Below are 70,890 nucleotides of genomic sequence, written 5' to 3'. Positions count from 1 at the left end.
TTGGCTTTAGGGTGAAATTTATGGAAAATTTAAAAAGTTCATGCTGCAGTGATATCATGAAAGTAGGGCATTTAAGTAGAAGCATGCAATGGTGATTTCCTCATCTCAAATAATTTACTGAAACGAAAGCCAACAACAGTGGTGGGTTTACCACAACAAAAAATGTCAATGTCTCAATAACTTGTCATGTGGCCTCGAGCATCAGTTACAGCTTGACAAGGACGTCTCATGCTGCAAGTCGACTTATTGTCTGCTGAGGCCTGGCCCCCCACTCTTCTTGAAGGGGGCCCTCAGGTCAGTGAGGTTCTGGGGTACAGAGTTAGGAGCCTCTACACGGCCACTCAGCTGATCCCATAGGTTTTCTATGGGATTCAGGTCTGGAGAAAGTGCAGGCCACTCCATTTCAGGTGCCTCGGTCTCCAGCAGCCGTTCCCTAATGATGCCTCCTCCATGAGCTGGAGCGTTGTCGTCCATGAAGATGAAATGAGGCCTGTGTTGTTCATGCAGGGGCACAATGACTGGATGAATGATGTCATTCAGGTAGTATGGGCTTGTCACTGTACCATTCACAAAGTGTAGGGCAGTTCTGTATTGACTACACACCTGCCCACACTGTAACACCACCACCACCAAAGGCTCGTCTGGTGACAACAGTGGCTGATGCGTAGCGCTCTCCTTGACGTCTCCATCATTTCTGCTCAATGTGAATGGACTTTCATCAGAGAACAGCACTGAGGCCCCTGGTCCCTCGTCCAGCATCAACGCTGCCTGGCCCAAGCAAGACCATGATGCCTGTGCCTGGTGGTGTGGTCAGGTATCCTTGCAGGTGGTCTAGCACGCATACCACACTGATGTCAACGGTTTTGAATGGTCTGACGTGACACTTGATGCCTCTCACCTTCCTTAAATGTGCCTGGAGTTGAGTGGCATCATCATGCGGTTCCTCAGGGCACTGTTCACAATGAAGCGCTCATCAGTGTGGGATGCGGCCAAAAGACGTCCACTTCTATGCCTTTCTGTGACTCTTCCAGTCTCTGTATCTCTGTTGCAAGCTGCTGATGACACTCTGTGACGCTCTAAGCTCAGTGGCCACTTCCCTCTGACAACATCCTGTTTGAAGCCTCGCAAGGCGAGGTGCTGTTGATCAGTTGTTGGTGTTGTCTTGGTCTCATGATGTCAACATGTGAACAGCATGATGAAGAGGACTTTAAATACCAACTCTAATTGAACCAGGAAATGTATTGGTCCATTCACGGATCAAACACCTGTTGTGAATTTTGCCGTTCAGCTCCTTGTTAGAGAACAGCAAGTTGTGCAAAAAGTACTGAAACACTGAACAGTTGGACGTGTGCATTCAAAAGTTTAGAGAAGGTCAAATGAAGTTCACCTGTAAAGGTTATAGTGCATTTTAGCTTCATCCTGAAATTTCACCTGAAAGCCCAATATCCCGAACTTTTTGTGAGTAGTGTAAACATATGGATCGATAGACAGACAGACAGACAGATAGATAGATACACAGACAAACAGAAAGATAGACAGACAGACAGATAGATAGATAGACAGACAGACAGACAGATAGATAGATAGCCACTTCCCTCTGACAACATCCTGTTTGAATCCTGTTAGGTTCATCCTGAAATTTCACCCGAAAGCCGAATTTCCCTAACTTTTTGTGAGTAGTGTATATATATATATATATATATATATATATATATATATACACACACACACACACACACACACACACACACACACACACACGCTTTTTGGGTGGTGCTGGTGAAATGGTTCCTCTGCATTTCTCCAGGAGCAGGGGGCAGCGTTCATCGACGCCCGGGGACCTGGTGACGAGTGTCCATCGCTGGTCAGACCATGATGATATGCATGTTTTTGGTGGGGGTCCTTACTGGGTAGGTGGAGGAAACCCCATGTGAGCACGGGGAGAACATGCAAACTCCACACAGAAAGGCTCCTGATGGGGAGATAAGCCGCCGGAGCACGCTGCCAAGGAGAGGAGTTTGTCTCCTCTGCCAGGACTTGTTTGTTAATTGACAGGACTTGTTGTAAACAAGGGTTGGTTAATCCATGTGGTTACTCCCTGTGTTGACTTTGACAATGAAAAGTTTGTCGCTTCGGTTATTTTTAGTTTTTCTGCAGTAAAAGCGCTAGACAGGCACACACTCACCTGGCGGCTCCTGAGGAAGGCTTTCCCGGAAACTGTCGACCCATATTTTCCTCTTTCTAGTATTCATATGCACAAAACGTACAGCGGAATACGTTTATTTTACCATCTTGTTGATCTCCTGGGCGGCCACACCCAGGTTGGTGGCCTGGAAGCCCATGCTGGGGTAGGACTGAAGCAGCGCCCGATGGTCCACGCCTTGGTTGAAGTCGTAGCCGCGGATCGTGGGAACGTCATGAGGGAGTGGGACGCTCTTCTTGTACAGACCCTGCTTTCTGAACACGTGGTTCTCCATCTTGTCTGAAAGGATTTGAAAAGAAAAAATGGAATTAGGCCGGTCGCCTTTCAATTGCAAACATTAGGCGTCATTCACAGCCAATCCTGAAAAGGCATCCAACAGTGGGATCCTCCAGTGTCGACTGGATGAACTGTGTCCGGGTCGCACATCACTACTGCAAGCGTCGGGGGAAAGGGGAGAGGTCGTCTTTTCCAGTACAACATCGATTATTTTGTTCGTCTGGACATTTACCGTGTTCCATGATGAAGAGTTCAGAATTCTGCAGCGTCAATAACTATCCTAGAAATTAAACTTTTCACTCGTCTCACACGGGGCACCAAAATGTAGCGTTATATGGTTTAATTAAAAAGTTAAATTATCATAACAAATGTCTTTTATTTTGATAAAGAAGAGGAAGTGGACTCACACTAACTCCTGTCTCCTGTTATAAACCACATCCTTTATAACTGATCGGTCTCATAAGGATTTGAGTTCTTTTCTCCGATACATTTACCCCTGTCTCCATTTTTAAAGAACTCGGTGCCGAAAAACTTCTTCCTGATTAATGGGATTTATTTTATCATGGTAAATAATTGAATAAATGAAACAGTAAAATATATGATAAATGAAATAATAGTAAGTATATGATAAAGAAAATAAGCAAATGAAGACAGGATTTTAAATGCTGACAAAACTTTGAGTCAGGGGCAATAGTGAGGGAGAAAGTCACGGGACTCTTTCATTAAAATAATAATGGCAAGACACGTGCTTAAGGGCAGTTCACGTCTGTAAAAGGAATTTTTATTCATCGTGAACTCGTATCATGAAGCGGATTGGAAGATTTTGCGTTACTTGTCGCAGCGTCACAGGGCGGGCAAAACGGCATGATCATGAGTAACGAGCCCCCCGCGGTACCAAGGCGTCCGTGGCTACAACCGTAATGAATGACGGGCCGGTTCCAAATCCAGATGAAAGAACTGGTTGTGATGATCCGGAAAGAAGATATGCACGTCAAAGGACACCTTTTAATGTTGGAACTATTAGTCCCATTGACAAGGAGCATGACCCGGCGTCCCCCACTCAGCATCACAACATGGACACCGCCTCGGAGCGTAAGTGCCAAGTTCTTACCTTTTAGAAGCAAAGAGAAGTGCAACGACTTCTTCCCCAGTGATTCCTGTATATATATATATATATATATATATATATATATATATATATATATATATTTGGGTCAAATTTTGTCGGTTTTATTCATAGATCTTTGCTCCGTATGTGGATCGATTTGGATGGAAGTTGAATCAGATGTTTGTGACGTACAAACGAGATGTGAACTGTGTAACTTCTGCCATTCTTCGGTTTCAAATAGTTTGTGCTTGAGCAATGATAATAGGGGACCACTAGTTATACCTGTTTTTGTCAGGGTTTGCCCGGGTCCTACCAGCATCAGCCACTAGAGGCCGCCAGTACTGCCTTTTCAAGGTTGCTCTGCTTCACCTATTTCTGTTCCTGATTACCCTGCCTCATTAGGTGATATGTTTCACCTGTGTCTCGTTTGGTCGTCCCTATTTAGACCCTGTCGTTTGTGTCCTCGGGCGCTCAGTCTTGAGTTTGTCTAACCTCATGACAACGCTCTTGTCCCAAGCTCCCGAGACGTCTTATTTGTTTTTGCCCAGTTTTTGTACTTGTTTTGAGTAAACCTCTATTTTTGACACCTCGCCTCTGCCTTGTTCTCTGCACCTGGGTTCACTCAGCATACCCCCTAACAGCAAGACTGAGCCCAACAACATGGACCCAGCAGAGAGTCGTCCTCCAGAGGTGGAAAGCCTGCGGGTGGCCTTGACGCACCAGGAGACTGCGATTGGCCGACACGAGCTGGTTCTCCAACAACCTGCAGTCGCTCGCCCAGGCCGTCCAGCAGAGCCAGGCACAGGCTCCACCTATGGCCCCTGCGCCAGCGCTGCCTCCCATGGACCCGCGTCCTCCAGAGCACCGCGAACCACGACTGCCGGCGCCAGAGCGGTACGACGGTAACCCAGGGGGCTGTCGTGGCTTTCTGACACAATGCTCCCTGGCTTTCGAGCTCCAGCCGTCACAGTTGCCCACCCAGCCCTCACAGGTGGCATACGCGGTCACGCTACTCACCGGCAAAGCACTCTCCTGGGCCACAGCCATCTGGAATCGGCAAACCCCGGCCTGCTCCAGCTACCAGGCTTTTGCCGGGAGATGCGCCGAGTGTTTGACCACTCAGTCAGTGGGAGGGGGGCGTCGACACGGCTACTCCGGCTCCGCCAGGGGGGACAGAGCGCAGCGGACTACGCCATCGCATTCCGCACCCTCGCAGTGGTGTCTGGATGGAACAGCAAGGCACTCATCGCGACCTTACAGGAGGGCCTCAATGAGGGGGTCAAGGACGAGCTGGCATCCCGGGAGGCGCAGGAGGACCTGGACACGCTCATCGATGCAGCGATTCGGGTGGACAACCGCCTCCGGGAGAGACAAGGGGAACGCGTTTTCCCCGCTTCACCAATACCAGCGCGCAGAGCAGCTCTGGGGACGAGGCCTCCCGAGCATCTCCTGGCTATCCCGAGCTCGCCTCCAGCATCAAGGGAGGAGCCGATGCAAGTAGGCAACACACGGCTCTCTCGGTCCGAACGTGACCGGCGGATGAGAGAGCGCTGCTGCTTGTACTGTGGGATCCCGGGGCATTTCCGTTCTTCCTGCCCTGAGCTCTCGGGAAAAGCCAACTCTCGTCCAGGGTAGGGAGAACTGCGACGAGGCCAACCTTCTCTCCCGAGCTCGAGGCGACCAGGGTCCTGCTGGCTGCCTCCCTCGCCTGGGGAGATCAACATCACTCCCACCAAGCTATGGTGGATTCCGGCGCTGCAGGAAGCTTCCTGGATGTAGGGCTAGCAAAAGCCCTAAAGCTCCCTCTGGCACCTCTAGAGCATCCTCTCACGGTGACAGCCCTGGATGGAAGACCACTGGGTTCCGGTAGCGTGTGCCATCTCACCGCCCCCCTTTGGCTGTCACTGGAGGGAAAACATTCAGAGGTAATCCAGCTCCACCTCATCCACTCTCCTGAGTTTCCACTGGTCCTGGGCTACCCATGGCTAGCCCGTCACAACCCACATCTGGACTGGGCCTCCGGGCGTTTCACCGAATGGGGCCCTGCCTGCCACACCACCTGTCTTCGTTCTAGTCCGTCTTCTCACCCTCTCGAGTCTCCAGTCCGTGTCCAAGCTCAGGCCCCTTCCCAAGCCCCTGCCCACTCCAGAGTTCCTGTCCGTGTCCTGGCTCCAGTCCGTATTCAAGGTCCCATCCATCCCGAGTTTTCACGAGTGCCCCACGAGTATGCCGATTTGAGGGAGGTCTTCAGCAAGAGACGGGCCACCACGCTTCCTCCCCATCGGTCCTATGACTGCGCCATCGACCTTCTGCCTGGCACCTGCCCTCCTCGAGGACGTCTCTTTTCTCTCTCTGCCCCTGAGACTACAGCCATGGAGGAGTACATCCGGGGGGCGCTCACCTCAGGTTTCATCCGCCCTTCTACCTCCCCGGCGGGCGCAGGGTTTTTCTTCGTGGGTAAGAAGGATGGCGGCCTGCGTCCCTGCATTGATTACCGTGGTCTGAACAAGATCACGGTCAAGAATCGCTACCCCCTTCCTCTCATGTCCACATCTTTCCAGCAACTGCAAGGCGCCACCATCTTCACCAAACTCGATCTTCGAAACGCATACAATCTCGTCCGTGTCCGCGAGGGGGATGAGTGGAAGACCGCCATCAACACACCTACCGGCCATTATGAATACCTGGTCATGCCTTTTGAATTGGCCAATGCTCCCGCTGTCTTCTAGGCCTTTGTAAACGACGTCCTCCGTGAGTTTCTCAACCGCTCCGTGTTCGTCTACATCGATGACATCTTCATCTTCTCCAGGACCCTTCCCGAACACATACAGCATGTGAGACAGGTCCTTCACCGCCTGCTTGCCAATGGCCTCTATGTGAAGCTGGAGAAGAGTGAGTTCCACGCCACCACCGTTCAGTTCCTGGGGTTTGTCATCACCGAGGGTCACGTCCAGATGGATCCTGCCAAGACCGAGGCCGTCCGGGACTGGCCACCACCCACCTCGGTCAAACAGGTGCAGCACTTCCTCGGGTTTCCCAATTTTTACAGGCGATTCATTCGGGGTTTTAGCACTGTGGCAGCTCCCCTCACCGCCCTCACTAGGACATCCACAGCCCGCTTCGCCTGGACTGCGGAGGCTGAGGGGGCATTCAGGGCTCTCAAGACGCGGTTCACCGCTGCCCCTGTCCTGGCCACACCAGAGCCTACCCTACCCTTCGTGGTGGAGGTGGATGCTTCCGATGTGGGAGTGGGGGCCGTTTTGTCCCAAAGGACTCACGACAAGAAGCTCCATCCATGTGCTTTCTTCTCCCGTCGCCTCACCCCAGCGGAACGGAACTATGACATAGGGAACCGGGAGCTACTGGCAGTCAAACTGGCGTTGGAGGAGTGGCGGCACTGGCTGGAGGGGGCCCAACACCCATTTGTCGTCTGGACCGACCACAAGAACCTGACATACATTCAGGAGGCCAAACGCCTCAACTCCCGCCAAGCCCGATGGGCCTTGTTCTTCAATCGGTTCAACTTCATCCTGTCGTACGTCCCGGGTCCAAGAACCTCAAGCCCGACGCTCTCTCCAGACAGTTCGACCCTCCTGAGCTGGTTGAACTCCCCGAGCCCATTCTCCAGAGCTCCTGCATCTTGGCTCCGGTCCGCTGGGGAATCGAGACGCAGGTCCGGCAGGCCCAAAGGAGGCAGGCGGATCCCGGCAACGGGCCCCCGGGTCACCTGTTTGTCCCGAAGGCTGTCCGATCACAAGTCCTGCAATGGGGGCATTCATCCCGCCTCACTGGCCACCCGGGGATCTCCAGGACCCTCGAGTTCCTCCGCAGGCGTTTCTGGTGGCCTACCATGGAGCACGACGTCCGGTCCTTCGTCGCTGCCTGCACCATCTGCACCCAGAACAAGAACCCCCGGTCACGTCCCATGGGGCTGCTGCATCCCCTTCCCATCCCCAGTCGGCCCTGGTCACACCTCTCAGTGGACTTCATCACCGGCCTTCCACCGTCTCGGGGCCACACCGTCATCTTTATCGTTGTGGACCGGTTCTCCAAGGCTTGCCGCTTTATTCCTCTGCCCAAGCTCCCCTCAGCTCTGGAGACTGCTGAGCTCATGGTGCAGCATGTTTTCAGGGTGTTCGGCCTGCCCCTGGACGTGGTGTCAGACCGCGGTCCGCAGTTTGCATCCCGGTTCTGGAAAGCATTCCACCAGCTCCTCGGCGCCTCCGTCAGCCTGTCCTCCGGTTTCTACCCGCAATCCAATGGCCAGACGGAGCGGGTCAACCAGGACCTGGAGACAACACTGAGGTGCCTCGTGTCCTCCAACCCTGCCTCCTGGAGCGACCATCTAGTGTGGGCGGAATACGCTCACAACACTCTGCGCTGTTCTTCCACTGGCATGTCCCCGTTTGAGTGCCAGTTCGGGTACGTACCTCCTCTGTTTCAGGAGCAGGAGGTGGAGGTGGGAGTGCCGTCAGCCCAGCGGTTTGTCCAACGGTGCCGACAGACCTGGCAGAGGTCCTGCTGAGGACATCCTGGCAGCGGCAGATCCAGGCCAACCGACGGCGCAGACCAGCGCCTATGCTCCGTCCGGGCCAGAGGGTCTGGCTGTCCACCAGGGACCTTCCACTACGGGTGGAGTCACGCAAGCTCGCGCCACGGTATGTTGGGCCCTTCAAGATCGTGCGGCGGGTCAATCCTGCCGCATACCGTCTTCTGCTCCCCAGGTCCATGAGGATAAACCCCACCTTCCACGTGTCGCGGCTCCGACCGGTGGTCACCAGCACCTGGGCGCCCACCACGAGGCCTCCTCCGGCGCCTGGCATCATCGACGGTCAGCCCGCCTACACGGTCCGCCGGCTCCTGGACTCCCGCCGGTTCCGCGGCGCCCTGCAATACCTGGTGGACTGGGATGGTTACGGGCCGGAGGAGCGCTCCTGGGTTCCGGCCCGGGATATCCTGGACCCCTCTCTGATCCAGGATTTCCGCCGTCGCCACCCGACACTCCCTGGAGGAACGTCGGGAGCCGTTCCTAGACGGGGGGGTCCTGTCAGGGTTCGCCCGGGTCCTACTAGCATCAGCCACTAGATGCCGCCAGTACTGCCTTTTCAAGGTTGCTCTGCTTCACCTATTTCTGTTCCTGATTACCCTGCCTCATTAGGTTATATGTTTCACCTGTGTCTCGTTTGGTCGTCCCTATTTAGACCCTGTCGTTTGTGTCCTCGGGCGCTCAGTCTTGAGTTTGTCTAACCTCATGACAACGCTCTTGTCCCAAGCTCCCGAGACTTCTTATTTGTTTTTGCCCAGTTTTTGTACTTGTTTTGAGTAAACCTCTATTTTTGCCGCCTCTGCCTTGTTCTCTGCACCTGGGTTCACTCAGCATACCCCCTAACAGTTTTGAGCACTAACATATATTATATACTGTGTAAAGGCAAGCAGAAATGAGCGTGCACGAAGATCCCAACGGACAAGCGGGCGTTGGCATCAACACACCCACTCGCTCGATGTGAATTGTGTGCTATCTGGGGTGTGTGTGTGTGTGTGTGTGTGTGTGTGTGTGTCATTCTTGTCTAAATTATCTTTCTGTGCTCCTGTTCGGACTGGAATGCATGGAGGGTCTATCCAGTATGGTGAAGAAGGAGAAGAGCCCCTTTAATTGCCCGACCGTTTATAAAGAGTCATTGCAGGTTGATAAGTTGAACTCCACTTGCAGACTAACTCTGTCCTACATGCAATGGAACAAATACTCTGTGTTGTATGCCCAGCATGCTGACAGCACAGGTTAAAAAAAACTTATGTTTTTGTAAAGAGTTCATCTGATTGGAAGGGAGGTGTCCAGGATAGTGTGGAAGGAGATGAGAGAGGCGAGTGAGGAGAGTGCTGGGTCCAAGTGGAAGGAGAGAGTGTCTGAAGAGAAGTTTGTAATAAAAAGGGACACGGCTGTCCCAGGGGGTAATTCCTGACTGGACACCTCAACCCCGGGGTAGTTGTAGCCCCGCGGCACACAATAAGAGCGGCTCGCCTTGACACAGAGTTTCTGTCTGCGTCTCTTTCATTGCGTCTGTCTGGTCGACCCCGCCACGTGTCACAGTATTATCAAACTGAGTTTAAATCGCTGTTGTTTTTAATATTCCTCCCCTCTCTACGACAACATTGAAGCATCTGGGACACTTAACCACACAGCCGGTGGAAAACCAGGTTGCGTGTGCCCGTACGCTGCCCCGACGCATCTGGTGGACTTCTACCGTAATGTTTTGATAGCGGTATTATTGTTCATGAAGATTGGAATTAAGTCAAGACTTGTAAAGACTTTCGGCAATCAAATGATCCACATTATAGAGAATACACATATTATTCACCACCCCACCTTAGCTTCTCTAGAGTTGCCTTTTTTTTGACAGTAACTTTGTAATGTCCAAAATCACTAAACCTAAAATCCACCCTATTGTATTCTCCGATCACGGGCCGATTAGTTTCAACCTCAAATCAATCCAACCGAAACCCTCCTGGCAGGTGGTGGTTTAAGGCCTCACTTTTGACAGATAAAGAATTTAACTATTTATTTTCCAGAGAATGGACTTCCTTCATTGAACTGAATGAATTTCCAGAAATATCACCATCCTCATGCTGGGAAACGGCTATGGCAGTTGTAAGAGGTAGTATGATTTCATTCTCCACTCACAAGAAAAAGAGAGGACAAGAATGCTGAAATAAACTTGAACAACAATTAAAAGACTTTTACTCCCAACAATCCCACTCACCCACTGAGCAAATCTGAAATGAGACCCGGACAACTAAATCTCAACTTGATAATATCAACCATCAAAAGACCCATTTCCTCGTGCAACAAACAAGAGTGAATTATTTTGAGTTCAATGGCAAATCAGGTAAATTTCCTGACAATCAATTGAAATGTCGTAGAGAAAAAACACTTATTACAGCCATCAAACATCCACAGGGTAGAATAACACACAGCCAGCAAGACATCAAGAAAAGATTGAGACTTTTATAATAAACTATTTCACTCAGATAATGAATCAAATATATAACGAACTCATTCCTCGATCATATCAACCTCCCTAAGCTATCCACAGAGCAGGCTACCACACTAGATCAACCACTCACTCTCGAAGAATCACCTGGATCAGATGGCTACCCAGTGGAATTCTATAGACACTTCTGGCTACTTATATGGTCATTATTCATCAGAATGGATATGAAGATTAGGTCAACCTCCACTATGCCTCCGCACATGAATACTGCTCTCATTTTGGTTGGTTCAAACACAATAAGGACCCAACACTCACCTCCAGTTATAGACCCATAAACCTAATTAATTGTGGTGTCAACATAATTAGTAAAACACTAACCAACAGAATTGAAAAGTAATTCTCATCCAGCATTATGCGTCAAAACAGTAATATCATTGGCAAACAAACAGGAAACTGTTCATAAAATCAGCTTGTACGCAGACAGGTTAGAGGGTTCTAAATTTTCCTTTGTTCATCATCCAGTGGCGGGCCACACCCATGTATTGCTTTTTCGGCTGCACAGCAGCTACGTGTGCAGGGCATCACACAACCGTAATGTTTAACCTGTAACATGAATACATGCATAAAAAAAGAAAATACATTTAATTTAAAGGTGCAGTGGGTAAAATTAAGTGGCATCTAGTGGTGAGGCTGCAGGTCACAACCAACTGAACAGCCCTCCCCTCAGCGCTGCAACATGGCAGCCTCCCTGGAAGAGACTGTGTCCGTGAAAGTCCCTCTCTAGAGCCAGTGTTTGGTTTGTACCTTCTACTGTAGAAACATAGGGGTGTAACATGGCTGCATACCCACTCCCTATGTAGATAAAAAACAGCTCATTCTAAGGTAACTAAAACATAACCTTACTTTCATGTGACTATACACTAATTAAAACATACTAAGGAATATTATATTCCATTTCTGCCAAGTCCATTCCCTAAATTTTACACAATGCACATTTTAAAAAATAAAAAGTTTTTAGAATTTTTGAATAAACTTCAAAGAAAATTGGACAGAAATAAAATGCATTTTGAATTGATCTTAATTTCTTAATCATCCAGCCCCCATGTTACCCACAGTTGCATGCAGGACCATTTCCAGCCCCGTCACATATACTAATGTCATGTTAGTCTGATTGGAAACTTCTTGAATAAACTGTTCTTTAATGGAAATTTCCGAAACATCACATTGTTAAACTGGAATAGGCCACTTCTAATTACGTTTCAAACAGGTTTGGTGAGACTTCCTCGGCTGGATCAGTTCTCAAACAGAGTCAAGGGACCGGCCAGGACACAACCATCCAACCTCTACAAGCGTCCAAGGAAGCATGGTTCCAAGTGAGACGCTGTCCCACGGCAAAATGCGGTGAAACCTTCCTTAAAAAGATCTCCTGGCAGTTCCTTAATTTTGCCATTTTGTGTTAGGTTCGTAATTTCCTTAATTTCATTTATAAGGTCACCTTATAAATGAAATTAAGGAAATTACAGCACAATCAAGCAGTTCTGACAGAAAACACACTGATCAACCACAAGGGGTGGGATCTATTAGGCGGCAAGTGAAGATTGAGTTGTTGAAGTTGATGTGTTGAAGCAGCGTAAGGATCTGAGCCACTTTGACAAGGAGCAAAGTGTGATGCTGGACGACTGGGTCAGAGCATCTCATCAGAGCACAGGTCTTGTGGCTGTTCCCGCTGTGCAGTGGTTACTACCTACCAAACGTGCTCCAAGGAAGGACGACCGGTGAACCGGCAACAGGGTCACGGGGCTCAAGGCTCATTGATGCACGTGGGGAGGGAAGTCTAACCCGTCTGGTTCGATCCCACAGAAGAACTACTGTAAGATAAAGTGTTGAAAAAGTGAATGTTGCTATGATAGAAAGGTGTAGAACACACAGTGCAGGGCAGCTTGCTGCGTATGGGAGCGCTCAGTGTCCATGCTGACACCTGTCCACCCCTGAAAGCACCTACAATGGACACGTGTCACAAATGGACCATGGAGCAATGGAAGAAGGTGGAGGTTTGATGAAGCATGTTTTCTTTTACATCATGCGGATGGCCGGGGATAGGGTCCGATCCGATCATGGGTCTAGAGCTGTTTTGGCGGCACGAGGGGGAGCTACACAATATGAGTGGTGGTTTAAATGTTTTGGTTGATCGGTGTATGCAGCAACAACCAGCAGATAATGGAAGCCAAGTTTCTCACTATACCAGCCAAAAATAAATACATACACAACACTGACATTAGTAAAATAAATCAAATAGTACAGGGCCAAGTAAGCTGCCCAAAATTCCCGACTGCTGCCTGTTCTGAGCCACAAAATTGTATTATAAACTCTCTCTAAACTCTTCAAGAATTTAACTGTATTTTTTATTGTAAATAAAGTGTGTGCAACAGCAAATTTTACCCTTGTAAAACAGTTTCACTTTTGTAATTGTGTGAAAGGATATTTGCAAAGCCTCAATCAGACACCAGCCAATGCCAGTTTGATAGAAAACATTTTATTTGCCCTCATTCACAAAAGTAATAGAAAGGGACAGTTTACATCCCACCTGCACCACAGTTGAGAAAAAGAAATGAATGCTGCTGCTGCTGCTACTATATCAAATTCATTCGCCAGTGATTTTCCATTTGAAAAATAGATTTTTTCCACTTTCCCTTCATCCAACCGTTTGCACCAAACTCTACTTCTCCCTCCTTGTCCTCCCGCTTATCACCAATTTTGACAAAATTAAATGGTCCGCTATAAAACAACGAAAACAAAATTCTTTAAATAAAAGAACAAAAAAAAACTTTTAAAGTCTAAACGATTTGTGCACGTGGGCACAAAAATAATTCAACAAAACAAAAATATAAATAAAAAAAACATTGAGCCTTTAAAATAAAACTTAAAAAAAAAGGTAAAAAAAAATAAAATAAAACTTTTGGAAAACTTCCACTTGAGAATGAGTTTGTTTAGCATATGGCTACAACACGAGGCGGACGCCTCGACTTCCTGCGGTGGCAAACAGACATCGCAATCAGAATGTGCAAGAACCTGTTGCATTTGTCTGGAAAACACCAACAGCACTGCCCCTCAGGGTGGAGCGGCTTACAAAATGTTAAAGTTCTAACTTCTGTTGCATTAACATTCATGCTTAATGTTACAATAAAAAGGGCAACACCCCAGGTGACCCAAAGCCCAAGAAATTAATTTTGGGAAAAAAAAAAATAAAATTTTATGTTGTCTTTTTTTGATTATGACCCTTGGTGCTGCATGACATTTTAACGGTCAAACTGATACGGAAACAGACAGGGGCCATCATTACCCAGGCATGATTCGGGCTACACCTCTGTAACCGTGGCGACAGCCGGTGCCCAGTCAGGTCTACGCGGCGCTCGCATCCCGTCCCGCACACGCTCACAGGGGGCAATAAAAAAAATTAAAAAAAAAAAGAAAGTAGTTGACTGTAGACGACAAGAGGACAGTTGACGCAGACCTCCACCCCAGGAGCAGAGGCTCGCTGCACAGTATTTAACGGGAGCAAAATATGGCAAACGGCAACGAGTCTGAAGTTTGACCATCGGCTGCAGACGCAGACACGTCGGTGTCGCAGCGGTGACTCGGAGTTGCCATTGATAAAGTTCTGAAGAAAACAAAACAGACTCAGAAGGATCTTCAAGAAGCAAACGTCAGTGAAACGTTTGCTTTCTTCCAGGATGTCTGGAAAGCTCGAGCTGTGTGGGATACGCAAAGGTCGCAGGACCCCCCCCCCCCCCCCGACAGATATGTGCTAGAAGGATAACTGGGACACGGGATCCATAATACTGCAACAGAGATTTCACCCCCTACCCTCCAAAAAAAACCCATTAAAATAATAAAAAAAAGAAGGGAGCTACTTAAAGTTAACCCTATGCACAGAGGCCTCAAGTTTTACCATTACATTTTACCATTTCTTAATAATAATTAAATGGTTTGCTTAGTTTAACAAGCAAACACTCCTAAAAATTTTATCAAAAACAAAAAACCTATACCTTAAGACCGGTATATTAATACTCAGCATACTCATATCCTAAATTCTTATAAAAAAAGGAAAAAGTGCATTTATAGTCATGAGAAACCTCATTTTACTTTTAAGCTTTTGCCGGTTCATCTTCTCTCGTAAAGTCCATTTAGTAAATATTCTAAAACAAAGAAGCAGTAGCAGCAATAGGATTCCATCTTGCCAACAGTTTTGTTGTTACAGTGAAGTGATTCCCCTAAAAGCAGGAAGGAGCTGAACCCTGGATTCCTCTTCCCACAGCGGATCCAAACAGTCTTTGTTGACCATCCAGACAGAGGAGCAGGTCGCACGCACGGCATCAGCGGGGAAACAAGACGTTCAAATCATGGCCGCCGCCGCCCCCCCCTCGCTCTGCATCTAAATGTAAAGCCCAACATTTTGGCAACTCTTCATCCGCCGCTGCTCAGGCCATCCCAGTCCTGTATCCCAGTTCAGAAAACTAAGCATTGAAACTCTTGTGATTCCCGCGAGGATCCATCGACTCAATTTGTTTTTAAACGGGGAAGAAAATTTGCACCAAAGGGAGAAAATGACTCAGTGGGCAGAGGGAAATAACATTTTGGTTCAATTGTAGTTACACTTGAAAGAAAAAAATTAAATAAAGCTCTGTTGTACATGTACTCAGAGTAGATAATGTTTACATGGAGAGAGAGAAAAAAAAAAAAAAAAAAAAGCAAATCCCCTGTAATATCAATAGTAAAAAGGTGTCATGCTTACTTTACCCATGGGCTAGCGTGAGGGATGCTAGTAGAAGTAGCATAACAGCGCCAACAGTTACAGTCTGACGGGTTCAGTTCCTACTGTTTACAGAGGTGTGTGTGTGTGTGTGCGCGTGTGTGTGTGTGTGTGTGTGTGTGTGTGTGTGTGTGTGTGCGGGACCCCTCAGAGCAGCTCGCGGCGTAAAGCGTTATGCACTGTGGTCTTTTTAAACTGTGGCGCCCTACACCGGCCAGTCCACTCTCAGCCGACTTCTCTAGATTCATCTATGAAACAGAAGGGGAGGGGACCGAGGCTCGTGCCTTGAGGTACACCCGCCGCCACACGGCCCCTGTCCAGGGCCCTTTGCAGTGTTGGCAGAATGTCATTTTTTTTTTTTGGTGAGTGTTTCAGATTTAGCTAGGCGTTTAATTCCAAGAGGTATGCGTTTATCCCCCCAGTCCCCCCTCCCCGACCCACCTCCCTCCCACCCTAAAAAGGGACACGGCGCAGGGCTAAGGAGGCCGTCCGCAGAGTGGCGGGCCAAAGCCAGTCGCATCTCGCCGTCTCTCCTCTTCCCATGGCCAGGGCAGTGCAATTACACAGATGGATGAGTCCCTCAGTAACCCTCCCCTAGATTAACCTGAGAGAGAGAGGGAAGACAAGGCAGCCGGGTTACACAACAGCTGGCAAAGAAAAAAAAACACCAATGACGACATTTTATGACGGAACGTTTGGCCTCGTTGATTTGGTCCCGATTTTCTCCGTAGGCTCAACGTTCGAGCAATCAATGAGTCCTATTCCAGCCTTATTTCAGGAGGACACTGTCCTGTCGAGACCCCTCCGGTTTAAACCAAATTGCACCGTTGATGAGGCGACACCGGACACCCAGCGGGGATGGAATTAAAGTAAGAACAGCCTAAGCTTCGAGGAAGAGCACAACAAACCTCAAGTAACCAGAGTCCTGAGAATAAAGTGAGTTCAAGTAACTTAGGAATTCAATTCAAGACTGAACGACAAAAACTGACACATTGGAAAAGGAAATAGCAGCTGCTTCATGGTGTCAGATCATGACCCAAATATGAAAAAGCGCATTTACCTTTTTCTCTTCAAAGCATTTTGCTTGTTGGATTTTTTCCCCCGTCTACTGCAATTTTGTATATTTTCTTTTGTTAGCTCATTCTCACCCTGTTTATTTCGCTTTTATTATTACTTAATATAATACTCAAAACTAGGAAATCCCATCACAACAGGAGAATTGTAACTGGACCCAAATCTGAAAGGAGTATAGTTCAGTATTTACCAATTCATATTAAATGCATCTTGCTTTGACTGTTGCCATTAGATCGCCTTCTACTAATGTAAAAAGGTTGAGTTGCACGTCAGGTATAAAGGGTGTGATGGAAATGAAGGTCAGGGTACCACCTCCAGGTGGGATGGAGGGGCGTGGGTGGGGGCGGCGTGCGTACCTAACAGGCCTGTATCTCCCATGTGGACCGGGGGCGGGGCTTAGACTCCGTAGCAGGCCGACAAACGCTCCTTCAGCAGCGGAGGGAACTGCTCAGAGAACTGCTGCCAGTTCTCCTCCCCCACCTGGTCCTTGAAGCCGTGAAGGATCTGCCACCAACACACACACACACACACACACACACACACACACACACACACACACACACACACACACACACACACACACACACACACACACACACACACACACACACACACACACACACACACACACACACACACACACACACGCACGGGTCAACACAGCAAGAGCTGGATGTTTATGACGTCATGTTCCATTTGAATCCACTACAGGGATTCTCAAAAAATAAATTTAGACAGACAGACAGACAAAAAAAAATTAAAATAGAAGTGTGATGTCACTTGTCAGTCCCCTTTCAAAATGTTCAAATATCAGGATCGGGTTCCATTCATAGTAAGGGTCACATGTTTGTGCAATACCTTTAACTCAGCCTTAAAATGGAAGTGTCAATTGTAGAAACCAGAACACAGGCGAGTTGAAGCGTCAAACATCTTCAGCTGCATTAAACAATGTCATGGCTTTGACAGAACCATAATACTGACCTTATAAAACATCTCTCGCAGGTCGTCTTTAGGGCTCACCCAGGACGCTACGGCGTCACAGAAGAAGATAAAATCCTGGATAAAAAACAAACAAACAACTCAGAAAAGGGAAATACTGAATGGAGTGATATCAAACAAATAGTACACAATCCCTCCTACATACTCCCTCTGCGTACTGCCAATGTTCTATACAACCTGGCTTCAAGTCCCCACCTGCACAACGCCTCCAGGGTTCACCCCGATCATCACGCAGATTCCCCGGAACGCAGAGTCCTTCTCCTCGTTGTCACGGATGTTCCTGAGCGACGTACACCTGAGGAGTGGGAAAAGGTTTTCATTCAAGGCTTCTTCATGGATTCAACTGCCTATCCAAATGTCCCCTAGCGTGACCGCACATCACCGAGTGTGACCTCACCACATTAATGACTCGCAATTTACTCAAATATTCTCAAGTCCCATCGTGAATGGAACCATAGAGCTGTCAGACCAGGGTTGCCTTTAGCATCTGGATCAGAAATAAAATGGGAACAAAATGTCTCATTCTTAAATCAATGAGCTGGGTGTCTCATCATATCCAGTCATTTTCAAACATCAGGCCTCAACAAGTAGAAAAACATCTTCCCCAACATGCTAATTATTTTTAAGACTCTTGCCATTAACGAGTCATAATGAATCACAAAAGCATGTTTTCATTAAAAACATTTTTCTGTTTTACATTAAAATTGATCCTTGAGCTCATGTAAGAAAAAATAAACATGGTTCAATTTAATAAAAAATGAACAATATTGCTACTTACCACGGTCTTATAAACTGCTGCAGCTGCGGTGCCACCTCCTGGGGGCAGACGTAACCCAGCCTGCCGATGGTAATGGCTGCAGGCGGGGGAGAGGCACCTGCAGTTAATTCAGATCCTGGGAAACTAAAGGCCTGGTGAAGCGCTGTCGCAGGCGCTCAGACCCTTTACGTCAGCAACTACACATTCAGATTTCGAATGTCTGTAAAAAGGAATCATCACTGGTGTGGAGCAGGAGGTTGCGCGCTGGTCAATAACTCTGGTGACTACCTGTATTTTCCAGTAGGGTTTTTGGGGTGTTGGGTCTGTTGATGATCTCCACCAGGTGAGGAAGAACCATCCCCACGTACGGCTGCATCTCCGCCCCTGGAGACAACAGAGCGCACGGCGGACACCATGTTAGGCCTCAAAACAAACACATCACTGGTCGCACCCATTATAATAGTGTACCCTACTGTGGACAATGGTTCTGACGCATTTATCATACAATTAAAGAGTGTCACACATGCTGAGACCTGCCAACGCTGGAAAAATATTTTCAGTACCACAACAGTGCAACAAGGAGTCTCCTTACGTTTGAGTGACTGCAGCTAAATGAGTTATTCACACCGCAGCCGTCTCGTAAAGAGGCCAATCACATCATACGCGAGCTACTACGGCTAACTACATACAGTATACAACTCATCACATTAGGAAATACCACTTGAAATGCATCATCTGGTAAAGTTACCGAACATGTTCACCACCTAGAGACGCACCGATTGAGATCTTCTTGCTGATTTATTTAAGTCTGAATTGCAGATTCAGATTTCCGATCTGCTGTACGTTGATGCCAATACATCCTGTGACCTGATCACGTGATTGGACAGCTGCACATACGGACTACACTGCAATTTGTTACCACAATAGTGGGATTACTGATTTCAACATGCTTTATTATTGTTCATCATTCATGATGGAACAATAAAAGAACATGAAACTGTCCCTGAGTTCCAGTAAACTACAATATGGGAGCGTCACCAAGACCGCAAAATACAACTTCCTTTCCTGATACCAAACAGATCATTTGTGCCTCTTTAACAACTAGAAAGCTTCCAATGAGCCATTTGTATTGATGCACTTTGTTGTAGAAGGCTCCAAGGATGACGCTTCGGCCATTTGGACTCTCCAGTTCGGACGACAAGCGCCAAAGTCAACATCCTGCGCAGCCACAGCACGCCATCACTTCACACGACAACCCAGAGTCTCCAAACGCTACTCTGCGTGAAGCCGCTGCGACGAGGCACTTGGAAGCGAATCAATCCACTCACGAAGATTCAGCTGAAATTAATTTGGTGCAAAAAATATCAACGTAAGAGAATTCTGCTTTTGTGGTGCCTTCAGATACATTTCAATACAGCTGTGTAAAACGAACTCTGGAAGACTAACTGCAACAGGGTTGAGTGTATAAAAAATAAAAATAGTATTTGAAAACTTTGAAAGCCAAATCCACTTCCCTCTGATTTCTTCTGCCCCGTTCTCCAAGATAAAAAGAAACAGCAGCATTCATGTGGTGTTCAAACGGTTGCGCAACATTTTCGTGGGCTGTCCACAAATCCAAATATTTAAGCAATCAGTCTCCGCCTCAGCCGGTTTAGCTGCATAATGCGTGAGCAAACGACTCGCGGACTCTTCAAAATGTTTGACTCGGCTCCTTTCTCTGGGGCGGCGCTAAGCTCACCTGAAAACTCTGCCTGCTGCTTGTCACCTTCTCCTGTGGGGGATTCACACAAGTCACTGGTCTGATCCACAGAAAACAGCAAGGCGGGCCGGGCATGCGCTCACTCTTACGCGTTTTACAAACACTGCAACATCCCGAGTCCCATGCTGGGGTCAAAGGTTAGACTGAATCTAAAGGCTCGGGGTGGAAACAGGAACCAATCCAACACTGCTCATCAGCACGCTGCACTGCGAGAGACTCACACCGAGGTCAGATGCACCAAAGTCTCAAGACCAGGGATTCAGAGACAAGGACAAGGTTTCCCGTCCTGGGGTTAGGAGTGAGTGACCGCGAGAGAAAGTTAAAGAAAAGACTCGTTTCACAAATACAACAAGGCCGTGCGTCTGTCATGCCAACTGGCTCCTGATGTGTATATCAAAGCGTGACGAGGACACCAGGGCGGCTCACGTACCCATCTGCATGGAGATCTCGCCGATGGCCCAGGTGGCGTTGTTGCACACGGAGATGAACTCGGGGTTGAGGTTCAGACCCAGGATGGGCATGAACTCCGCTGGAGGGGAGGAAAGACCACATTTGAGTACAATTCCTCATATCATTTCTGCACATTTAACTTAAGTGATTTTTTCTTTGAAACCAACTATCAATTTAACAAATGACTTTCACGTTATGCAACCTTCACCAAGGAATGCCATGGGATTTTCTCTTCCATTACAAAACGAATCACCAAAAGAAACTAGTGCACAGTCATCGCCTGCCTAATAGGACCAAGAAGAAGATGTGAAACCAGCTGGGTAAACAGGGCCATTACTAAAAAACAACATTCTATTTTCCAATTAATTGAAGATTCCAAATGCGGAATGTAATCATCCTTCCAACCCTGTATGTTCTGGGTTAGTCCTGGGATGGTTTTGCATGCTGCAGGGCTGCTAGCTGGTCAGCGCCAGTAAAACAGACTCACCAATACAGGGTTTGACGTGGGGGAAGCAGGCCTTGGTGAGATCCCCCAAGAGGGCGAAGGAGCTCTGCCTGACCTCTGGCATGCTGTCCTGCAAGGCACACAGAGCACGGCAAAACGCGGAAATTAGAGCTGAGGCCAAACTGATACCATCAGAAAAACATCACTAAACAGAGTGGTTGATGACTACAAATTTGGACCAATTTCATAATCAATTAACACCGTAAGTGGTCATTATTGACAAGTACGTTAAATGAAACCCTCTGTACCTGCATGCACTGGAAGAGCAGCGTCATGATGTTGGAGCGCGCCACCAGCTGCTCCACGTGCTCGCCCAGGCCCTCGGCCAGGCCGCTCAGCAGGTCCAGGGCCACGATCATGAAGTCCTTATCGGGGGCCTCGTACTGGTCCGGGTGCTGGTTGTACATCTGACACACGGGACACAAGCGTTCTTTTTAACCAACTAGTATATTCACAAACATTTTAAGTGACTTTGGATTCACATGTGAACAGACGGTGTTTGAGTAAATCACTCGTGCGAGTAAGTGCTGGCTGGCGGGCAGTGAGAGGCCTGGATCAGAAAATATGGAACATGTTGTTTCATTGTTTTTCAATGAGCTGGGTGTTTTCATCATATCCAGGGAACGGAAACTGAAGGACAGTGATTCTACCATTCTGTAGCATCACAGCCTACCACTTGAGACTAATGACTTGAGGCTCAATATTTGTTCAATTCAAATTACGACTTACAAAAATAGGACCCTGATCTAGAGCAAAGCATGCCTGTGAAGGGGAAACTCAGCTGAAAAAAAAAGAGAACAGACCTAGAGGACAGCAATGAATGTCACTTGACCAGCGTACACAACATCAACAATTCAAATAATATTTGGTTTTCCCTAAACATTTGAATTTCTTAGCAAATTGTAGTTTATATATTTGATGCTTTAAAGTTTTTGAAAGCAGATTATCATTTGATATGCAGATTTCTCACCATGGCTTGGGCCAGAGTCTTCTGGACCAAGGTGACGCATCGCTGGTAGACCGGCTCGCAGTACGGGAGGAAGCCGCTCTGCAGTGCTGTCGCCACCGAGGACAGACACTGGAATCCAAACAAATAAATCTTTATTTATACAGGACATTCCATTTGATATGAAAAACAATGTACTACACAGAGGAAAAAACAGCGCTAAAGACTTAGAATACATGTGTACATAGATTCATAAACACACATGCAGTAAATACATGTATGAATAAAATAAAGGAAACAGAAAGACAGCCTCTGAGAACACCACAGTTACTCTAAAGAAGATGTGTTTTTTAATGTTGACCAGGACTTGTCTTAAAGGAGCACTATGTACCTTAAAATAACTGCTACAAAATCATTTTGATGGTACACTGACTTGTAATAAGGAGAATGGAAGGGAAGGTACATCTTCCATTCCCACCCATCCCCTCTGAATGCCTGTTCCTGCACCATTTAACTTCTGTGTCCAGGTATGAAAAATTGTTCCAAACTACCTGAAAAGGGGGACACCTCAGCTAATTTCACTACCTGCACCAACCTCAATCAGAAGTGAGTAAAAGTATAGCATGTACTTTCAGATGTAAGTGTCAACCAGTTTTGCCTTCAGTCTCCTCACTGCTTTGTTAGATAACATTGTTGTTATATTTCACCTCCAGCAGAGGAAAGAGATCCTTGTCTTCGTCCTTCAGCTCATTCCACTTGTTGATGAGCGGGGGCATCAGCTTCTGGATGTACTCCTGGGGAAGCAGCAAAAAGTGGATCTCAGTACAGCCGTCGCACTAAACTACACCCATTTCTCTTTTTCCATATTATGCATCAATTGTGAATTTGTCATTCAGTGCACATCTATTTACTATGGACAGACTGAGCATCTGAGATCAAAATCCAGAAAAAAAGTTGTATTCACTATGGACAGGCTTATTGTGAGCAAAGAAAAAACAAAAAAATTAAAATAAGAACTCAATACACTTAACTTCAAAAAAAAGTTATTGAAAAAATAGACTTATGTAAGCAGCACAAGTCTGTCCAGGGACTCACAGGCTGGTTGAGATGGTGTCCCACCGAGTCGGCTAGGGTTCCAATGGCGTCATAGAGGATCAGCAGGTTCTTGTGCTGGTACTTCCCAAAGGCGAAGACCAGTGTGTCCAGGATGAAGCTCAGGTAAGGCACCAGCTCCGTGCACGCCTCCTCCTCCAGGGTGGCAAACGCACTGCAGAGAGAAAAGGACCCAGATGGGGAGAGAAGAGATACTGTGAAACTGACAAGACGCTGAGACTCGAGGAGATGTCCAGGATCTAGATCAGAAAATAATAGGAACATAATGTATCACTGTTGATCAATGAGCTGGGAGTGTCATCATATCTAGAAGGAAGTAAAGTGCACAGCACAGGGTGTCTGCAGGCATCCATTTAAATTAAATTCTCAGAGCTTTTTAATATCACTATGAATGAAAATGTAAAACCTTATTGGAAGAGAAATGAGCCACGCAAGCAAAAAATAAAATAAAAATAAAGTCCATTTGTCACCGCCCCAACCTTCTCCCAAAATGAGAATATGGTTCTATGTTACCTACAGATCTTTAAAGGTGCAGTGTGTAGAGTTTAGCGGCATCTAGCGGTGGGGTTTCAGATCGCAACCCACTGAACACCATTCCACCATGGCCATGCAACATGGCTGCCTCCGTGGAAAAGATGGTGGCCGTGAACCTCCAGGGCTGTGACGTGTATGAATTTTTTCTCACCGTGGGGAAAAGCAACGCATAACCACAGTATACAAGTTATAAGTTGCTTTATTTGTCAGCATGCATTACAACAACCTGATACAAAAAATAGAAGTTTACAAAAATGCACAGGGATAACATTTCAATAAGGATTATAAATAAGGGGAATCCTCCGCCTTCTCACAGCCTGGCGTCCAACGCTCTGCAGCCAGGCACGAGCCCACTGCACAGTAGTTTGGAACCTTTTCATTGAGGAAACTGGCGGCCAATATGTAAAAAAATAAGTCCCACTGTCAGATTTTCACAAGAGGCAACCATTTTGTATTTTAACAAGCCCAAAAAACAACAAAAAAATAAAAATAAAAAAAATAAAAAGAAGCTTATAAGCTCAATACCGCGTGATAGCAGTTTTCACCATAGCCCTACAAACCTCACAAAAAAAGTTAAAGTCCCTCACTAGAGCCAGTGTTTGGTTTGTCTGTTCTGGGCTACTGTAGAACATGGTGGTGCAACACATCTGCCGCAGTGGAAGCGTACCCACTCCCTTATGTAGATTATTCAATTTCTGCCAAGTCCATTCCGTAAATTCTACACACTGCAACTTAAAAGTTGAGATGGCATGATGCCACTGCCCCAACAGAAACAGAAATCTTCAGTATCAGCCAAAAACAATCTGATATCTCTCATTAACTACCATTTAAAAAAAAAAATTAAAACAAAAATATATACTGTTATCTTGTGCCTACGCGTCTTCTCTTACGTAACATTTTGTTGCAGAAGTGTTTCCCTGATGTTTCTGGCTGGACTTGTATCACATTCTTAATTATTTTTCCTCCAATATTGGATAGTACCATAAGATTACAGATACTGTGTATAGGTGCCATCTCTATAAGCCGTATATATAAAAAAAAAAAACTAATTCAGAACTATTTATTGCTTTAAAAGGGGCAATAGACAACAGATCACTTTACAATCGCTCAGAGTGCTTTGTGTAAATGATCACCACCATTTTGGAAATGAGAAGAAGCATGTTCACTGAAGGTCAATTCAAAATTGTCACAATTCTTGTTGTCGGGCAATAATAGACATATATACATGGATGCAGCATTGACTGCTTTGGCTCGTAGCTGTGATAGGTCAGCGTCGCCGCCATATTGGAACGGTCAAGGCTGGCCTATAAACAGGGAGCTGAGGTTTTTCTGGATATAAAGCACAATGTATGTGACAAATAATCTCTTGAACTTGAACAATAACGTTTGAGTCGCCTGAGTCCGCCCCCCCCCCCCCTCAATGTTAAATCCCAATTTAAGACTTAAGATTGACTGTATATTCTTTTATGACCTTCAAAGTCCTGCCGACACCCTGCACCCATAACACATGCTGCTCCACCCTCACCGGCAGCCACTCTCACCCACCTGCAGGCAGCCTCCTGGACCCGCTTGTTCCCGTCCAGAATGCGCTTGAGCAGCTCGGTCATGAGGGGCTTGAGGTGGGAGTCGGGTGGCTGCGATACCACCCAGTGGGCGTAGCGGCTCAGCGTCCAGCAGGCGATGGAGCGCACCAGGGCCTTCTTGTCGCACAGGCACAGGATGAGGTGTGGGATGAGCTCGGGGAGGTAGGGCACCATGCCCTGCATGCAGCCTGGTGCATGATGGGAGAACACAGAGGAAGGAATTAGCCAGAGACTTTACCCATTTTAATACTGCACTTGTGTTCTTAAACATTTCCATGATTCCATGTTCCGTGTGAAAGAGCCAAAATACGGGTTAGCGATTTTACTATATTAGATCTTTAAATCCATGATCTGCCTTAACAGAGATTGTTAGTATGAAATGCCATTTCCTGGCTTAGGAACTTCCCATCTCTTTCACTTTTATTGGCTATGAAATTTAGAGCACCTGTTATAACACATCTTCCTATAAGATTATATACAAGATTAAAAATTTTAAAGGGAGCCTCTAGAACCTACGGTCTTGACCCGTCTGACTGGTCTTACCCTCAGCAATGGCTCCCAGGACCAGGATCCCGGACTCCTTGACAACCCAGTCCGAGTGGAAGAGGAGGCTTTTGAGCAGAGGCAGGAGGTGGGGCAGTAGATCGTCACGGAACACGTTGGCCAGCACGTCCAGGGCAGCCGCAGAACACTTTCCTGCATTTAGAATTGAGATTGTTCGATTACAACAACGGGTGCACTGTTCTTGCCTTCTCACTTCAGATAACAAAACTAAACTTAGCATCTCTAACGACTAGTACAGAGCAGCGATCCCATCATTTTGTAATATTAGATCAATGTCAGGTCTTCAAGTCGATGTTACAAAACCGTCAGCTAGTGTGCACATTGGGGATTCCCTAAATGTTTGCCAATTAGATGCATTTCATGTAAGTAACCACCCTTCCAGCCAACCCTCACCTCAACCACACATTACTGTACTGAAATATTTACTTTCTATATCAGCGCGTTATGTTGATGCTGAACTGTGACTCACGCAGGTTCCAGTCAGACAGCGTGTCATCGTCGTCATCGTCGTTGTCGTCGATGTCCTCGCCCTCCTCCCCCTCTCCTCCCTCATGCTGCAGTGTGACCGTGCGAGACTTGTGGAAGCGAGGCTTGATGTCCTGTTCGCTGTCGGGCACCGCCTCGTCCTCCTCCACGTCGCCCTGCAACACAGTTGCACAAGTCCCGGGATTCTGTGAGCCAATGGCCTTTGAGCATGACTTCCAGGTGTCCTTCTATTTACTCTAACTCCCACTGATTTCACCTGATCAGTCCACCAAAACCTGTTTCGGAAGAAGTTTGAGGAAATGTGCCATTGAAATTTGTTGAAATGAAACACCTTTGAAAACAGAGCGTTCTTAATCCTGTTTTGCTCACAGCGATGACTTTGGCATTAGTTCACCTCACCTCAATATTTGACACTTTGGCCCCCTCTACTATGAACATCCAACATTTTCACTAATGCATACACATGACATAAAACAAGGAAACGCATAATAGCTCCCCTTTAATCAGAATAATTTGCATGACAATTAAGTCAACAGTTGAAATCATACTGAGGCTTAGAAACAAGGCGTGAGAGGAGATGAGGGATGAGGTTAAACTCTGGGTCAGACGCCACGCAGACATGGAGATGACCAGGCAACACCAACCAGGACTCAGATCAACAACTTGGTTGCACCAGTAAAACCATCACAACTTTTAGATTCACAAGCGCAGAGAGAGCAAGAGCCGCTCCACAGCTTAAATCTGAAGGCCACGTTAGGGGACACATTTCAGTCGGACAGTACGAGAACACAATTTTTTTTTTTTTTTTTTTTATAAATCAGAAGCCAACGGTTCACCTTGAGGAGGATGATATCGATCTCTGAATACTTCATCCCGTTCACCAAGATAGGAATCAGTCTGAGGAGGAAGAACAAGTCAAAGAATGTCGTGGTCACACCCTCAAGTTTCACTTGTAAAGGAAAATATAGATTCTTAAGTTCAGCTCAAGTAAAGTGTTCAGCCACCATTTTGTCCGCTGCCATGTGCATTTTTTTTACTGCTCCTGCATTAATTTATTTTACCTCAACTTGAACGGCCGAAATGGTTAGAATAGAATCATTTGCATTACATCAACATTTACCTTTGTTATTTTGCACAACAATCAATCAAAACGTTTGGACTAACGGTGTTCCAGATTTATTTCTTGCATCTATTTTATGTCATCGTTGTAGAAGACGTTCTGATTTTCCACCCAACTCATATTGCAGAAACATGAAAGCAGATTATTAAAAAGAGTTTCTGCGTGTTAGTATTTACTCACTAATGTTTCTTATGTCAGATTTGGACTCTGAATGACAAATTACCTCGTCAGTGTATACAGACAGCCACACAACTATGAAACATAAAAGCAGGCTTTTTGACATCCTCCATCTCTCCTGTCACTTACTGCAGAAGGTGTCCTGACAGCACGTCCTTGCATATGGGTTGCTCTGCCAGCGTCAGCCAGAACTCGCAGGCCTCCAGGGACACGTTCTCGTCCGGGTCCTGGGTCCGCTGCAGCATGTACTGGGGAAGACAACATCGCAGGTTAAGCGCTAATAAAGCCTGCTTCGGTAGACTAGTCTAGGTTTGTGGATCTGGATCAGAAACAATAGGAACTTAATAGGTATCATTGTAAAATCAATGAGCTGGGATTGTCATCACATCCAGATGAAGAGAAAAAAAAAAGTCTCAGGTAGGATTGTAAGCAGTTACGTTTCTGTACCCGGCAGGTACAGACCGCATGATGCAGCACCAACAGCGACTCAGAGATCAGTGTGAACGGGCGTCTGTGTTTACCTGGATGATGCTGTGCATGTGCGGGATGAGCCGGTCGATTCGAACCTCCAGCAGCATCACAAGAGCACGGCACACGTTCTTCCTCACCTCCGAGTCCTCGTCTGATGCCAGCGCAAACAGACTCTGGTGGGGGCAAGAAAGAGAATTCAAAAAGATGGAAAGCGAGGAGGCCAACTGATGTGAAGATCGATTAGCTGTATGGATACAGGTTAGGCTTGGACAGATTGATGATGAAATAGTCAATAGTCTCCATCCATTGCCAATTAGGCTTGGGCGATATCCCAAATTTTGTATTGCAATGCAGTCCCACCCATATTGCCAAACACGATATTGCCGCGGCACCGGTACAGCGCAAGTGGCAAACAGGGATTAAAGGCTTCTGTGTTGCAAAGTAAACTCACCTCTATGAAGGTGTCGATGTTGTCCATCAAGGCCTGAGCTCTGCCAATAATGAACTGGTTCACACAAGCGATGGCATGGGACCTGAGACAGAGCGTTCAGAAGATGGAGCGAAATGATGCACAGCTTTCCAAAATGTCCACCTCAGGATAGTGTGTTCCATATCAACCCAAAGATTTTGAAATGGCAATCCATAACATAATTGTGTTAAATCCCACATTTTAAACTTTATTTAGCCGCCATTGAATGCTGAAAATCAGCTTTCTGCATGTGCTCCTCTATCTGCTGCTTTCATTGATCTCACACAATAGAAGTGAAAGGCAGCCGCAGTTAGTTTGAAAAATCTGACTGAAGATCGGAGTAAAGTAAGTGACCGTCTTAGAAGGAACATGAGGGTTAACTCCAGTGTTGTCACAAAACTGGAATTTTCAACTTTGATACAATACCTTGAAAATTATTGATATTTGATACCATGGAGAAAAACTCAAAAAGAAAAACTCAATTCAACACAATTTTTTTTTTTTTTTTTCTCCAATGAAGTATCAAGTATACAACATGACAAAAGGGTACAACTTTTCTTGGCTAGTAGCAGAGGACAGCAGAATGATTGTAGTAAACATTAGTAATTAAAATGTTTTACATTAATGCAAACAGTTTTCTTGAAGTAGTGCACGTGTTCAAAAGCCTCTGAGATTGTCATTCAAAGGGCATTAAAGAGCAAGTAAAAAGAAAAGTGGCAGCACAATCTTATGCATTTTCAAGTAACAGATGAGTTAAATAAAAAAAAAAGGTTTATTATTATTATATATTTTTTTTTATCTAATTGCATGCTCTACAGTGGTGAGCGAGAGTAACACCCATTACTTTCAGATTTTTTGCAAAACAACCACAACCTGTCAGTGTGCTCCTCTGTAAGTCGCGCCCTTCTCGGACTGACAATGAACCCTCGCGTACTAAAACACATTCAGAAGCTGAGCTCGAAGCAGCAATGAACAAATACTTCTTAGCAAACTGGGCATGGTGAGGTCAGGTTTTCTCATTTGCCCTCCAACACTTAAGTGGGTCCTCTTCTGCGCAGAGTTCAGGCATCTTTTCATATATTGTGAACTCACTTGAGGTAACAAAACTGTCCTTGAATCATTGGGTGGAGAAACATGTCTGTGTTGAGTATCAGCTGCCTATCCTCATATTTGTCTGAGACCAATATTTTCTTTAAGCTGACGTTTTAGGTAGCTGTCACTTTCCTTAACTGTCAAAGTAGAAAAAACCTTCCAACTTAGGGGCAGGAAAGAGGAGAGAGTGGCCTGTTTTTCCTCATTAAGGGCATCCTTGAAAGAGCCGCCAGGTGTGGGAATTAATAGTGAATTCCCATATTCATGCCTGGAAGAATATTGTAATAATAAAAAAAATAAAATAAAAAAATAAAAACATGGCAGTCTAATGGCATTCGTAGTGTAACCCGCCTGACTATTTGATTGGATTGCCACTTCAAACTGAACACATCTTCCACATGACTGGTACTGAGTGTGTGCAGAACACATTATCTGGATCAGACAGTATGAGTAAAAACACCTTCACTTGCAATCAGATGTTTGTTTTTATGCATCACGTCCAGAAGAATCCCTAAACAAACAAAACACAATTTGACCCTAATTTTCCCCAAGGCCGCATCGTACCTGATTTTGGGGCTGCAGTGCTTGAAGAACTGTAGGAACTTGGGGATCATGATGTTGAGCGGCCGGTTCAGCGCATCACTGTCCAGCAACTCCGACGAGTCCTCGCAAATCTTCTGCAAAGCTCCGAAGGAGCCCTGAAGCAGAGGGAACAGAGAGTCATTTAGAAAAACACACAGTACAGAGTGAGAGGTCACTCTAGCAGTGAGACCTGGATCAGAAAATATGGAACAAGCAGTTTCATTGTATTTCAATGAGCTGGGTGTTTTCATCAAATCCAGGCAACAGGAACTTAAGCATCATATTCTTCAGTGTTGCAAAAACAGCAGCACTAAGAATAGCAACAGATTTTAAGTAATCACACACACACACACACACACACACACACACACACACACACACACACACACACACACACACACACACACACACACACACACACACACACACACACACACACACACACACACACACACGTTGCATGTGTGTACAGTGATTCAAGCCTGCCAAGCTGTAAACAAACTAGTACAGTGCTTATAAGACTGAAAATATAAGTGCTATTCTGATAATCCCTGCCTTATAAACAACAGTCATCTTTCTGTCCAGGAGAGTTCATATCTTAAAAAGGGAAATTCCAACAAAGAAACATTTCACTCATTTAACAGATCGAGGCCTAAATGGCTGAAGACTTCCCTCAGGACGGCTAAAGCAATCTCCGTGCAGAACTAGCAACAGGAGAAGTCTTTTTTTTTTTTTCCTTTTCAAAGAACACAAATGTCTATTTACCGTCACTGGGGAATATCTACATGTTGGGAATGTTCTAATGTAGACTTTGGAATTATTTTATTCTGTAGAAGATACTTTTCTGTTGAGATGGAGACAGTGGAACTGCAATTTTTGAAGAGCATCAAAAACGTGAAATGCTTCCAGACCTCACAGGTGTTGTAGTCCTCCGAGTTGAGCAGGTTGCAGAGCTGGGGCAGCAGCTCGGGCCACGTCTGTAGCTCGCCCTTTGAGGAGATGGTCGTGATCAGGATGCCTGGAAGGAGAGAGACAGCCAGGAAATTTAAAATACATTCTATACCTAGGTGTATGTATAAGGGGGAATGTTATGTGTACAAGTGTTTGAGAACAGCAGCATAAATGCAAAACCTAAAATGTGCTTTGTGTGGAGGGAGACGGGGACTATGAAAATATATCTAGAACAGTATTCGTTGTTTTGCACTAAATAATCAGGATGTTAAAGTCAAAATTAAACGTAGGTTTTTAAATTGATCATTAGCGGCACAGACCAATTCTGATCTGTTCATTTAACCCCCATGCAACTACATGAATTGTACATATAAAAACACTGGATTGGGATCTGTACGGATTTTCTTTTTATGAACAGACTCTTGATAGATGCTGAACACATAAGCAGATATAAGATCGTAATTGTGTTAAATTCTCTACGACCTCTGTGATACATTTTCTGTTCTATGTCAGTACTGACAGGATCCTAAACAGAAACAATATATCTCATCGTCAAACACTTCACACTCACCAATGGTAGCCCGGATGAGGGGCGATGGGTCCCCGATGTTGCCGAGACATTCCTGCTTGATGAAGTCGGCCACACCAGATGGAAAGTTCTGGTAGTGGGCCTTGACGTTGTTCTTCAGGATCAGACCGCTCAGCGAGCGGGTGGGCTCGTCTGACGGAGCAAGGCGGCGGCGGGAATGAACGCAGGAGGGGATTTTTAAAAATATGTACCGTTATTACTGTGGAAAATAACAAATACCAAGAGCCCTGAAGCACACAGGAACAGACTGTCTAGAGTGTTTGGGAGACCTGGATCAGAAAATATGGAACATGTTGTTTCATTGTTTTTTCAATGAGCTGGGTGTTTTCATCATGTCCAGGGAACGGAAACGTAGAGACAGCGAGTTTCCCTTTACGAAGACTATTCTGTAGCTTCAAAGATGACCTTGTCATCAGGAAGGCACAAGGGCATCAGAGTTAGATTGTCAAAATGTGTCTGAAAGTATTCAATCCAAGACAGATTTCTGGACAAAACATCTGTTATTAAGTTATGTATTGCAAGTAGGTCAGCAGTTTAAGAACTAGACGATGCTATGAGCTGTTAGAACAGTTTCCACTTTGCAAGTTCTCCTTGCCTCAAAACCCCAAATCACTTAAGTTTGTGTTCACCTCTAAATGTTAAGTTTAAGACTCACCTTCAGTTTTGAGTCTTGTGAGGACAAAGATTAGATAGTTGTTGAAGTCTGGGAACTGGTTGAGCTGTTCAAGTTTCTGACATGGCAGTTAAGGAGCAGTAACTGTTCACTCTGATTAAACATGAGAAGATATATATAAAAACTTTTCTGTTGGTGTTGTGATTAATTAACGATTGTGAGTTCGAAAATAAAATCCCATGATAATTTGCTCAGAACAGATGAGATTTGAGACCATTTCCGTCAGATATATCAAGGCCTCTTGTGCCCGCTGTGAAGGATACTTGTTGGACAGCTCTCTGTGTGGCTGTGTTGGGCGACTGGGAGTCCCTGAGAAGCTGCAGGACCTGCTGGAGTCCCTGCTCATCTGGCTGCCACTCCATCCTAACGGACAGACGGTTCATTAGACAGAGACCCTCACTTTGACAAACGTCCCTTGAGAGCAAAGGGTTGCTCCGGGTGGAGTTCCCGGGATCGGTGACTCTGGATCAGACAGTATGAATACAAAGACCATCACTGGTTTGTCAGATGTTATGTCTTATGCATCATCTCCAGAGGCTTTATTTACCCTACATGCCAATCTTCCTGAGCGTTCTAGGTCTATACTGGTCAGTCAAAATCATGAATGTCCACCGCATTTAACAGTTGTTTTAAGCTCAGAACCAGCCTTGTGAAAATGGCACCAGTGTGTCGCTAAAATGTACGATAGAACAGCAAGCGGTGATGCATCGTTAAATTGATTGCTGCCATAAAGTTCCAGGATAATTAACTGAAACTTCATTACTTTGCTTATCAGTCAAACTTATCTTCCAATAGACCTCGTATCAGTCATAAAATAAGACAATTCTATGTCATTTTGATTTACCGACATTATCAAATTTTGCCCTGTCAGTAAACACGCCTCATACTATATATATTTCAGTCGATCTCTGACTACTTTACTTTGGGCCATGCATGTTGGAAAGGTGTGGACAGACGCTGGCTGTGGGTCATTCATGTGAAAACCATGCAAATGTTCACTTTAAAAATTTGTCACAACGAAGCTAAAGTGAGTGGTGAGTCAAAGAGAATCATACGTCCTTGAAAGTTATTATTTTCATGCGGGGTAGCATTCGTCCTTGTCCATGATACTTCCACGCAATGTTTACTGACAATGTGTGGGCTAGATTTATGTAAAATATCACCATATGGTCAGTTGTGTAAAATGTCATTTACCATGCCCTTGAGAAGGTTGATATAAACCAAAACAGATGCTGTTCTGAAATGTTAATTTCAAACCGGTTTTAAATGATCCAACATGACAGAAACACACAGAAAGAACTACTGGTCAGAGGCAAATGGCTCGACCTGGACATTTTTTGGTCGCTTGACCCCATCAAAAAAGGCTGCAAATACTATGCACAGACAGATCCTTCTTCAGAACCACTGCCCTGTCGATGGAAGCTGCACCCAGACAGCGGACACACGTGTCCGGTGTGTGATGGTGCTAAAGGTGAGGGTCGCACATGGTTTCGGGGGTCGCGCCAGGCAGCAGGCAGGGCCCTGCACCGCACCCACTTCCCAAAACGATTAACTCACAAAAAAAAAGAGGAAAAAAAGGAATTTTATACATGTAAATAAGCGCGCAGCTAAAGCACCGCGTGCCAACACCTAAATTATAATTGGAAATCGGCTTGTGGCAAAAAAAATAAAAATAAACGAGGACATTGTGGACAGCACAAGTAGCAAAATCTCTGAGTGACCCGGTGGCTTAACGCCCTAATCCCCGCCACGGCAGCCGGCTCGTCGGGACTCGGTCGGGGAGCATTTGGGGCTTTCGCAGTGGATGTTTTCTAAGTTTAGTTGACCCCGATGGGCGATCAGAAACTATCGACGACTTGAGGGGACGTGGATCGGTCATAGGGTTTAACGTGCGCGGCGGGGGGACGGGGCGGACTACAGCGGCACCGGGCCGCGTGTTCAATAATCAGTTATTTACCCTTTATTACTATCCACGACGTAAGAGTTCACCCCGTTGTCTTCTGGATTTGCTATGATTTATATCATTATTAGTTTCGTTTTTAATTTACTGTTGATTTGTCATGACATTTACGACAAATGAACACAAGCCAGACAACATGGAACACTGTTCGCAGCCGTGAATCCCAACTTCGGCCTGTTGGAGTGGGAGATCCAGGCGGAGCGGACACAACGTGTCGTCACGCCGCAGCGTTCAAATCCTCCCGAAGCACCCCCCCCCCCCCCCCCCCCCGGGGTTCGGTTGAACCGCGTTCGGCGGCTCGGACGGAGAACGATCCGAGGCGGGGAGTGAATGTAGAACCGTCGCTGAGATTTAATAATAAAAAAAATAAACCTCGTTCGGGGAGAGTCGACGTTCAAACACGTTGTGCTAGCGGCTAAGCTATCACGATGCTAATGCTACAATGGGGCTGCTAGCGCTAGTTAGCCGCTGGTGGCTAGCGGCATTTTTTTTTTCGGTCGGTCGATTCGATCAGACGGCGAAATGGCCGCTCGCTCCTCCTGCTGCTAAACGAACCTTGTTTTCTAATCACACAGCGACAACGTCCAACATGGAAGACTTCCCGTACGGGGGGTTTGTGTGGTCGATGCTCCGCCGACGGGCCGTCGCTGCTTCGGGTGCTGCTTCGCGGATCCTCGCCACCGGTTGAAAGGAACACGCCATACGCTTTACTGGATTATACGGGGGCACGCCGACGGTACTATTGGTCTGTCCCGGCTTCCGTCGACGTACGTACGTCGTACGTAACAACGTGCTCACGCTGGCGGCGTCTTAAAGGCGCAGTTCACACTTAGCGCGTACTGTCCATCAAAATGACTGTTTAGGACTGTACATACAGTATATCATACACCACATACATGTTGTAAATATTATATTTTAATTATACTTATATAGATAGGAGACTTTAGAATACAATACATACAATATCAAAATATATATATATATACATAAAAAACAATATACAAGCATAGTATATATGTATATAAACAGTATATAGATACTGTTTATATATCTGTACATACTGTATATATATATACAGTATATATATATATATATATACAGTTTGTATAAACAGTATATATTTAATTTAATATTTAATATTTTACAATTGTTATATTTAAAAAAAAGTGCAATCCCTGATGTGCAATGTGTCAAGATATGTGCAATACACTTAGTACTATCTGGTTCCTATTTATGGTGATTTTTTGATTTGTATGTTTCTATATATTTTATATTGTTTATAGTGTGTACTTGATGTGCTCTTTATTTTCTGCTAGAACGATGTAAATTTCTCCGTTGTGTGACTAATAAAGGTTTATCTTATCTCTTATCTGATATAGATACTGTTTATATATGTATACATACTGTATACATATATACAGTATATATACATATATATAGTATGTATATACACAACACTGTATACATATACATGCTGCATGTATATACAGTATATATAGATTTAAATATATATGTATATATATATATATATATACAAATATATATATATTATGTGGTTATGTTTTTTGTTATAGATCATATTTGACATTATCATTGGAAAGAACTTCATCAAGAACTGCACCAAAGGTTTGTTTACACTCCTCCTTCTGATGTGTTCATGACTTTCTTTGAAGGAAAAGTAAAAATTGTCAGGTTACAGTCGACTGACACGCATCCAAGCAGAGAAATTAGATTATATTCAATTCAACAAACACAGGATATCACCCACTTAGTGTGAAACGGTGCACCCCCCCCCCCCCCCCAAACTGAGACTAGGCTCCTCCATCGTGTTTCAGTTTCTCAAACTGAATCATTTCTCCTCATATTCATGACACTTTTCACTTTAGAGCCCTCGCACTTCTTTAGTTTAGCTGTTTTCTATTTTTATTACTATTTTTATGAAATTAAATAATTTGTTTACCAAATACAACAAACCAATATTTATAGACCTATAAAACCAGCAATAGCAACAAGGAAGCAATTCTTTACTGAAAAGTGTTGCATTATATTTATACTGAGCATTTGCACATTCCTGCACAAACTGTTCATCTTTATAAAAAAAAACAAAAAACAAAAAAACAGCCTTAGTTTACATATGCTTATGTATTTCACCAATATTTTACTCATTGTTTTACATTTATGTTTCATGTTTGCACCGAACAACAAGACAAATTCCTTGTTCGTGTAAACTAACTTGGCAATAAAGACTATTGTGATTCTGATTCTTTATTCATCCAGACACACAGTACAGTACATAACAATGAAACATTCCACCATAAACTACATCATTCCTGAATTTCTACAGACTTCCTTCATTTTCCAGAATTTCCCGCAGGGATTATGGTCTTATGTTATATTCTATTATAACATGTAGAACAGTGATTTGCAATAAATTATTTACAAAAACACATTCTTTGCATAGAAAACGTTTGTTCAGTGATGGCAGTGTTACTAAGTTTAAACCAAAGCAAACTTTAATGTGCTGTTAGATTTGCCCTTCCCTGTGTACTTCTCAGAAGTAAGGCAAAATAATGATCATGGTATTCCTGAGACCATTATGCAGGAATCTAGAGCTGCCGTCAACCATCGCACCCAGACCCAAAATTTTGGGCAAGTTGATGGAAAAACCAAAAAATGTTAAAACCAAACTCTTGTAAAAAGCGTCAGATCCACAGCACCTCCTGGGCAGTGGGCATGAAGTGCTTTTCATAACCCGAACAACTAATGCCTCCCCCTGACGAGTCCGACGAAACATCCACCTCCACGTCCCCTTCTCCATCCGAGTCGACCATATTGCTGTAGTCCTCTGTTCGGAATCCATTCCTGAACTCCGTCCCCTCCCAGTCCTCCACAGAGACGGCGTCTCCCTTCCAGCTCCCAGCTCCCTTCTGCGGCCGCTTGTTCCTCATCAGTCCTTCCATCAGCTGGTCGGGACCGGAGGCTTTTAGCGAGCAGGACCTGAGCACCTTGGGTATGATGGGCACCACCTCCAACGTGGATATTTTAGGACTGGCCTCTGCTACGGGAGAAAAGTTCCAGTTCCAGGAGTCGTTGAGCTGCAGAAAAAGCAAAAACTGGATTAAGGGTTGGCCCTTTGTTGAGGATGGTAGATCCATGGGGATCAGGGTGAGGGTCTAAAACAATACAATTATATATGATTATTATTCTTTTATAAAGGTTTAACAAATGTAGAATTGTCATTTCTAGATGAGATGTAGGAGGCTCCAAGATGGAGTGTCAGCACAGTATCTCACCTGGTCCTTTATTTGTTGGAAGACGTTGCTGTTGCCAGGGTCCGGCACTTTCTCTAAGCAAAAGCTTTCCTTTTTTATCCTACAGAGATGTATTTCAACGTAAGAAAAAACAAAACAGAGATCACTCTTTCAAACATCAACAACGTTGATGACCAATAAGAAAGGAACTAGAAAAACAAATGCATGGAAGTGATTTGAGGGAAGAAGGTCTCTTACCAGTTGGATTTCACAAGGCACATGGTGACTGCGAGAATCAGCACAGTCAAAGGAAACAGGAGGAGGAACCAGGGACCTGCGTGAGGAAGGGAAACAGGAACACCACGCTACAGCCTCATCACTGACGTGTGAATTAAAAAAAAAATAAACAAATGACACGCTGACATTAACACCACAACTTCCTCCTCTCGTGAAGTCGTACAGCTGGACAGCACCTTGGTCGTGGTTGGCTGTTTTGAACTGGGTGGTGGTGCTGGGTCCGGGCCCAGCCTCCGTCACAGCCCTGATCCACGCCTCGTAGTTCTGGCCGGGGCGGAGCTGCTCCAGCAGGAGGGTCCCGGGCTCCTGGTCGCGGGGGCCGCTCACATTGAAGACGCTGTGGACTGGACGGAGGGAGGGAGGGTCAAAGCGGAGCAGCTCACGTCCTTAGGATCAAATCTGATTTTTTCACTTGGATTTGAAATGTCTTTGTTTTTGTGCCTTCGTCTCTTTCTTTGATGCCCGACCTTTTCTATGAGCTCAGTCTGAGCTTCAAATATACACATAAAAAAAAAAAAAAAAATTATATTATATAATATATATATATATATATATATTCTTAACCTTAAAAAGATCATTTAATAAAAATAATTAAATAAAAGTTATAAATGAAGTCCTAACTTTGAAGACACATTTAAAAATTTGTAAATAAATGAATAAAACTTAACTTTTATATTTGCCTGTCTTGGGACAATTGTAGTAACTTTCAGTTTTCCTTCAGTCAGGTATAATAAAGTGAAAATATTTTAAATACTCAGATCTTGTTCAGTGGGACAATACATCCGATTCTACCTGGGGATGATTTAAGGAAGATGGAACAAGCTGAACCGCCACGCACGCACGCACGCACGCACGCACACGCACACGCGCACACACACACACACACACACACACACACACACACACACACACACACACACACACACACACACACACACACACACACACACACACACACACACACACACACACACACACACACACACTACCATTTGGGCCGTCCACTCCTATTAGATAGAACAGAACCACTCCTCTCTGCTGGGGCAGAGGAGTAGGAAGCCAGGACAGCGTCACACTGGTGTACTTGATGGTCGCCACACTAAACAACTGCACTTTGGACGGGGCTGGAAAAACGGATGGAGAGGGAAATAAATGCACGTTGGTTTCGACGAGTGAAACGAAAGATATCACATTGTCATTTGATCAAGCCGGAGAAATACAGCTTTTTGGAATGATCTGGCGCGGCCCTCAGGATGAAGCAGCAAAGTCTCAATTCTCACTTCCTTGAAAGGCGTATCCGACGGCGGACGAGAGGAGTCGGCTGCGCCCCTGTTGTGTGACCGTAAACACTGACACCTGGTAAGCTGTGTAATTTTTAAACTGACCTGTAGATGGAGACAAACATAATAAGAATCAAATGTAAATCACAATCAAAGTATACCGTCACACAAGAAACAAAGAAGGTAAAGTTAAAACAGAGGTATGAGATAAAAGCTGCTCCGCAGGCTGCCTCAAAAGCAGATCAAAATACTTCTATTTGGGTCGTCTCATTTCACCTTCCTGAATATGAAGCGCGCGGACACACACACGCAAAAACACACACACACCCGTCAGGCTTCCCGACGTCTGGTTCCGGCCCAGCCTGATCCAGTCGAACCCGTGCGTGGGAGGAAGCCCCGCCTGCTTGTACTGCACCAGGTAGTCCCTCACGTCGTCGCTGTGTGAGGACGGCCCATCCCAGGACGCGGAGAGACGCTGTGAATCCATTCTGAGGCGGAGGCCTCCACCTGCGCTCTCCGTACCTGAGGAGGAGAACGACGGACGCATGACCAATCTACAAGCCACAGAGGGAAGGAAGAAGGTCAAACCAATACTGAAGAACCAGGGTACACAAGCACACGTTTACAGCGGTATCATGTTTCGAGGATAGAAATATCACACTTTCTGGGCTTTCCCAAAGAATTCATTTACAAATGATTATTTTCGCTGTGACATTAATGTTAGTTGTGTGACACAGGTCTGTGACTGTTCATTTATTATGTTCTTGTTTGTTGATCTGTTGTTAAACCTTCAATAAAAAGGTAATCAAAAAAACAAAAACGTCCTCATATCATTTCAACACAAATGTCATCAGAAATTAACACGTTAAATGATGCGAACAACAGCTTTTTTCCTTTTTGTTGGCGGCAGCCAGGGCTCAAGTGGAGCGTTTGACCCGAGACATACAGTATAAAGTCAGTCACACATAATATGAACCGCAGAGAGCTTAATTTTACCGGGCGGGGTCAGAGGTAAAGCAGCCGGCGTGGTGGCACCGTGCACGCTGACGGCCGTCACGTTGGCGGCCGTGGCGCCCAGCGTGGAGACGTTGAGGGAGCACCGCGTGCCGTCGCACACCAGCCGTGCGCCTGGCTCGGCGGCGGGCACGTCAACTAGCACGCTCTCCACGTCAGGGTAAAACAGCTCCACCACGTATCCCGAAATATGGCCCCGGGCCTGAGGTCTGGACAGCTTCTGTTGGAGGCGGGAGTGTCAGGATGTCGTGCGGCGTTTCAATTTGAGCCGGCGTAAGCGGCACGTCACCAGTATTTATCGGGGTTTGTAGATTTGCGCGACTGGACCTTCCACATCAGGACACATCCGGTATTTTTGGGGGAGGTTTCACAGTCCTTCCACACGTCCATCATCCCGACGGGAGCTGGACGTCAGGGAAGAGGAAAAGCGGGAGAGAAAACATGTCAAATAACAGCATGCAAAATAGATGGACAGAGCACTTCCTGTGTCATGTTACAAGTGATAGAACAACTTAGTTTCATATGTAATACAGTAAAAATAGATAAAATAAAGCACATGTTAAATATAACCATACATTATTTCACATTCATGAAATATTTATATACATATATACTGTATGTTCTGCATTGCTATCAGTAACAACAGTATAACTACAGTATATTTAGATCCGTGGCAGCGCGCGCTTTTTCCTCCTGAATTTACCTCCTGGGACTAATAGTGTTATTTGTTGTTAGAAAACTCAAAAATATATATACGAATTGCATGTATGTATTCATGTAGAATACTCACTAAAACATCAGTATTATATATAGTTTGAGTCTGGGAGTAAGAAGAACTCAGTGAGTCAGCTTTATTTCTCTACTACTGTATATTGAAAAAAGCTGTTTTTGCCCTCAGAACAGTTCTTCCATAACATCTAGAAGACGACGCATCCTTATTCATCAGCATCTGTGGAACATGCCCCCGTTTCAGAGAATTTCATGATGAGACAGCCATCACAATGAAGGCATTCATTTAACAGATGACGGACTTGGACCCTCTTTCACTTTTTTTTGATACTCTGCCTCCCCCAAATAAAGAGCTCATTCATCGCTTCGCCCTTTGGAGCACTGCAGCACGTTAAGACGTGGTTGTGACGGAGGCGTCACCTGCGGCTTCACTCTCCACCCTGTAGACGGGAGTCCAGTCGCTCATCAGACTCGGGGGCTCCGCACAGCAGCACCGCACCTGGAACTGGTACACGGTGAACGGACAGACGGTTTCCAGGGGATACACGCCCTGGAAGCCCTCCTCTTCCTGGATAACATAGGAAAAGGAAAATCAACGAGGCTCAAGGCGGAAACATCCCAGCTCATAGCTCATACAGGAGGAACCGTTGGAGAATGAACACTGTGGTTTAGAATGTGGTCAATCTTTTCCGGCACCAACGTATTTTGGCTTGAGATTTCTCAGTTAACCAATGACTTATACAAATCAGACACATTTTTACTCATCTCATCTTTCTCATATAGGAAAGCTGTTTCAAACTGGGGTGTGCGCACCCCTTGGGGTATGGGTGGTGGCGTCGGGAGTACAGCGGAAAATAAATGTGATTTACATTTTCAAACAGACCAAAGCTCTGTTGGTCTCTGTAACCCACGACCCGGGACACATTTTTGTAAAAAAAATTTAAATTATATACTTTTTAAATAACACAATTTTCCCATCAACTGGCAAATGAAAAATTGTGCGGAGTGGGTATTTCTCCCTGTGATTGCAGCGGCTGGATGTTTGTAGAGCGAAACTTCCGCCGGTGATGAAAGTTTCGACCCTTTTTTGAGATTCCTGACGATTCACTCGGTAAAAAGCGTCGTCTGCCAGACTTCGCGCAAACTCTTAACATGGAGATAACTGCCTCACACCATATCCGGACGTCTTCATATGATCTCCAAACAAAGGGGCGCTGACCCTGGTGCTAGAGGGGGCACACAGCCGGAGGTTAACGGTGTGACGGGGCACCGGACTGTTAAAATTTGGGATCCAGTGATCTAGGACATTCAATTCGGCGTGAAAGTCCACCAGTCTTTTGTTGTCAAGCAGCCTTTTTAGCAATCAGTGAATGATTGATTGAGCATGAACCACACACAGTACTTGTTAGTAGAAATAAATAGTCATACATTTCAGGCATATTTTACAAGAAGCATAAAGAAATAAAATTCATACATCAACTTGAATGAACGAATGAATGACTGAGATGGAACTCATCTCTCACCTCCGACCAGACTCGCTCTGGTTCCGCCCGATGTCGGACTTCACATTTGCCCTCGGAGCGGCTCAGCAGATCACAGCGCGAGCTCCAGTAGATCTCCAGGGGATCCTGACTGTGGCTATCAATGATGGGATACGCCGGTTTCACTGGAGGGAGGGAGGGAGACAGACAGATAGATAGATGGACAGACTAGTATTTAGAACAGGCTTAAAACCACTCAGGGACTATATCCCACTTCAAAAAACAAACAAAATGAAAGCTGCAAGCGGCGATGACCGGGTCCTCAAAGTGCAAGGGTCGGTGGGACCCGAAAAATCGGCACGAAGGAGTCCGCCAAAGTACGGAGCATGAAAATGACGAGACAGGGACAAAAAATTTAAAATTCAAAAGTCAATGCTTTGCCACGCCCACACCGTGTGACGATAACAAAATCTTTTAATAACTTTCAGTCGCGAAGGTTTTTTGTAGACACTCGCCAAGTTTGAAGTGGATCCGATAAAACGCCTCGGAGGAGTTTGCGAAAGTATGAGCATGAAAATGACCAAAAAGTCACTAAAATGGCACCTTCGATCAAATACAGCTGACTTCCTGTTGGGTGTCGGTGTCATGGCGGCAATATCATTTTTTTCTTTTTCTGGTGATGTTGCATAAGTGAACCGAATTTCATGAGTTTTCGTGGAAAAAAAAAAATAGTGAATAGGTTTGATGATTTGAAATTTTCAAGAGGGTGTTGCTGGCCGTTTTGCCACGCCCATGCAAGGGACCCCTAGGATATCAAACACACCGGGACCGACGCGTGTGCAAAGGTTTCTGAGTTTTTTTTCCCCCCAGTATCTTGAGGGCCCCACAAAGCCGACTCAAAAAGGCAGAAGAACAGGAAGAAGGAAGGGAGCAGTAACGACAGCGACCCAGCAACCGCCGCGTGGCGCAGACACACAGCAGCAGGCAGCGACTGGTGGTCCAGGAATGACTCACCGATGTTTGCGGTGTTGAAGGACGTGACGCCAGAGGTGGAGGAGCCGCGCTCGCTCTCTGCTCGGACCCACACTGCCATCTCACAGTGCCTGCAGACATCTTGCCGCTCGATATACCCAGTGGTATTAGTCACCTTCATGTGTCCTCTGTCCAACAGAACGCAGTGGATATGTAGAGAAGTGAAATTAAGTCTATTATGTCTAGACGTAGTCAACAGTGACATAAAATGACTTCCTCATGAACACACTTCCTGGTTCAAAACGGTGCAGCGGGGACGTTCCACCAGCACACGACATGTGAATGTGAAAGTTGCCACCGTATACTGTTCATGATGATCTTTGCTTTCTTTTCTGCGACAACCGACGCCACAGGCTGCGTTCTGTTACCGCTTGTGGTCGGACGCCCAGTGCAGGGTGTAGCTGCTGTGCGTCTCCCACTGGGGCCCCGGATCCCAGGAGCAGTGGATGCCCTTGCTGAAAGCCCTGTCGTCATCATATGGCATGAAGCAGCGTGGGGGAGAAGGGGGAACTGGCCGACCTGCAGCCAAGCGCAGAGAGAGAGGGAGACAGGAGACACACAGGCAGAGAGAGAGAAAAAGAGCGCCAGACAGGCAGAGAGAGAGAGAGAAAGACCAACATCATGAGGGCTGGTCGTAGCCACAAGACCTTGACAGTAGGAGGCAGTACACATGCACACGCCTATTGCTCATTTCTGGAAACTCCAAACACGTTACAGTTTCAGAGAAGCAGCAACACAGTGACCCAGAAAGCCCTGAAACCAACAGGAAACCAGCACTTTGCAGAATGTGACTACCCCCTTCCATTGAGATTAGCTTATCGTCTGCCGGACATTTAAAAAAATCATGAACCATGCTGTTGTGAGAAAAAAAAAGCAATCATTGATGCTTTCTTCTTAAAACCGCTTGTTCATACAAACTATGTTCACATAACGAGGAGGAGGTCACTGAAATATGCAAAAGTGAAGAAACGATAAGCAGAATCTAAATGCACGCGTGTTATCTAATCAACGGTTCTGGGAAATTTGGAATCGGTTCCAACTTGGTTGGAAGATTAGAACATTGCGAGTTTTCCTTTTGCATCAGGCAGCAAAAAAGTTGTAGCATGACGTGTTTGTGTTTATTTTCCGTACTTGACGTCGCACATCCTGCCGTGCGAGTACTGCGCACGTGCACCCGGTAATGACGATGCTGAAACCATATATCGTGCCCTCCTATCCAGAAATCTCCTTTCTACTCCCGGATATGCTTCTCAGGGGTCTCATACAAAGACACGGTCATGGTAATGCTTCAGTTATCTTGAGACCTGCACAAGAAGGCCGTGAACCGTGAACCCACCCAAAAACACCCAAACTACAACTGCTTATTTTCTAATGAACACACATCATGTATTATTGCCTAAAGGGCAAATCATGAAACCAGGAGCGTGGTGACAAGACGACAATCAGCTCTGATGAGTTGAGTGAGTGATACTCTCCTATCAGACTGTTCCCAGTAAGAACGGTTTATCTCACCAACCATGTAGTGGAATTTACGTTCCACTGTGTTATCATATTAATGCAGATGTCTATACCACCATATCTGCATGCGTTTAGACACATTGAGAGACATGCTCAATCTTTATTTGGGTGGAGATGCGAAGTGGAGTCTCCATTTACACATTCACGTCACTGCTTTACACCTGCCTGTTCCAGGAATTATCAGTCTTAAATAAATATGAAACTTTAAATAATTGTCGCACAGTATTTATTTTGATTTGAAGTGTTTAATTAAAAGGTTAAATTATAAGGAAAGGTGTAATTTAACTGACCTTCTCGTTTGGTATTAATTATTTTTATTTGGTACCATGTTGTGGCATTCTTTTATGAGTAAAATGTAATTTATAAATATAAAGCTGTAAGAAGACTTCAGAACTCATGTGAACAAAGTCCTATTTTGATTCAAAGATTTGTACATTTGAGTTTATTTATTTCTAGGTTTATAAAATACATTATTATTGTGATGGCGGTTTTCTGGTGATTTACAAAGTGCCATAAAATAATTGTGTTCCCCAAAATGGATGATTCATTGTGATAAATAATCGCGATCACAATATCGAATAAGAATAATGGCGATTATCATTTTAGCCATAATGGCGCAGCCCTACTAGCCTCACCACAACAGGCACATGCAGACACCTGGTTCTGTCATTAAATTACCTGGTTGAATTGAACAGGTTGTCAGGTTGACCAGAAAGACTGATAGAAGCCATCCAGTGCCGAGTCTGGCCATGGACACCAGGCCTTGAGCACCTGGAACATGCACGCGCACACGCGCACACACACACACACACACACACACACACACACACACACACACACACACACACACACACACACACACACACACACACACACACACACACACACACACACACACACACACACAAAATATAGTCTTAGTCATGCTCATGTAAATAAAAAAAACATAATGTCCAAATATCAAGTTCAAGAGATTATTTGTCACATACATATACAAATATGATGTGGAATACACAAGAAGCCTGAAAAATAAGCAAGAACTTAAGAGAGAAATAAGCGTAAACCTCAGCCAATCACTAAAAACTGCCATTAAAACATCTGTCTTGGGAAATGACACTGGAGCTCCCATAGATATTTACACACAATAAATATGAGAACAAATCATGAGTCATGTAGATGTTATGAGCGTTGATTGGGACAACTAGAACAGTGCCTGAAGCTCAGAAACCTGCATTACTTTACTGGGGCCGGGTCTGACGGACGACAACATTTAACTACATCGCACAAATCCAAGAAAATATCTATAATATCAATACCTCATGTCACGATATTCGTTTAATATCCATATGTCGTGTCTCTGGTACAATGTCAAACGCTGGAGAAAAACAACCTGTGTGTGGTCGAATCCCGAGACACAAAAATGTCAATATATCAAAATACATCAAAAAATATCTCAATATATCAAAATACATCAAAAAATATCTCAATATATCTCAATATATCTCAGTGTATCTCAATATATTTCAAAGTATAAAAATATATATTCAATGTATCTCTGGTCACATATGTCACATATAAGTAATTCAAGCTTTTTGACGCTTAGTCTTCAAAGTTTGACTTTTATTCCCATTCAACTGAGCGACTTCACGTCAGAATTGTACCTTTACATCACTTACGTAATGTAACGTTTTACCCGAGGTATGACCGTATAGTTTCTGACGTACGGGATGTTTTGTTTCGTTTCGTTTTGTTTTGTTTTGTTTTGTTTTGTTTTGTTTTGTTTCATACATCGACACTCGCGTCACATCTCGATCGTCCAGCTTCACACAAGTTGATCTTACCTCATAACACAGAGTGGTGACGGTTGAGCTGGAAAACAGCGTCGCGACAACCCAAAACAAAGTGAAATGTGAAGTGCTGAAAAAAAAAAAGAAAAGTCTACATATGTCAAATGTAAAGTGTACAAATAAAATGTAAAGGCTAAAGCGTTAAGAGTAGAGTATAAAGTGCTCAAGGGCTGCACGGCAGTAACGGACTTCCCCAAGCGCCCAACGTCTGCGCCCAAGGGCTGACGTCACGCCTTTTCCGGCGCACGGAAACGTCTGACGCATTTATTGTCATGACATAAATCAAACACATGAAGTGTGGTTGCGTTTCGGGAGGGATAATTATTTGCTTATTAACACAGGATTGTTTCATAGAAAATAGGTGTAATTGTGTAGTTTTCTTGTACTGGTTTGACTGAGCGGGCTGTGCTGCGTACGGTGGCTCAGTGGTTCTCTAGCTGGTTTGAGTTGCGCTCCCTCTAACAACGCTTTTCACCTGAGCTCCTTCACTAGCACCAGGACAACAACAATGAATGAACATTAATGACGCACTGTATCCACGTCCTATGTGTTTTTCAAGCACTATGTTCAAACAATAGTTTGTTACGCAACACTTTTCTTTCCCCATTTTCGGAGTATCCCCTGCGTTAGCACAAAGGACCCCTAGGGGTGTGAGTACCACCGTTTGAGAAACACTGCGGCGGGAGGCGGCAGAAGAAGAAGGAGGCAGAGAAGAAGAAGAAGAAGAAGAAGAAGAAGAAGAAGAAGAAGAAGCAGGAGAAGAAGCAGAAGAAGAAGAAGAAGAAGAGGCAAGAGGAGAAGTAGAAGAAGAAGAAGCAGGAGGAGAAGAAGAAGAGGCAGGAGGAGGAGAAGGAGGAGGATGAGAAGAAGAAGAAGATGAAGAAGAAGAAGAGGCAGGAGGAGGAGAAGGAGGAGGATGAGAAGAAGAAGATGATGAAGAAGAAGAGGCAGGAGGAGGAGAAGGAGGAGTAGAAGAAGAAGAAGAAGCAGGAGGAGAAGAAGAAGAGGAGGAGAAGGAGGAGGATGAGAAGAAGCAGGAGGAGAAGAAGAAGAGGCAGAAGCAGGAGAAGGAGGAGGATGAGAAGAAGAAGATGAAGAAGAAGCAGGAAGAGGGGAAGGAGGAGGATGAGAAGAAGAAGAGGCAGGAGGAGGAGAAGGAGGAGGATGAGAAGAAGAAGAGGCAGGAGGAGAAGGAGGAGTAGAAGAAGCAGGAGAAGAAGAAGAGGCAGGAGGAGGAGAAGGAGAAGTAGAAGAAGAAGAAGCAGGAGGAGAAGAAGAAGAAGAGGCAGGAGGAGGAGAAGAAGAAGCAGACACAGGAGGAGAAGAAGAAGCAGATGCAGGAGGAGGAGGAGGAGAAGAAGAAGAAGGAGGAGGAGAAGGGGAATAAGTGTGTTCCAGACACACCCCCTATTCAGGTAAGTCCTCTCTTATGTGGGCGTGCTCTTAGCCAGGTGCAACCCTAATCACATGAGCAGCTGTATTCTATCACCTATTTATGGTCCTGCCCTTGAAGCGTTAGCTTCAAGCGTTGGCCCATTTGTAGTCGCTCTCATGTGAAGACGCACGTCTACCTCTGCACGTCAACCGAAGCAAGGACACCGAACAAGGCAAACCTGCCTTCTTTCTCTCACTCCATACAAAATGTGCTACTACCGCATCCCCACAACTTCAAGGTCACCCAGAAAGCCTCGTTATACCATACGCCGATGCAATCCGGGTAACCTCAGGTCCCTGCAGCAAACATCTTCTGCAAAGACCTCCTTCTCTGTTGGCTTGTGGAATTGTCGATCTGCAGTTAACAAGGCAGACTTCATTTCTGGTCATGCCAACCACCTCTCCTTGGAGCTCCTTGCTCTCACTGAGACATGGATTAAACTGAAAGATAGCGCAACCCCGGCTGCACTCTCCACTAACTACTCATTCTCCCACACATCCAGACCATCTGGCCGTGGTGGTGGGACTGGCCTGCTAATTTCCAACACATGGAAATTTAATCCACTGCTGCCTTTAAACAACTTTGCCTCCTTTGAATATCACGCCGTCTTGGTGACTGCTCCGGTGAAAGCCTATGTGGTCGTCATCTACCGTCCACCAGGACAACTAGGTGACTTCCTACATGAGCTTGACACCCTGCTGTCATCAATTCCTGAGCATGAGTGTCCCATGCTCGTCCTCGGAGACATGAACATCCACTTGGACAGTGCGAGCTCGGCTGACTTCCTGTCTTTGGTTCGCTCATTTGACCTAAGACAGATCCCGACTCCACCGACTCACAAGGCTGGCAAAGAGCTTGATCTCATTCTTGCTCGGAGCTGCACCACGGACAACCTAAGGGTCACTCCTCTTCATCTCTCTGACCACTTCTTCATCCACTTCAATGTCCAGCTACCAAAACAACCCCCCACCTCCCCACCCATGGTTACTATCCGCCACAATTTCCGCAACCTATCTCCCACCCACTTCTCCTCTGTGCTCTCCTCTTCTCTTCCACCCCACGGCACTTTCTCCTCTCTGCAGGTAAATGATGCCACTGACTCTCTCTGCTCCACCTTGAGCTCATGTCTGGAGCCTGTGTCCACTATCCACCAGACCTGCTCGATCAACCCAGTCGCACCCTTGGCTGACTGACACCCTCCGGACAACGCGCACTGACCTCAGAGCAGCCGAGACGAAATGGCACAAATCCAAAACAATTGAGGATTTTGCAAGTTACCAGACACTGCTGTCCTCCTTCTCTTCCAGCATCACTGCTGCCAAGAAGGCCTTCTTCAACGATAGGATCAACGGTGCCACAGACACACGTAAGTTATTCGCCAACTTCAAGTCTCTGCTCTACCCTCCACCACCTCCCCCAGCTACTAACTTCACTGCTGACTGCCTTGCCTCCTTTTTTACTAACAAAGTGGCAGCCATCAGCAGCCAATTCACTAAACAACTTACTCACAACCTGTCTCCTCCAGCCCTAGGCTCATCGTTCCCTGGTTTCACCCCCCTCGCTGAAAGTGAGGTATCTAAACTACTTACATGTAGCCGTCCTACTACCTGTCCGCTAGATCCGATCCCATCTAACCTCCTTCAAGCCATATCACCGACTATTACCCCGGCAATCACACATATGATTAATTCTTCCCTAACTTCCGGCACTTTCCCTTCCGCTTTCAAAGCGGCTCGGGTCGCACCACTGCTCAAAAAACCCTCACTCGATCCCAATCAAGTAGAAAACTATCGGCCGGTCTCTCTCCTCCCATTCCTTTCCAATACCTTAGAGAGGGCGGTCTCTAGACAGGTTACAGAGTACCTGTCAAGTAACAACCTTCTTGATACACTTCAATCTGGCTTCAAAAGTGGTCACTCCACCGAAACAGCCCTGTTGTCTGTGACAGAGGCCTTAAAAACTGCTAGAGCCGCTGCCAAATCCTCGGTTCTCATTCTGCTTGACTTATCAGCTGCATTTGACACTGTCAATCACAGCATACTCCTGTCCATACTCTCAAGTATGGGCATAACGGGCAGTGCACTTTCCTGGTTCGAATCTTACCTCACTGGGCGCTCGTTCAGTGTGACATGGCGAGGCCAGCTGTCTGTGCCTCACAACCTCACCACAGGGGTTCCCCAAGGCTCGGTGCTAGGACCCCTCCTCTTTGCCATATACACCACCTCACTGGGCCCGATCATCCGCTCACATGGCTTTTCATATCACTGCTATGCGGATGATACTCAACTCTATCTGTCCTTCCCGCCCGACGACCCCACTGTCTCGACGCGGATCTCGGATTGTCTCGCTGACATATCCACATGGATGAAGGATTATCATCTTCAACTCAATCTGGCGAAAACGGAACTGCTGGTCTTCCCGGCCAAACAAGGTATTTATAACAACATTGATATTAAAATCGACTCTCTATCTCTTGTTCCTACCAAGGCTGCAAGGAATCTTGGTGTCATTATTGATGACCAACTGACATTCTCGGACCATGTTGCCGCCGTCTCCCGGTCCTGCCGCTTCGCACTACTCAACATCCGAAAAGTCAGGCCGTACCTGACCCAATATGCCACTCAACTGCTGGTACAAACCTTGGTGATGTCCCGTCTCGACTACTGCAACGCCCTCTTAACAGGCTTGCCGGCCTGCGCGGTGAAGCCACTACAGATGATACAGAATGCGGCGGCGCGACTGGTGTTCAACCAGCCAAAGAGGGCACATGTCACTCCGCTGCTCATCGAGCTCCACTGTTTACCTGTAGCCGCTTGGTTACCTGTAGCCGCCCGCATCAAGTTCAAGTCTCTTATGCTGGTCTACAGAGTGATTGCTGGGAATGCTCCCACCTACTTAAATGCTCTTGTAAGAGCAGATGTTGCCCCCCGGGTGCTGCGCTCGTCCAATGAGAGTCGCCTGGCTCTGCCGGCCATACAGCCATGGCAATCCAGGCTATTCTCATTTGTAGTTCCACGTTGGTGGAACGAGCCAAAAATGACCAGAGCGGGGACCTCCCTCTGTCTTTAAGAAGCACTTGAAGACCCAGCTCTTTAGTGAGTACCTCCTGTCCTAACCTACAATTACTTAGCACTACCTTGCAGTATTTATTGTTACACGAATGTTGTTGTTTCACTAATCTCTGTCGCAATGTAGCTTGAATGTTATTCTCCCTTGTAAGTCGCTTTGGATAAAAGCGTCTGATAAATGACTAAATGTAAATGTAAATGATAAGAAGAATGAAAATGAGAAGAACAAGAATGAGAAGAAGCAGAATGAGAAGAAAAGGGGAGAAAAAGGAGGAGAAGAAGAAGGAGAGGAAGAATGAGAAGAACTAGAAGATGGAGGAGAATGAGAAGAAGGAGAAAAAGGAAGAGAAGAAGGAGGAGGATAAGGAGAAGAAGGGGGAGAAGAAGGAGGAGAATAAGAACAAGGAGAAGCAGAAGGAGGAGGAGGATAAGAAGAGAAAGAAGCAGGAGGAGGAGGAGAAGAAGAATAATGAGAAGGAGAAGAAGAAGAAAAAGGAGAAAAATTAAGAGGAGAATGAGAAGGAGGAGGAGAAGGAAGAGAAGAAGGAGAAGAAGAAGTAGAAGAACAAAAAGGAGGAGAAGAAGAAGCAGGATGAGAAGGATAAGGAGGAGAAGAAGAAGAGAAGAAGAATAAGCAGCAAGAGGAGGAGGAGAAGAATAAAAAGAAGGAGGACAAGGGGAAGAATGAGGAGAAGAACAAGAAGATGAAGGAGAAAAAGGAAGAGAAGAATGAGAAGGAGGAGAAGAAGGAGAAGAAGAACAAGAAGAAGCAGAAGAACATGAAGAAGGAGGAGAAGAAGAACAAGAAGAAGAAGCAGAATGGGAAGAAGAAAAATGAAGAGAAGAAGAAGAATGAGAAGGAGGAGAAGAAGAACAACAAAGAGAAGCAGAAGGAGAAGAAGGAGGAGGAAGAGAAAGAAGGAGAAGAAACAGGATGAGAAGAAGCAGGATGAGGAGGAGAAGAAGACGAAGAAGAAGGAGGACAAGGGGAAGAATGAGGAGGAGGATAAAAAGAAGAAGCAGGAGGAGGAGAAGAAGAAGCAGAAGAACAAGAAGCAGAAGAACAAGGAGAAGCAGAAGGAGGAGAAGGAGAATAAGAAGAAGCAGGATGAGGAGGAGAAGGATAATGAGTAGAAGAAGAAGGAGAAGAAGAAGGAGCAGGAGGAGGAGAAGAAGCAGAAGAACAAGAAGAAGCAGAAGAACAAGGAGGAAGAGAAGAAGAAGAAACAGGAGGAGGAGAAGAAGAAAAAACAGGAGGCGGAGGGGAAAAAAAGAAGCAGAAGAACAAGAGCAAGGAGAAGAAAAAGGAAAAGAAGGAGGAGTAGGAGGTGAAGGAGAATGAGAAGAAGGAGAAGAAGAAGGAGAATAATCATCATTTGTTATATATACTTGTGGCCAGCGTAACTTATTGTGAAGTTGGCAATAAAAACTCTGCCATGTTGGCGCACCACAGCCAGAAAGACTCCATCTCCATCCCTAAATCCATACTGGTGGGCAGAGACGCCCACAAGTGGCGCCTGAGCAGGGACCCGGGAGGGGCGGGGCGAGGCCAGGGTTTGATGCGTTGATGAGAGAGGCTGGTGGAGTGCATTCATGGCCGGTAGGGAAATGTGAGTGTTGCGTGGCGCATCGTGACGGCTTCCCACTTAAGCAGTCACGAGACGACACTCTACCCGGGGCCTTTGAGGTGGTAGTTAAAATCGACGGGGTATTGACGCGCCGAGACGCCGTGCTCCCTCACCGGTATTTTTCGGTGATTAGGGACAGGTTATATCAAAGTGAGCCATGACACTCAGACAGGAGAGGGGAGAACCCAGTTGTTGGTGCCAAAGAGCCGCCGGTCACCTCGGTCATGAGAAAACACCACAGCGGATAATGGCCCGCTTCTATTGGCTGGGCATTTGCGCAGATGTGCGTAAATGTTGTCCTGAGTGCCAGTCAACCGTCCGGCTGCACCAAGAGCGCCGTTGTTGTTTGCTGTGCGGGAGGTTCCCCAGGACTCCACAGGATTTTCTCCCTTTGAACTCCTCTTTGGCAGGAGACCCCGGGGGGTGCTAGACCTAATCAAAGAAAACTGGGAGGAAGGTCCTAGCACCAGTAAGAATGAAATACAGTAAGTTATGGACCTGAGAGCAAAGTTATACGCACTGATTCAGCCGTTATCACGGGAGAATTTGTTCCAGAAACGTCAGACCTCTTATACGACCGGGGGAATCGACTCCGACAATCTGCACCCGGTGTTAGTGTTGTTCCCTATGTCCAGCTCTAAATTGCTCCAGAAGCGGCAAGGGCTTTTTGTGGTCACACGCCGGGTTGGTGAGGTTGATTATGAGGTCTGACAGGCAGGGGGTGACACAGATTTATCATCTAAACCTCTTAAGAGAATGGAGGGATGGGGCGTTCGTGGCTCTGGTTACGTGGGTCATTGAGCGGGATGACTTGGGGCCAGAGGTTCAAAAAGCAGCCGATCGTACCGCGGCCCTGTTGAGTGACCATCTCTCTCCGTCCCAGAGGGCGGCTGTAGCTGCACTCAGCGTCGCTTCTCTCATGTTTTCTCCTCCCTGCCAGGCCTCAAGTCCCTCATATACCACCATGTGGAGACAACCCCGGGGGTGAAGGTGTGCTCTCGGCCGTATCGCCTGCCCGAACACAAATGCAAAATCGTGTAGGCGGAATTAGAAGCCATGCTGGACATGGGCGTAATAGAAGAGTCCACGAGTGACTGGTCTAGTCCTATCGTGCTGGTGGGTAATCCCGATGGGTCAGTCCGGTTCTGCGTGGACTTCCGAAGGGTAAACGCGGTGTCCAAGTTCGAGGCCTACCCGATGCCCCGGGTCGATGAACTTCTCGACCGGTTAGGTACAGCTTGTTTTTTCACGACACTGCATTTAACCAAGGGATACTGGCAGATTCCCTTGTCTCAGGTGTCCAAAGAAAAATCTGCGTTCTCCACACCGTTTGGCTTATACCACTTTCGCACACTTCCGTTCGGGTTGTTCAGTGCCCCAGCCACCTTCAGAGACTCATGGACCGCGTCCTGCGTCCACATCTAGCATACACCACGGCCTACCCAGATGACGTTTTTATTCACAGCGACACCTGGGAGCGGCATATGCAGCATGTGGGCGCTGGGCTTGAGGCCTGGAGGCGGGGCTGGGCTCACCGCCAACGCAGCGTATCTGGGGTACAAATTGGGCAAAGGCCGGCAAACATGCCGAGATCCAAGACCAAGAAGAAGGTTTATCCCCAACTTTTCAGAACTAACCAGCCCCTTGACTGGCCTAACTCAAAAGGCTGCTCCAGATCCGGTCCAGTGGTCAGAGAAGTGCCAGCAGATATTTGCGAGTGTAAAGTTGGCTCTCTGTGGGAAGCCAGTGCTGTTTAACCCTAACTTCTCTCTCCCTTTCTGTCTGCAGACCTGCATTGAAAAGAGGGCTGGACACAGTCTTGTCCCAGGAGGTTTAGGGGGCCGAGCGTCCGGTATTGTACCTCAGCCCCAAGCTCTCAGAGCGGGAGTACAGCACGGTCGAGAAGGAGTGTTTAGCCATCAAGTGGGCAGTCAGTTCCCTCCGCTACTACCTCCTGGGACGAGCGTTCACCCTCTGTTCGGACCACGCCCCGCTGCAGTGGCTCCACTGCATGAAGGACACAAACGCCTGGATCACCCGGTGGTACCTGGCTCTCCAGCCCTTTAACTTTCGGGTGGTCCATAGGCCAGCGGCACAGATGGTCGTGGCTGACTTTCTCTCCCGCTCCGGGGGGTGGGGGAGTGGGATGTCGGCTGGACGGCTCCCCGGCCTAGGTCAGGCGGTGGCGGTATGTGGCGGACAAAGGGGCGTGGTCAAGCACTGGCTGCGGACGACAGCATGGTTCCCTTTCCCGCGTTCGCCAAGCTGCCTTGAATCGGCCCACGTGGCGCTGATTGGTCCGACTCGAGGCAGGGAGTTCTGCGCACGGGCTCGTCAGCAGCCCAGTCGCGGAACGCCATTCCTCCTGCGCCCAAGAGAATCATTCTCATGTGCATTATTATAACAATAATCATCATTTGTTATATATACTTGTGGCCGGCGTACCTTATTGTGAGGTTGACAGTAAAAACTCTCGCCATGTTGGCGCACCACGGCCAGAAAGAATTGGTTTCCCTCCCTAAACCCTTACCGGTGGGCAGAGACCCCCACAGAGGAGGAGAAGAAGAAGAACAAGAAGGAGGGAAAGGAGAAGAACAAGAAGCAGAAGGAGGAGAATAACAAGGAGGAGAAGAAGAAGAAGGAGAAGGAGAATGATAAGAAAAAAGAGAAGAAGAACAACAACAACAAGGAGAAAGAGAAGAATGAGGAGTAAGAGAAGGAGTAGAAGAAGGGGGAGAAGAATGAGAAGAAGAAGGAGTAGAAGGAGGAGTAGGAGGAGAATGAGAAGAATTAGAAGGAGAAGAAGAAGAAGAAGAGTGATGAGAAAAATAGGGAGTATGAGAAAAAGCAGAATGAGAAGGAGAAGAAAAAAGAGAAGAAGAAAGAGGAGTAGAAGAAGAAGGGGGAGAAGGAGAAGAAGACGAAAGAGGAGAAGAAGACAACAAAGGAGAAGAAGAAAAATAAGAATGAGAAGGAGGAGAAGGAGAATCAGTAGGAGTAGGAGAAGAGGAAGAAGGAATCATCAGAAGAAAAAGGAGAAGAAGAACAAAAAGAAGAAGGAAGAGAAGGAGGAGGAGAAGAAGAAAGAGAGGAACAAGAAAGAGAAGAAGGAGGATGAGGAGAAGAAGCAGAAGGAGAAGAAAAAAAAAGGAGTAGAAGAAGGAGTAGGAGGAGAATGAGAAGAGGTAGAAGAAGAAGAGAAGGGGGAGGAGAAGAAAGAGAAGAAGGAAAAGGAGGAGGAGAAGAAGACGAATGAGGAGGAGAAGAAGGTGAAGAAAAAGTAGAAGGAGGAGAAGGAGGAGGAGATTTTTTTCCAGTGAAATCTCACGATATTCAAATATAAATACCGATACTCTGAGTATAAAGAGAAGAACAGGTACAACTTTATTCTTGAATAAAAGTATTTATTCCTCATTGTCTTTATTTGTTTATTTTCGATTAAAGACGAGATGTCAACAGTCTTTGTCAAAGTCTTTCACAGTTTGTCTAAAAAGTGTATTCAAATAATTTAAATGATAGGAAGGTATATTATTTCGTCTTTATTCTCTAAAATCAATATATTATTGTTAATATATCAATTAAAGAAAAATCCTCAACATTTGGACTCTTACATTCTCAAAAATAAAATACTGTAATTTCAATCTCAATCCTCCACTTTAATCTTGAGTTGTAATTTTAGCCTCGAAATAAAACAGGAGTGATATTCTCTTGGTCTTGCTGCTTGTGCTTGAGGTGAGAGGACGGCGGCGTTTTCGACAACAATGGAGGTGGAGCAAAGTCCTTACTTCCTTGGGCCAGCAGGATGGGGCGCCGTGGGCCCGGGTCAACACTGCAACTTCCTGTGACATCGCGAGTGTCTTTCATCGGGTGTGATGTGTGCGCGGCCCCGCGGTCGGCGCCGACCGCTGGAAAACAGCGTGGGACCGGGCTGGGGCGCCGCTCCATGCCTTGTGCTGCGCCGCGCCTTCATCCCCCTGACCCCCTCCCACAAGTGCAGTACACACCACCTCCCACGCTTTCCACTGCCTCTCGTTTTCAAAAGTCGAACCACTGAGGGACAGAGGCTTTTCCGGTTCAGGCATGCTCACAACCTTTCAATGCAACACGCACACACACACAAAGTAAAATACGGTTCGCAAAAAGTTCACTTTAGGTTTATTAGGCAGCACATTACAGCCTATCCAGACTCCTATGAATCATAAACACAAGTTAAACAACACGTTGACTGTATGAGGAAGAGGAAGTGGGATTAAAAAATGGCTTTAACTGCTCTTTTGTTGTGGTCAAGACATGCATAGAAAAACCCTTTAACATGATTATTTGGGCAAAATACCAAATGACTAATCAAAATAAATCTGAACAAGAAGATGGATAGATAGATAGATAGATAGATAGATAGACAGATAGATAGATAGATAGATAGATAGATAGATAGATAGATAGATAGATAGACAGACAGATAGATAGATAGATAGATAGATAGACAGATAGATAGATAGATAGATAGATAGATAGACAGATAGATAGATAGATAGACAGATAGATATACAGATAGATAGATAGATAGATAAATAGATAGATAGATAGATAGATAGATAGATAGATAGATAGATAGATAGATAGACAGATAGATAGATAGATAGATAGATAGATAGATAGATAGATAGACAGATAGATAGATAGATAGATAGATAGATAGATAGATAGATAGATAGACAGATAGATAGATAGATAGATAGATAGATAGATAGATAGATAGATAGATAGATAGACAGATAGATATACAGATAGATAGATAGATAGATAGATAGATAGATAGATAGATAGACAGATAGATAGATAGATAGATAGATAGATAGATAGATAGACAGATAGATAGATAGATAGATAGATAGATAGACAGATAGATAGATAGATAGACAGACGGATAGATAGATAGATGGACAGACAGACAGACAGACAGACAGATAGATAGATAGATAGATAGATAGATAGATAGATAGATAGACAGACAGACAGACAGACGGACGGACGGACGGACGGAGGGAGGGAGGGAGGGAGGGAGGGAGGGAGGGAGGGACGGACGGACGGACGGATGGATAGATAGATAACCAGTGAAGGAGTCGCCAGCGTGCGAGGGTGGCATCAGGTTAAAAGATAATAGAATAGAAATAGAAGATACAGAAACAGATCATGCGAATCATGTTTTTGTTAAATTGAGCGAACAGAACAGTTTGTTTTGAGATCGGAAACAGTAAAATGGTTGAAGATTGTTTCGTTTAATATAAATAGACAAATACAAATGTCCACCAACACCTGTGATGAAGTACATGTTTCACATGTTTTCCAACATCAGACACTGGAACAGGAGGCGCATCGGAGCTACAGGAGACAACAAGGTGTGTGTGTGTGTGTGTGTGGGGGTGTGTGTGTGTGTGTGTGTGTGTGTGTGTGGGGGTGTGTGTGTGTGTGTGTGTGTGTCCGGATCAGCAGAGGGAGCTGATTTCGCTCTTGCTGCAGCCCCACTTGCAGCAGGCGTTGGACAGTCCCACCACCACGTCGCGTCCCTTGCGGTCGGCCTTGCGCAGGGCCTCCAGGATCTCCTCGGAGATCAGGGAGCGGGCGGAGCGGGCGGAGCGGGCGGAGCGGCTGAACACCCCCTCTGGAGCCTCCCTGGACGGGCTGTGGAGGTCCAGGTCGCCGGTCTGCTGGAAGAGGCTCTCGAACTGGCTCCATCCCAGCGAGGACTCCTCATCGTGGGGGCTGAAGGGGTCTTCAGAAAGCCTCTCTGGGAAGCAGCCAAGTGAGTAGAAAGTAGCAGTGTTTTTATTATTATCGGTGATTATTTGCATGTCTTACCAAAAGGGAGAACTGTGGCCCCCGTATGAGCGATTCATTGAAAATAAATATACAAATATGAATCATAGTCCTCATGAACAACTGTTCAATGCTCACAACTGAAAATTGTAGAATAAAATATATCCCATTTGCATACAACTATTTGTTTCCTTTGCAGCTCAAGTGTGTCCCTTGACATATCACTTATTACAGTTCTAGTTCTCTGTACAATCATGCAGCGACCGCTCAATTCAGATGCAAGGTGACTTGAAAACAATAAACTATACAAATCAAGGTGTATTTGCCTTTAAATGTGACTTTCAGTGACAGACTTTCACTGCTAATGTTATGAACTTGCTTGTCTGAACAGAGCGCGACCTCGCCTTGAAAGGGTGAGATTAAGAGATGAGGTCAACACAAACTCACGGGCGACAATTACCTGCAAGGCAACACAGATCACCAAATCCCCATCTGCTGATACGTGAATGAGACCCAGACATTCGATCAAATCAGAAAACGATGAAGGAGAGCGGCTCAGTGACACGATGAGACACAAAACTCGATCGGCTTGAACACGTCTCACCGTCGCTCCTCGGGGACCGTCTCCAGCGCGAGCCTCCGCAGGTGAAAATCACCGCCCGGATGAACTCGCGGCCGCAGAGCTTCACTCCGTACGACGGGCCCTCCATGGCGTGGAGCCCGGCCGCCAGCAGACACACAGCTATCCCCAGAGCCTTCCACATGACGCACCCGGAAGATGAAGCTGGTGCGATGGTTAGGATGGAAAGCGTCGCTCTTTATAATTATAACAACACTTCTTCCTCTCTCTTTGGAACGTGGAGCTGTGCTTGACTCTCTCTCTCTGTTTGGAAGCAATCTAACTTTTGTGGTGACCCTGGCGATGTTTATAAAGGGCTTCGCCGCCCCGTGACGAATACGTGCAAACCGCGCATCGGGCCATCCCTGAAAGAGTGAGGATGGAGGGAGAGATACCATCAGAGACCTTTTTGGAGACAAAAGCCGGACCAAAAGGTGGAATAATTACTCAACGCTGCTGATGTCAAAGCATTTCGTTACGGAATTTGAAGTGGGCTTTTCATATGAAAATCCAGACGTACTGTACAACCATTATCCTGGGTCCATGTAGACATAAATAGATAATAGATATATTAAATATAATAGATAATATAATTATGAATTTATGGTTCTGGATGGACATTATGAGGCCGGATGAAAGGTGTGGTCCCTGTCTAAAACGGAGAGATTCGGCAGGAAAGACATGTAATATAAAGGTCAGAGCGGTGAGATACAAGACAGTGAGGTGCAATTATAAAAGACCTGTGGGTCCCTCATTGCGTGAACCTTTCAGAGCTAATTAGGCACGGAGCCGGACGTTCTGGAACGCCTGATTAAAGGTTGACAAACAGCAACGCCTCAGAGGCGTCGTTGACACCACAGTTTGACAGTTTTAATATTCCATGGCTGAATACAGACCCCACCCGGCGTCACTTCCACCACCTACGTATCAATTCCCTTTTCACCCCCCGAGCACCCTTCCCATTGACTCTCGGACGCCAGAAGTCGGGGGCCGGGGGGGGGGGGGGGTGAGAGATGGCGACGGAGACAGTGACATTTCCGAAGCCAGATAACATAGAAATGGCTGTATCGGTCAGGCCGAGGCCGCGGCCCCGTCTGTGTATCCGCGCTGTTGAAGGTCACTCCTTTTGGGGATGACAGTCGGGGATAATGCATTTGTAATGTGTTGATAACAAGCAAACAACGTGGCATTTGAGGTGGTGCCTCTCGCGCAACGTCCGTTCCCCGGGCTCTGGCGTGGTGACCCGCGGAGGTGAAGGGAACAATGACAAAGCGAAACAGAGTATTTATACTTTTTTTTTTGCATACATTTGATCACATGACATCGATGTGGCGCGATCTGAGCTCGTCTCAGGGTCAGCCGCAGTGACGGGATCCGAAACGGTTCCCTCGGCCAGTGATCCGCAACGCTTTTCACGTCAGGGTCACTCAGTGTGAGTTAGAAATGTCTGTGACACCTGCCTGCACTATAGTTAGGGAGAAGACTATGATCCTTACAGTAATTATTATACATTCTCTAACGGTTGCTAACGTCTTGCTAATGAAATATCGGTGAAGTTTAACTGATGATCGTTTCGCTGGGGCCCATCTGGAGGGCTCCTGGGGGGGTCCCCGGAACCCACGTTTAGAACCACTTTTCGTATCTAAACCCTGTCACTCAATATCTGTGCTGTTTAAGTGTGTGTGTGTGTGTGTGTGTGTGTGTGTGTGTGTGTGTGTGTGTGTTTTGAGTGTGGGTATCCAGCCCCCCCCAGTCTATAAACAAACTAGAATATCCAAATATATCAAGACAGGAAGAATCCGACTGAGTTTCCTGTTGGGTTTGAGTCCCAACCACCTAAATGGGTGCGGGTTCGAGTCCTGCCATGTTTGAGTGTGTGGACTGTGATTTTATTATGTAGTTTTTCAATGTGTTCTTAGCTTTTAATTGACCAGTGCAGAGCCTGTTCAAAAGGTGACTTTTCGGAACGGGCGTATTGCTTGGTCTCCGTTCTTGCTGCTCGCAGGTTTGTCGAAAAAAAAGGCTCATCCGAACAGCTTCGCACTCTGACTCCAGCTGCGGCACGTACGGGTAATGCTCGTGAAATTCATGGCGACTCACGGTGAGAAAACGCCGGGAAAAATCGCCCTTTCTCGCGGGGGGAAAAAACACACCCAAGCGGCGCTTTCGGGAAAACCTTTCCAGGAAAAATTTTCAGCTTTTCTGATTCGTTGTGCCAAATAGAAATCTTGAATCATGCAGTTGCCTTGAAGTCTCTACTGGTTTTCTTTGCCTGCGCTGAGCATGAGAAGGATGCCCTGAGCCGGCAGGGATGCTGCTGCAGGGGATGCTGCTGCGGGGGATGCTGCTGCGGGGGATGCTGCTGCGGGGGATGCTGCTGCGGGAATGCTGCTGCAGGGGATGCTTCTGCCGCTGCAGGGATGCTGCTGCGGGGGATGCTGCTGCGGGGGATGCTGCTGCCGCTGCAGGGATGCTGCTGCAGGGGATGATGCTGCGGGGGATGCTGCTGCAGGGATGCTGCTGCGGGGGATGCTGCTGCAGGAATGCTGCTGCGGGAATGCTGCTGCGGGGGATGCTGCTGCCGCTGCAGGGATGCTGCTGCAGGGGATGATGCTGCGGGGGATGCTGCTGCGGTAATGCTGCTGCGTGGGATGCTGCTGCAGGGGTGCTTCTGCAGGGATGCTGCTGCAGGGGATGCTGCTGCAGGGACGCTTCTGCAGGGATGCTGCTGCGGGGATGCTGCTGCGGGGGATGCTGCTGCGGGAATGCTGCTGCGGGGGATGCTGCTGCGGGAATGCTGCTGCGGGGGATGCTGCTGCCGTTGCAGGGATGCTGCTGCAGGGGATGATGCTGCTGCAGGGGATGATGCTGCTGCAGGGGATGATGCTGCTGCAGGGGATGATGCTGCTGCAGGGGATGATGCTGCTGCAGGGGATGATGCTGCGGGGGATGCTGCTGCGGGAATGCTGCTGCCCGGGATGCTGCTGTAGGGGTGCTTCTGCAGGGATGCTGCTGCGGGGGATGCTGCTGCCGTTGCAGGGATGCTGCTGCAGGGGATGATGCTGCTGCAGGGGATGATGCTGCTGCAGGGGATGATGCTGCGGGGGATGCTGCTGCGGGAATGCTGCTGCCCGGGATGCTGCTGTAGGGGTGCTTCTGCAGGGATGCTGCTGCGGGGGATGCTGCTGCCGTTGCAGGGATGCTGCTGCAGGGGATGATGCTGCTGTGGGAATGCTGCTGCGCGGGATGCTGCTGCAGGGGTGCTTCTGCAGGGATGCTGCTGCGGGGATGCTGCTGCGGGGATGCTGCTGCAGGGATGCTGCTGCGGGGGACGTTGCTGCAGGGGTGCTTCTGCAGGGATGCTGCTGCAGGGGGTGCTGCTGCAGGGGACGCTGCTGCAGTTGTCTAGCGTTGTGTTACAGGGATGTCATGCAGGGGTGGCACAACTGCAGCAGCCATACTTTATTAATAAAACATAACACTGAGACGCACCGCAACAAATACCCAAGCGCAGCATTTTGACAAAAACCACCGCGAGCCAATCAGCCCTCGCTGCCCTTGCACGCGACGGTCCCGTTGCCATGACGGACGCGCGCATCCCGCTAACGGCAGCGCGAGGCTTTGTATCGACCCGGTCCTCGGTCCTGCCTCTTTAACGGCGCCGCGACTCCTCGGCCAATCGGAGCGAGGCAGGGGCGACGCGCCGCCAATCGGGGCGCGGTGGGCGGCGGCGCGCGGCGGCGCTCGGCCAACCGGATCGCGGCAAAGGGCGGGGGGAGGGGGCGGGCGCAAAGCGAGCGGGTAGCAACAGTTGCCGTGGTGAGGACGGAGCCACAGCCGCGGTAGCCCTGGCGACAAGAACCCAGCAACCAGGATCAACAACAACAACAACCCAACCCGTAGAAACTGTAAAATAATAAAAAAATAAACAGTTGACCGGCGGGAAATTCACTCGGAAGCCAGAGGTGAAGTTCTAAACATATTTGAGATGTTTTGTTTCCATGGGAAAGCCCGCTGCGCTCCTTTCCCCGCTTCTTCCAGCCGTAGTACTGTGATGTGGGCTAACGTTAGCCCGCTAGCTTCCGCGGCCCCGACGAGGACCGGCGGCGGGGGGCATTCCTCGTTGGTTGTCGCCGGCCCCCTTCGTGCGGGTCGCGGCAACACGAGCTGCGCCCCCGCGCCACCGAGACGCTGCCTTGGATACGCGCACTCGGCGGGCCGTTGTTATGGCGATGTCAAATGCAACGGGAACAAAATGGCGGCCGCTGTGGGGAAACGCTAGGTTGCTGGCGCCGCTGACGTTAGCCAGCCCGCTAGCTGCCCAGCGCCGAGAGACGTGCACTTACTACAACACTGCGCCATTTGAAGGATATTCTACTTCGATCGGCGCGAATCCACTGGCCCTTCGGGGTCCGCCGCAGGGCGACGAGCGCCCGTAGCATCTACACACACATCGGCTCAGTTGATCAGTCAGCACCAAGCAAGACGCACATCACCTGGTTCAGGGGGAACTTGTGATTTCTCTCCGACAGTTTCAAGTTACTTTAAGGAATTGACGTCGTGTGGGCACGCAGTAGTTGTAATATGTAGTAGTTATATGCAGTAGTTGTAATATGTAGTAGTAATATGCAGTAGTTGTAATATGTAGTGGTAATATGCAGTAGTTGTAATATGTAGTAGTAATATGCAGTAGTTGTAATATGTAGTGGTAATATGCAGTAGTTGTAATATGCCGTGGTTGTAATATGTAGTAGTTATATGCAGTAGTTGTAATATGTAGTAGTAATATGCAGTAGTTGTAATATGTAGTGGTAATATGCAGTAGTTGTAATATGTAGTAGTAATATGCAGTAGTTGTAATATGTAGTGGTAATATGCAGTAGTTGTAATATGTAGTGGTAATATGCAGTAGTTGTAATATGTAGTAGTAATATGCAGTAGTTGTAATATGTAGTAGTTATATGCAGTAGTTGTAATATGTAGTAGTTATATGCCGTAGTTGTAATATGTAGTAGTTATATGCAGTAGTTGTAATATGTAGTAGTAATATGCAGTAGTTGTAATATGTAGTGGTAATATGCAGTAGTTGTAATATGTAGTAGTAATATGCAGTAGTTGTAATATGTAGTAGTTATACGCCGTAGTTGTAATATGTAGTAGTTATATGCAGTAGTTGTAATATGTAGTAGTTATATGCAGTAGTTATAATATGTAGTAGTAATATGCAGTAGTTGTAATATGTAGTAGTAATATGCAGTAGTTGTAATATGTAGTGGTAATATGCAGTAGTTGTAATATGTAGTAGTAATATGCAGTAGTTGTAATATGTAGTAGTTATACGCCGTAGTTGTAATATGTAGTAGTTATGTGCAGTAGTTGTAATATTTAGTAGTTATATGCAGTAGTTGTAATATGTAGTAGTTATATGCCGTAGTTGTAATATGTAGTAGTAATATGCAGTAGTTGTAATATGTAGTAGTAATATGCAGTAGTTGTAATATGTAGTGGTAATATGCAGTAGTTGTAATATGTAGTAGTAATATGCAGTAGTTGTAATATGTAGTAGTTATACGCCGTAGTTGTAATATGTAGTAGTTATATGCAGTAGTTGTAATATGTAGTAGTTATATGCAGTAGTTGTAATATGTAGTAGTTATATGCAGTAGTTGTAATATGTAGTGGTAATATGCAGTAGTTGTAATATGTAGTAGTTATATGCAGTAGTTGTAATATGTAGTAGTTATATGCCGTGGTTGTAATATGTAGTAGTTATATGCCGTAGTTGTAATATGTAGTGGTAATATGCAGTAGTTGTAATATGTAGTAGTTATATGCAGTAGTTGTAATATGTAGTAGTTATATGCCGTGGTTGTAATATGTAGTAGTTATATGCCGTAGTTGTAATATGTAGTGGTAATATGCAGTAGTTGTAATATGTAGTAGTTATATGCAGTAGTTGTAATATGTAGTAGTTATATGCCGTAGTTGTAATATGTAGTAGTTATATGCAGTAGTTGTAATAGTTATACGCCGTAGTTGTAATATGTAGTAGTTATACGCCGTAGTTGTAATAGTTATACGCCGTAGTTGTAATATGTAGTAGTTATACGCCGTAGTTGTAATATGTAGTAGTTATATGCCGTAGTTGTAATATGTAGTAGTAATATGCAGTAGTAGTAATATGCAGTAGTTGTAATATGTAGTAGTTATATGCCGTAGTTGTAATATGTAGTAGTTATATGCAGTAGTTGTAATATGTAGTAGTTATACGCCGTAGTTGCAATATGTAGTAGTAATATGCAGTAGTTGTAATATGTAGTGGTAATATGCAGTAGTTGTAATATGTAGTAGTAATATGCAGTAGTTTTAATATGTAGTAGTAATATGCAGTAGTTGCAATATGTAGTAGTTATATGCCGTAGTTGTAATATGTAGTAGTAATATGCAGTAGTAGTAATATGCCGTGGTTGTAATATGTAGTAGTTATATGCCGTAGTTGTAATATGTAGTAGTAATATGCAGTAGTTGTAATATGTAGTGGTAATATGCAGTAGTTGTAATATGTAGTGGTAATATGCAGTAGTTGTAATATGTAGTAGTTATATGCCGTAGTTGTAATATGTAGTAGTTATACGCCGTAGTTGTAATATGTAGTAGTTATACGCCGTAGTTGCAATATGTAGTAGTAATATGCCGTAGTTATAATATGTAGTGGTAATATGCAGTAGTTGTAATATGTAGTAGTAATATGCAGTAGTTTTAATATGTAGTAGTAATATGCAGTAGTTGCAATATGTAGTAGTTATATGCCGTAGTTGTTATATGTAGTAGTAATATGCAGTAGTAGTAATATGCAGTAGTTGTAATATGTAGTAGTTATATGCCGTAGTTGTAATATGTAGTAGTAATATGCAGTAGTTGTAATATGTAGTGGTAATATGCAGTAGTTGTAATATGTAGTAGTAATATGCAGTAGTTGCAATATGTAGTAGTTATATGCCGTAGTTGTAATATGTAGTAGTAATATGCAGTAGTAGTAATATGCAGTAGTTGTAATATGTAGTAGTTATATGCCGTAGTTGTAATATGTAGTAGTTATATGCAGTAGTTGACCTAGAAACAACAACATAACGCCAACAGAACTGTTTTTCACCACAAAAAGGAAGAAGTTCCGGGTCCCTGTGGGGTTGTAAGGACGGGGTTTCTTATCCTCTGGACTGAAAATGAATGGATTCCAATGTTATTACGAGTGTGAGTGCGGATGTGCTATACAAAACCTCAGAGTGAATTTGGGGGGCTAGGAATTAAGCTGCGAACGGAGGGACCGGGAGAGTCCTTATGTTTTTAAAGTGCTGGGACAGCGTTGGTTTGTCGCTTTGGATCAAGTGGCAACAGGGTTAAATCGTCTGAAAAAGTAGTGTTGGAAACGAGAAACTAGAGACAGCCACGACTGCAGCACGTCAGGTGGCCCGATCGGGAAGGGGCGTGGTCGGGTACGAGGGGGCGTGGCAGTTTCCCTAACTTTTTTTCCTGGCACAGCAAGCCACTATCCCTAAAACCCCCACAAACACGTGTAACTTTGCTTAATATTGTGCATTTTCTTATGCAGTGCGACACTTGAGCTTGTTAGTATGAACACAGCCGGTATCCTGGCTGGAACATAGGAGTTGGAGCAGCCTTGCAAATTTGATCTGGCAACACAAGCACTGATTTCCATTATTTATATTTTTAAGCGGAATAATTGTTTCACGGCAATTGTTTGAAGTGGTTGAACACATATCGTAAATATACATAAAGTATTAAACGGTACATTGCCCTCCTATAATGCGTCATAAAGTACTACTGCACCTTGTTTCTTTACAGATGAGTGCTACGCCAGAGCCTGATTACAATGAAATACTACTCTTGGTGTTACTAGCTCGGACTTTAGCATTTGCTGTGTGTGTGTGTGTGTGTGTTTGCGCGCGCTCACATATCAGGTAATGGGACACCGAGTGCTTTTCCCTGTCACTCCTCCCCCATATCAGCACACCGTAACCATTAGACAAACCTGATCAATTCCCAAAGCATTTCACCAGTGAACGTGGGCAGATTTATACGAGTATGCAGAGTTACCGTTCATCCTGCTTGAATGGAATGGACCAGCCTCTCAAACGTAATGAAAACAATGTGATCGGATTGAGCTGTAGAAAAAGCATTCTATACAGTGCATTCGTGGTCATTATTGTATTTTAAATAGTAACAATAACATTCGTTTTATGATACCTAATCTCACATGAATAATATTTTTAATGCTTACAAAGATTGAATGTTGGTACTCTAGTGTCTTTTATCGGTAGTATTGGTGGTATGTTGGTACTCTGGTCTCTTTTGCCAGTAATGTATAATAAGCCTTGTGTTTCATCGTCAGTGGTGATTCCCAGGTGACGCGATGGCCACCTCAGGCTATGTGGGAGAGATCCAGCCAGCGGCTCAGACCCAGGGGCCCGGTGTGACTGTGACAGCGTCTGGGCACACGGCCACCTCCTCTGCCACCACCACTCAGTTTCTAGCTGAGATCCAGACCACTGTGGCCCCTCCCGCCACTGCCACGCCAACGGGTCAAACCACTTCTGCTGAGCAAGGTGCGCTCAATGGCGCCCAGAAGCCGCCGGGCACCAGCCAAGCCCAGCCCGCAGCCCAGGCCAAGCCAGTGCAGACGCAGTATGTGACGGCAGAGATCCAGGGCTCCCCTACGCAGACTGGGAACGCCCAGAGCACGCCGCAGTACATCGTAGTCACTGTCACAGGTAAGGCACTATCCTGTACCCCCTCCTTTTTTTCCTGTTGTTTTTTTTAATTTATTTTTTTTTTTAAATTTTTTTTTTTTGGGAATAGTACGATTCACATCATAAATTGCTAACACATAGCGTTAATAATGTAAAAAAAATCCTTTGCATTTATCAATAGTGTAATAACCAAATGCGGTAGAGCATTATGTAACCCTTTGCATTTTTATATGCCCTCTATATCTCAATTTTGTATATGTGCTATTTTCAATCTCTTTTCTTATTGCTCTGTTCCTCATGCTGCTGTAAAACTTCAGAATTTCCCTTAAGAACAAGTTTGGCTTGGTGTGACCATTCCATTCCCTGCTCATAGTAGTGTCTAACTCCTCCATTTAATGTCACCTCTTTTATTATCAATGTTAAAAGCAACTGTTAAGAATTTGAAAATGTTGAACTCAAGACTCAAATGAGGACTCAGTCTTGAGAATGAATGTAGAGCAAAAACTGAGCAAATACAGACAGGCCACCACCACCGTTCTTTTATTTTAAATGTTTTTCTACAGCACTCCATGCTGAAATACACCCTATATTTTTGACTGATAAACGTTTTTTGCACCCAAAGTTCAAAATGCTGAGCTCTTTTTAAATGGGGCTTGGCAACTTGTTTGTGAAACTATAAAAACTTCACTATCGTTCTGCCTCTTGGCACCAGTAGCTTTTTGACGAAGAGCGGAATGTGTCCGCTGTCTATAAAGTGAAATCCTCCTAAAAACCTTTGTTTGAGTGGTTCATGTTCACGTTTGCTCTCCATGTTATCGATGCTTAATAAAGCTTATTCCAAACCAACACGAGGCTACCAGCTTTTGAAGTCTGTGTGTGTGTGTGTGTGTGTGTGTGTGTGTGTGTGTGTGTGTGTGTGTGTGTGTGTGTGTGTGTGTGTGTGTGTGTGTGTGTGTGTGTGTGTGTGTGTGTGTCTGTGTGTGTGCGCGCCGTAGCCACATGGCTGCATGTGTTGTGTGTGCTGTGTGACAAGTAAAGAATCTTCTTCTGCGTCTTGTCATCACTGGTTGTTGCTTTCCCTTATGCACCATGTTCAATGGCCAAGCACATCCTCCATTTCCGTTTTGGAGAAAAGTAACTCTTGGGCTGGGTATTGGGTGGGATTTCACACTTTGGTTCAATATGATACAAAGGTACATTATTCTATTCAATCTCATATTGATGCGAATCATGCGATGGCTCACAATACAATTCTAAATTGATATATTGACATTTTAATTCATAATAAGAATTGCTGCCTGCTAACTTTTCAGTGCCACATCTACAACTGATTCAGTCTATCATAGAAATTTTATATTTCAATTAATTTGTGACGATGGTGGTGTTTAATTGAAATAGAAAATGGTTGCTCAACTTCCAAACAAAGTATCGATATTTATTTTATATGTATTTATTTATGCATTTACTTCTTTTCAAAGCCAGCCTTAATGACTGCCCCCTTCGTCTCTTTGCTCCAGAGGGCTCCCTCCATTCCAGCGACAGCGTGTCAGACTCCAGCCCTCCTCCGGCCGTGATCCAAACAGGGGTTCCCACGCAGGTGGTTCAGCAGGTGCAGACGGCTCAGCAGGTAAAACTCAGACACACACATGCACGCGCATACGCACACACACGCAACAACTTTCTGTCATTTGCGTTCACTCACTTAACGCATGCGTAGCGGCTGTAGTCCGCCCTGACTTGTGTATTTCTGTATCTGTTTCACCAGCGCTCCGTGGTGCAGGCCACCTCTCAGATAACCAAGACTGAACCCGGGACCCAGCTCACCGTCACCAGCCTCCAGCCTGTCCACATCAGCCCGGAGGTGACCGCCACCGGAACACACTCATATAATCACAATCACAATCTGTTCATTTGGGCAAGTACATTTTGGCCAAATGGACAAGGAATTTGTAGTCTTGGTAAAGATTGGTGCATTGTTTTACCGACAGACAGATTAGTAGCATAAAAAAAGCTCAGCTTTCTAAAAACTCAAATCCACAAAATTATACAGAATGTGTTCTATATTGAAGGTAAATGTAAAAACCTGTGGCAGGGCCTACGTGGCAGTGTGGTTCCAAGTATAAACTGTAGGTATAAATATAAATATAGTTCGAATATTTCTCTACAGGATGAATACATATGTATACAAAATAGGGATGTTCCTAACGACTGATTTCCCTGACGTTTAAACGGAAGTTTTAACTTACACTTGTTGACTAGTCTTAAAGTCCTGAAAACTATTGTGTACATTACGAGAGCCATTTGAAACGGTTAATCACATTCTTCAATAACCAAATTGTATCTTAAATGTCGCTGCCCAGGCGTAGTTCACCGTCTGTCGGATATATCGCACATGCTCAAGCTCCACCTCCTGACGGACCGGGCAGAGGAGGGCCGGTGATGTGCCCAAGCCCCGGGGGGAGACGGGGAAGGCGCAGCAAGTAACCGAGTCCGCGGTCCCGGGAAGCAGCGAGGTCAGGGCGGAGGGGCGCTGTAAAGGCGGCGGCCATACGGGATCCCGGGCGGGGATGGGGAGGACGGCGCGATTACGACAAGGGGTCCTTTGCAAGGCGACGCCGACACCGGGAAAATTATCCGAAAATGAAATTATGTCATTACGTCATTTAAATATGTACATTAACAAAATAATAATAATAATAGGGCCTAAAAAGTTGAACCGACTAGTATTTCTGGTGCTGACTAGCGAGGGTAGCAACGTTTAATCGACTAGTCGACTAATCGCGCACGTCCTTAATAGAATGGTATTTACATGGATAACGATGGACGAGTTAGGTTTGAATTATAATAAGATTATTTTTTATTAATA

At 45.9% G+C, this 70,890-nt stretch overlaps 5 protein-coding genes across 9 annotated transcripts in view; 1 reads left to right on the top strand and 4 right to left on the bottom strand.

The window, feature by feature from the left end:
- LOC307237434 (deoxyhypusine synthase-like) overlaps positions 1 to 2,477 on the bottom strand; it is a gene marked incomplete at both ends in the record, with an annotated part of 9,548 nt that extends 7,071 nt beyond the window's left edge. The window contains one exon of the mRNA XM_080010146.1: positions 2,289 to 2,477. Coding sequence (XP_079866272.1) covers positions 2,289 to 2,477 — 189 coding nt within the window. The remainder of the gene's footprint in view (positions 1 to 2,288) is intronic.
- A 13,375-nt stretch (positions 2,478 to 15,852) lies between these two features.
- LOC307237191 (transportin-2-like) lies at positions 15,853 to 32,656 on the bottom strand. The gene is made up of 25 exons (XM_080009861.1): positions 32,544 to 32,656; positions 32,263 to 32,338; positions 31,590 to 31,739; positions 30,979 to 31,085; positions 30,050 to 30,183; positions 28,376 to 28,457; positions 27,975 to 28,097; positions 27,583 to 27,701; positions 26,993 to 27,053; positions 26,140 to 26,311; positions 25,650 to 25,802; positions 25,069 to 25,294; positions 22,972 to 23,143; positions 22,584 to 22,670; positions 21,901 to 22,008; positions 21,179 to 21,337; positions 20,913 to 21,000; positions 20,406 to 20,504; positions 19,955 to 19,987; positions 18,505 to 18,600; positions 18,238 to 18,313; positions 17,655 to 17,754; positions 17,442 to 17,516; positions 16,817 to 16,964; positions 15,853 to 15,990 (listed from the first exon to the last, which is right to left on the bottom strand). The coding sequence occupies exons 1-24, from the start codon at positions 32,640 to 32,642 to the stop codon at positions 16,857 to 16,859; spliced, it is 2,703 nt and encodes a 900-aa protein (XP_079865987.1). The 5' UTR covers positions 32,643 to 32,656; the 3' UTR covers positions 15,853 to 15,990; positions 16,817 to 16,856.
- A 3,831-nt stretch (positions 32,657 to 36,487) lies between these two features.
- il12rb2l (interleukin 12 receptor, beta 2a, like) lies at positions 36,488 to 46,883 on the bottom strand. 2 transcript variants are annotated; one of them, XM_080009840.1, is made up of 15 exons: positions 46,684 to 46,883; positions 45,521 to 45,613; positions 43,693 to 43,843; positions 43,307 to 43,452; positions 42,335 to 42,477; positions 41,232 to 41,379; positions 40,410 to 40,486; positions 40,065 to 40,302; positions 39,396 to 39,590; positions 39,069 to 39,173; positions 38,778 to 38,912; positions 37,965 to 38,132; positions 37,750 to 37,825; positions 37,534 to 37,612; positions 36,488 to 37,335 (listed from the first exon to the last, which is right to left on the bottom strand). In XM_080009840.1, the coding sequence occupies exons 2-15, from the start codon at positions 45,591 to 45,593 to the stop codon at positions 36,943 to 36,945; spliced, it is 2,127 nt and encodes a 708-aa protein (XP_079865966.1). In that variant the 5' UTR covers positions 45,594 to 45,613; positions 46,684 to 46,883; the 3' UTR covers positions 36,488 to 36,942. The 2 variants fall into 2 exon arrangements, with proteins under 2 accessions (XP_079865966.1, XP_079865967.1); XM_080009841.1 differs by lacking the exon at positions 39,069 to 39,173.
- An 11,423-nt stretch (positions 46,884 to 58,306) lies between these two features.
- On the bottom strand, positions 58,307 to 59,401 carry rln3a (relaxin 3a; the record flags this gene model as incomplete). The annotated part of the gene is made up of 2 exons (XM_080010145.1): positions 58,307 to 58,608; positions 59,242 to 59,401. The coding sequence occupies 2 exons, from the start codon at positions 59,399 to 59,401 to the stop codon at positions 58,307 to 58,309; spliced, it is 462 nt and encodes a 153-aa protein (XP_079866271.1).
- Positions 59,402 to 63,082: 3,681 nt separating this feature from the next.
- The window catches only part of rfx1a (regulatory factor X, 1a (influences HLA class II expression)), a 20,563-nt gene continuing 12,755 nt past the window's right edge, over positions 63,083 to 70,890 (top strand). For 3 of the 4 annotated variants that reach the window (XM_080009353.1, XM_080009352.1, XM_080009350.1), the window contains exons 1-4: positions 63,083 to 63,221; positions 67,667 to 68,045; positions 69,542 to 69,651; positions 69,790 to 69,885. In XM_080009353.1, coding sequence (XP_079865479.1) covers positions 67,688 to 68,045; positions 69,542 to 69,651; positions 69,790 to 69,885 — 564 coding nt within the window. In that variant the 5' untranslated portion in view covers positions 63,083 to 63,221; positions 67,667 to 67,687. Of the gene's footprint in view, positions 63,222 to 67,351; positions 67,412 to 67,666; positions 68,046 to 69,541; positions 69,652 to 69,789; positions 69,886 to 70,890 lie in introns of those variants that run through there. The other variant, XM_080009351.1, reaches the window with a different exon arrangement.

Source organism: Zeus faber, assembly GCF_960531495.2.
Source record: "Zeus faber genome assembly, chromosome: 11".
Taxonomy (NCBI): domain Eukaryota; kingdom Metazoa; phylum Chordata; class Actinopteri; order Zeiformes; family Zeidae; genus Zeus; species Zeus faber.
This window is presented reverse-complemented; position numbering and strand designations above follow the sequence as displayed.

What these genes read in the sequence shown, in the direction of transcription:
- il12rb2l (XM_080009840.1), bottom strand. Translation starts at nt 45,593, where the DNA reads ATGGCCAGACTCGGCACTGGATGGCTTCTATCAGTCTTTCTGGTCAAC. An exon ending in GATGTGTCCTGATGTGGAAG is followed by an intron (nt 40,303 to 40,409) that starts GTCCAGTCGCGC and finishes CGCCTCCAACAG; the next exon opens with AAGCTGTCCAGACCTCAGGC. An exon ending in GACGTCGGGAAGCCTGACGG is followed by an intron (nt 39,174 to 39,395) that starts GTGTGTGTGTGT and finishes CTCCATCTACAG; the next exon opens with GTCAGTTTAAAAATTACACA.
- LOC307237191 (XM_080009861.1), bottom strand. Translation starts at nt 32,642, where the DNA reads ATGGAGTGGCAGCCAGATGAGCAGGGACTCCAGCAGGTCCTGCAGCTT. An exon ending in CTGTCAGGACACCTTCTGCA is followed by an intron (nt 27,054 to 27,582) that starts GTAAGTGACAGG and finishes CTTCCTCCTCAG; the next exon opens with ACTGATTCCTATCTTGGTGA. An exon ending in AGACTCTGGCCCAAGCCATG is followed by an intron (nt 21,338 to 21,900) that starts GTGAGAAATCTG and finishes CCCGTGTGTCAG; the next exon opens with ATGTACAACCAGCACCCGGA.